We start from the raw sequence: 72,089 nt of genomic DNA, 5'->3' as shown, positions 1-72,089 counted from the left end.
ATGGATGTGTGTGATGTTATTAGGTTAGTTAGGTTTAAGTAGTTCTAAGTTCTAGGGGACTGATGACCACTGCTGTTAAGTCCCATAGTGCTCAGAGCCATTTTGCAAATACACTACTGGCCATTAAAATTGCTACACCAAGAAAAAATGCAGATGATAAACGGGTATTCAATGGACAAATATACTAGAACTGACTTGTAATTACATTTTCACGCAATTTGGGTGCATAGATCTTGAGAAATCAGTACCCAGAACAACCACCTGTAACCGCAATAACGGCCTTGATACGCCTGGGCATTGAGTCAACGAGAGCGTGGATGGCGTGTACAGGTACAGCTGGACATGCAGCTTCAACACGATACCACAGTTCATCAAGAGTACTGAGAGATCTGGAGAATGTGCTGGCCAGGGCAGCAGTCGAAACATTTTCTGTTTCCAGAAAAGCCCGTACGGGATCTGCAACATGTGGTCGTGCATTATCCTACTGAAATGTAGGGTTTCGCAGGGATCGAATGAAGGGTAGAGCCACGGGTCGTAACACATCTGAAATGTAACTTCCACTGTTCAAAGCGCCGTCGATGCGAACAAAAGGTGACCGAGACGTGTAACCAATGGCACCCCATACCATCACGCCAGTATGGCGATGAGGAATACACGCTTCCGATGTGCGTTCACCGCGTTGTCGCCAAACACGGATGCGACCGCCGTGAAGCTGTAAACAGAACCTGGATTCAACCGAAAAAATCACGTTTTGCCATTCCTGCTCCCAGGTTCGTCGTCGTGTACACCATCGCAGGTGCTCCTGTCTGTGATGCAGCGTCAAGGGTAACCGCAACAACGGTCTCTGAGCTGATAGTCCACGCTGCTGCAAACGTCGTTGAACTGTTCGTGCAGATGGTGATGGTACGCATTTCTCCTCCTTACACGAGGCATCACAACAACGTTTCACCAGGCAACGCCGGTCAAGTGCTGTTTGTGTACGAGAAATCGGTTGGAAACTTTCCTCATGTCAGCACGTTGTAGGTGTCGCCACCGGCGCCAACCTTGTGTGTTTGCTCTGGAAAGCCATCATTTGCATATCACAGCATCATCTTCCAGTTGGTTAAATTTCGCGTCTGTAACACGTCATCTCCGTGGTGTAGCAATTTTAATGGTCAGTAGTGTAACAGAATCGTGGCAATAGTGTCTGGTGCAGCGTGCACGCTACAACAGCGCGTGCGAAGCCGACGATGCGCAGCCTGTTGATAAGATACAGAGCGGAAAAGTCATTCTGTAGGCGATACACGGGCGACTTCTACCAGCAGTGCTTGAAAGACGTACTCGACGCACCGGCTAACGACCGGCTATACCTGCCGCGAGTACGAAGAATCGAGACCGAACTCCTGCAAATAAAGGAGCATCAAATGAGAGGCGTCCTCACCAGAAGCAAAACAGATGGCGTGCTGGAAGAAGAGCCATTCACCACGCACCACCTTAACAGGGAAAGGGAGAGTGCCACAGCATAGTGCGTAAGTGGGTTTCAGGACAAGGAGGGGAAGACGCTAACGACAAAAACGGACTTATCAAAACACATCGAAGAAATGCTGCGTCGACAAGAGACAGACGACGCTGCAACTGCTGAAATTCCGCAGCAGACGAGGAGTGTGCTGACAGAGGCGGACAGGGCATTGCCGACAGAAAATGTCGACAGGTCGACGTCAGAGAAACGATGAAGACCAGCGCCAAAGGAAGAGCACCGGGTGCTGACGGCCTCCCACCGGAGTTCTACCTCGCGTACTGGGACGTACTACCAGTGCAATTCATGGAGGTAGTGAACGAGATACGCAATGGGGCGAAAAATCCACCTGGGCCTTCGACCATACATACACTTCTGGAAATGGAAAAAAGAACACATTGACACCGGTGTGTCAGACCCACCATACTTGCTCCGGACACTGCGAGAGGGCTGTACAAGCAATGATCACACGCACGGCACAGCGGACACACCAGGAACCGCGGTGTTGGCCGTCGAATGGCGCTAGCTGCGCAGCATTTGTGCACCGCCGCCGTCAGTGTCAGCCAGTTTGCCGTGGCATACGGAGCTCCATCGCAGTCTACAACACTGGTAGCATGCCGCGACAGCGTGGACGTGAACCGTATGTGCAGTTGACGGACTTTGAGCGAGGGCGTATAGTGGGCATGCGGGAGGCCGGGTGGACGTACCGCCGAATTGCTCAACACGTGGGGCGTGAGGTCTCCACAGTACATCGATGTTGTCGCCAGTGGTCGGCGGAAGGTGCACGTGCCCGTCGACCTGGGATCGGACCGCAGCGACGCACGGATGCACGCCAAGACCGTAGGATCCTACGCATTGCCGTAGGGGACCGCACCGCCACTTCCCAGCAAATTAGGGACACTGTTGCTCCTGGGGTATCGGCGAGGACCATTCGCAACCGTCTCCATGAAGCTGGGCTACGGTCCCGCACACCGTTAGGCCGTCTTCCGCTCACGCCCCAACATCGTGCAGCCCGCCTCCAGTGGTGTCGCGACAGGCGTGAATGGAGGGACGAATGGAGACGTGTTGTCTTCAGCGATGAGAGCCGCTTCTGCCTTGGTGCCAATGATGGTCGTATGCGTGTTTGGCGCCGTGCAGGTGAGCGTCACAATCAGGACTGCATACGACCGAGGCACACAGGGCCAACACCCGGCATCATGGTGTGGGGAGCGATCTCCTACACTGGCCGTACACCACTGGTGATCGTCGAGGGGACACTGAATAGTGCACGGTACATCCAAACCGTCATCGAACCCATCGTTCTACCATTCCTAGACCGGCAAGGGAACTTGCTGTTCCAACAGGACAATGCACGTCCGCATGTATCCCGTGCCACCCAGCGTGCTCTAGAAGGTGTAAGTCAACTACCCTGGCCAGCAAGATCTCCGGATCTGTCCCCCATTGAGCATGTTTGGGACTGGATGAAGCGTCGTCTCACGCGGTCTGCACGTCCAGCACGAACGCTGGTCCAACTGAGGCGCCAGGTGGAAATGGCATGGCAAGCCGTTCCACAGGACTACATCCAGCATCTCTACGATCGTCTCCATGGGAGAATAGCAGCCTGCATTGCTGCGAAAGGTGGATATACACTGTACTAGTGCCGACATTGTGCATGCTCTGTTGCCTGTGTCTATGTGCCTGTGGCTCTGTCAGTGTGATCATGTGATGTATCTGACCCCAGGAATGTGTCAATAAAGTTTCCCCTTCCTGGGACAATGAATTCACGGTGTTCTTATTTCAATTTCCAGGAGTGTATAATAGATTGGCCCTGACGTCATTTTCGAGGCTCCAACATCTCTGGGCTGAAGTCACGTGAATGTTGGCTAAACGTGATTGTTTCGTGTTGCGCTTATGGCTGTACTCAGCGTTTCGTCGGGTGAAACGGCATTACATTTCACGTGTAAGTGTTCCTATGATAGTGCAGATGTGTTCATTGAAATCTGCTGAAGTGACTTTTATATGTTTTTTACACTTGAAATAGAGTATCACGTAAATTAAATTGTTGAAAGTGATGCCTGTAAAGTCATACTCGTATTACATTTTGGAAAGTATCTGTGCTAATTCGGTTACAGGACTGAGTATAGCTGTTTCTCGTTCCTACTCATAGGTTCCCTAAGGATGAAAAACGAAAGCAGCTTTGGATACAGGCCCTGAAACGGAAAAACTTTAAGCCATCTGCACATACACGCCTTTTTGTATATGTAAGTGAGATTATAATAAGGTAAGAGCACCTTTTATAAGTGACTATAGATCAAAACGCGGCGAATCCAATGTTTAAAGTTTTGACACGAGCCCACTCTTACTGTTTAAAAGAATTTTAACGACATTTTACTTTAATTGGTAGTTTATAGTAATTTCGTCCCGCTGCCCACCAGAGGGGCGTTCGATGTATTTGTTAGATTTTATAAATCGTACTGTGAACAAATCCACGTCAAATGTAGTTCTGACCTAATTTTTCGCAAATAAAAAAGTAATTTTTGTTGGAAACGTTTGACCGTCAGTTGAGAAATGCGGGTAAAATACGATACAAACATAGGATGGCAGACCGCTGATTTGAAATCCCGCAACGTTTTGCCAACAGTCACGTGGTTTATGTTGGAGCCACACCAGCCCTATAGCTTCTGCACAGCAAGGCCAGTCTACTAGTATCTATGGTCGAAGACGTGGGCTGACCCTAGGGACAATAACCCTCATCCCTAAGAAGAAAACCGCCCGACGCATTGAAGAGCTAAGCCCGATTACGCTCCTCAACGCCGAATATGAAATAATAGCGAAATGCATCGCAACTAACTTGATATTTACTGTATTCGAACATTATCAAGCACTTCGAAGAAAACGATTTATTGACGCATAGTCAGCACGGATTCAGAAAAATATCGTTCTTGTGAAACACAACTAGCTCTTAAGTGAAACAACAAGTTTACTAGTCAAAGTTTCCATTTATTTCCACGACGCGTTTCAAATGTTTAAACCTCCATCATCGGGTGGATTTATATCAGACGATGGAGGTTTAAACCTTTGAAACACGTCGTGGAATTAAATGGAAACGGTGACCGGTAACAGTAAACTTGTTGTTGCATTTAATTGTCCCTGCTGTTTTCGGGTGGCGTTATGCTGGGCCGACGTATGCCGCTGGTGCTCATGGAGGGCGCCGTAGCAGCTGTACGATACTTGAATCCCATCCTCCGACCTACAGTGCATCCATATCAGGTAGTGAAGGGAGACGAAAATTTAATAGTCATGGGTGACTGGAATTCGTCAGTAGGAAAAGGGAGAGAAGGAAACATAGTAGGTGAATATGGATTGGGGGGGAAGGAATGAAAGAGGAAGCCGCCTTGTAGAATTTTGCACAGAGCATAACTTAATCATAGCTAACACTTGGTTCAAGTATCATAAAAGAAGGTTGTATACCTGGAAGAATCCTGGAGATACTAAAAGGTATCAGATAGATTATATAATGGTAAGACAGAGATTTAGGAACCAGGTTTTAAATTGTAAGACATTTCCTGGGGCTGATGTGGATTCTGACCACAATCTATTGGTTATGAAATGCCGATTGAAACTGAAGAAACTGCAAAAAGGTGGGAATTTAAGGCGATGGGACCTGGAAAAACTGAAAGAACCTGAGGTTGTAGAGAGTTTCAGGGAGAGCATAAAGGAACAATTGACAGGAATGGGCGAAAGAAATACAGTAGAAGAAGAATGGGTAGCTCTGAGGGATGAAGTAGTGAAGGCAGCAGACGATCAAGTAGGTAAAAAGACGAGGGCTAATAGAAATCCTTGGGTAACAGAAGAAATATTTAATTTAATTGATGAAAGGAGAAAATATAAAAATGCAGTAAATGAAGCAGGCAAAAAGGAATACAAACGTCTCAAAAATGATATCGACAGGAAGTGCAAAATGGCTAAGCAGGGATGGCTAGAGGACAAATGTAAGGAGGTAGAGGCTTGTCTCACTAGGGGTAAGATAGATACTGCCTACAGGAAAATTAAAGAGACCTTTGGAGAGAAGAGAACCACTTGTATGAATATCAAGAGCTCAGATGGCAACCCAGTTCTAAGCAAAGAAGGGAAGGCAGAAAGGTCGAAGGAGTATATAGAGGGTTTATACAAGGGCGATGTACTTGAGGACAATATTATGGAAATGGAAGAGGATGTAGATGAAGACGAAATGGGAGATAAGATACTGCGTGAAGAGTTTGACAGAGCACTGAAAGGCCTGAGTCGAAACAAGACCCCGGGAGTAGACAACATTCCATTAGAACTACTGATGGCCACGGGAGAGCCAGTCATGACAAAACTCTACCATCTGGTGAGCACGATGTATGAGACAGGCGAAATACCCTCAGACTTCAAGAAGAATATAATAATTCCAATCCCAAAGAAAGCAGGTGTTGACATGTGAAAATTACCGAACTATCAGTTTAATAAGTCACAGCTGTAAAATACTAACGCGAATTCTTTACAGACGAATGGAAAAACTGGTAGAAGCCGACCTCGGGGAAGATCAGTTTGGATTCCGTAGAAATGTTGGAACACGTGAGGCAATACTGACCTTACGACTTATCTTAGAAGAAAGATTAAGAAAAGGCAAACCTACGTTTCTAGCATTTGTAGACTTAGAGAAAGCTTTTGACAATGTTAACTGGAATACTCTCTTTCAAATTCTAAAGGTGGCAGGGGTAAAATACAGGGAGCGAAAGGCTATTTACAATTTGTACAGAAACCAGATGGCAATTATAAGAGTCGAGGGGCATGAAAGGGAAGCAGTGGTTGGGAAAGGAGTGAGACAGGGTTGTAACCTCTCCCCGATGTTATTCAATCTCTATATTGAGCAAGCAGTAAAGGAAACAAAAGAAAAATTCGGAGTAGGTATTAAAATTCATGGAGAAGAAGTAAAAACTTTGAGGTTCGCCGATGACATTGTAATTCTGTCAGAGACAGCAAAGGACTTGGAAGAGCAGTTGAACGGAATGGACAGTGTCTTGAAAGGAGGATATAAGATGAACATCAACAAAAGCAAAACAAGGATAATGGAATGTAGTCAAATTAAGTCGGGTGATGCTGAGGGAATTAGATTAGGAAATGAGACACTTAAAGTAGTAAAGGAGTTTTGCTATTTAGGGAGTAAGATAACCGATGATGGTCGGAGTAGAGAAGATATAAAATGTAGACTGGCAATGGCAAGGAAAGCGTTTCTCAAGAAGAGAAATTTGTTAACATCGAGTATAGATTTAAGTGTCAGGAAGTCGTTTCTGAAAGTATTTGTATGGAGTGTAGCCATGTATGGAAGTGAAACATGGACGATAACTAGTTTGGACAAGAAGAGAATAGAAACTTTCGAAATGTGGTGCTACAGAAGAATGCTGAAGATAAGGTGGGTAGATGACGTAACTAATGAGGAGGTATTGAATAGGATTGCGGAGAAGAGAAGTTTGTGGCACAACTTGACTAGACGAAGGGATCGGTTGGTAGGACATGTTCTGAGGCATCAAGGGATCACAAATTTAGCATTGGAGGGCAGCGTGGAGGGTAAAAATTGTAGAGGGAGACCAAGAGATGAATACACTAAGCAGATTCAGAAGGATGTAGGTTGCAGTAGGTACTGGGAGATGAAGAAGCTTGCACAGGATAGAGTAGCATGGAGAGCTGCATCAAACCAGTCTCAGGACTGAAGACCACAACAACAACAACATTGGCAAGGTCTTCATGGACGACAATTCGCACCCCCATCGTGCACATCCTGAGAATGAGTTCCTTCATGACAACGACATTGCTCGACTAGAGTGGCCAGCATGTTCTCCAGACATGAACCCCATCGAACAGGCCTGGGATAGATTGAAAAGGGCTGTTTATGGACGACGTGACCCACCAACCACTCTGAGGGATCTACCCCGAACCGCCATTGAGGAGTGGGACAATCTGCACTAACAGTGCCTTGATGAACTTGTGGATAGTATGCCACGACGAATACAGGTATCCATCAATGCAAGAGGACGTGCTGCTGGGTATTAGAGGTACTGATGTGCACAGCAATCTGGACTACCACCTCTGAAGGTCTCGCTGTATGGTGGTAGTACATGCAATGTGTGGTTTTCATGAGCAATGAAGAGGGCGGGAATTATTTGTATGTTGATCTCTATTCCAATATCCTGTACTGTTTCCGATACTCTGGGAACCGAGGTGATGCAAAACTTTTTTGATGTGTGTGTAATGTTTTTAACTTTATTTCTGTGATACTAGTGTCAATTTGTGTTAGTGAGAGACAAAACACCTTACAGATTTTGTGTGACTGGGTGTAAAGAAAATTACCCTACAGGCCAGAAGGTGCAATTTTTTTCATTTCCAAAGGAACAAGAATTTTTAGAAAAATGGAAGCGGGTTATCGCCAGGGAAAATTTAACAATCAACGGAAGTAGGTCATTATATTTTTTTATAACTATACTGTAGTATAACGTTTATAGCGTGAAACATAACCTCAGATTTACGCAACTCCTAGCACTTACTGTGTTAATGTTTTGGCAGTATGCTACTGATTCAGAGCACTGCATATGTGAGGTTTGTTACCATGTGAACCGAGCTGCTCTTGGAAATCCAACACGGCATCGCGTTCAGCAATCTTAGATATGTAGGCCTGTTAGCTTTTCGGCATGTTTACCATGCAGTTGGCTTGTCAACTGTAATTTTAAAGCATTCATAGAAACTACTATCATCAATAATTTTATTAATAAGATAGGGCATTGGCATTCTAATTTCCACAATTATACATTGAGGAGCTCATGACAGTCCCCTGTTCTGGAGCTGTTCGGCATGTTTTCTGAGTAGATAAGGTCTGTACTAGTAATTCTTCTCCAGGTGAATCTTTTATTTGTTTTACTCTGTGGCCGCAAAAGGAAGGCCCATACATCACATGTATCAGCACTTTGTGATACAGGGGAACTTTCAGAAGTCGCAAAATACTTGTTGAGAGTCTTACTGGGATAATGATTTCCTCCTTTCGAATGTTTATTTAAATTTTTACCACATTCCACCTTGCTTTATAGTTGTTTTTCGAATTCAAAATGTGCTCCTCATTAGCTCTGATTGTTGCTGCTTTAATTTCAGAAATGAAGGTTTTCTTAAGCTCATAGAGTTTTTCTTATTCTCACAACTGTCAGCAATTATGTCCTTCAGCATGAGCAAAACATCCAGATTTTACTGTATTGTAGTGTGTACCATTTTTTGTATGTTGAGGTTTATGACTGTTACATGTTTTGCATTTTTTAGAAAGATGATGGTAGTTTCTGTCTAGTGTATGTTTCGTGATGAAAGGAATGTGATGAAGCATTCATTAATATCTTTCCCACTGGTTAGTATATTGGACCACTTAATTAGTTTAAAGTCATTTCTCATTCTTTCAGTGTTCCCTACAGTGAGAATTAGCAGTAGGCAAGTTTCCAATTTTCAGCCATATGCTACACTGGTCAGATATTCCTAATTTGGTGGTTTCATATTCTACTTAATTTCTAGACACATTGCTAATTGTCAAGGCATGCTCCATTCCTAGTCAGTTTTTCATTTCAGCAATAGAAATTCATTGATCTTAACACATTTAGGAAACACATCACATGTTTTCTCTTATTTCTGGGTTAATACCCCCATGACCCCCCTTCTCTGCATATGTTTCTTCGTCAGAAGCTGGCATTTAATGAACAGATACAACAAGAATCTTCCGAGTGCGTAGTACGTTAGCAGAGGCTTCGGAAGCGTAACTTGTTGGCAGTGAACAACCATAGTGTTCAAACAAGCTTATTTCTGTGCTTCTATTCCAGTGTTTATTCACACATAAAGAACTGTACATAATTTCATCCAACCTGTATTGCACTTCAGTAACTTCACTACTTAAGGACTGCACATTTATATGTAACAAAATTACTTCATTTATGCTGCACGGAGATAAGGTGTTTACACTGGGTCTATTCTGTTCATTTGTTTTTAGTGTCTCTTTTCTGCTACATACTGATGCTCTTTGTTATGAGCAAGACCAGTCTATCTCTAGCTTGATCAGTCTTATACATTTCCCGATCAGGTTATGGGTGTTGAGGAACGTGGTCTTACTTGCTAGAGCAGGTTAAGTTATTATTTTCCATGTTAAATTTTATGGGGTCGGTTTTTATGAGTGAACTGCTCTGAGAAACGTCTACATCTACATGGATACTCTGCAAATCGCATTTAAGTGCCTGGCAGAGGGTTCATCGAACCACCTTCACAATTCTCTATTATTCCAATCTCGTATAGCGTGCTCTGATTTCCCTTATTTTATCGTGGTGATCGTTCCGTTCTATGTAGGTCGGTGTCAACAAGTTATTTTAGCATTCGGAGGAGAAAGTTGGTGATTGCAATTTCGTGAGAAGATTCCGTCACAACGAAAAACGCCTTTCTTTTAATGATGTCCAGCCCAAATCCTGTATCATTTCTGTGACACTCTCTCCCATATTTCGCGATAATACAGAAAGTGCTGCTTTTCTTTGAACTCTTTTGATGTACTCCGTCAGTCCTACCTGGTAAGGATCCCACACCGCGCAGCAGTATTCTAAAAGAGGACGGACAAGCGTAGTGTAGGCAGTCTCCTTAGTAGGACTGTTACATTTTCTAAGTGTCCTGCAAATAAAACGCAGCCTTTGGTTAGCCTTCCCTACAACATTTTCTATGTGTTCTTTCCAACTGAAGTTGTTCGTAATTGTAATACCTAGGTAACTAGTTGAATTTACGGCTTTTAGATTAGACTGATTTATCGTGTAACAGAAATTTAAAAAGTTCCTTGTAGTACTCACGTGGATGACCTCACACTTTTTGTTATTTAGGGTCAACTGCCAATTTTCGCACCATTCAGATATTTTTTTCTAAATCGTTTTGCAGTTTGTTTTGGTCTTCTGATGACTTTATTCGTCGATAAACGACAGCGTAATCTGCAAACAATCGAAAACGGCTGGTCAGATTGTCTCCAAAATCGTTTATATAGATAAGGAACAGTAAAGGGCCTATAACACTATCTTGGGGAACAACTGAAATCACTTCTGTTTTACTCGATGACTTTCCGTTAATTACTACGAACTGTGACCTCTCTGAACGGAAATCGCAAATCGAGTCACATAACTGAGACGATATTCCATAAGCACGCAATTTCACTACGAGCCGCTTGTGTGGCACAATGTCAAAAGCCTTCCGGAAATCCAGGAATACGGAATCGATCTGAAATCCCTTGTCAGTAGCACTCAGCACTTCATGTGAATAACGAACTAGGTGTTTCACAAGAACGATGTTTTCTAAACCCATGTTGACTGTCTGTCACTAGACTGTTTCCTTCGAGGCAATTCATAATGTTCGAACACAATATATGTTCTAAAATCCAGCTGTAAATCGACGTTAATGATATGGGCCTGTAGTTTGGTGGATTACTCCTGCTAGCTTTCTTGAATATTGGTGTGACCTGTGCAACTTTCCAGTCTTGCAAAAAAGGTGTAAGGATTCCAACGTGCTCTGTGAATAATGGGACTTGGTAGGCGGGCTGCTCAGTGCACAGGCCTTCTCTGCAGGTAGCGTTTCCGTAAGCCGGCCTGTGTCCCACTGGCAGCGCCGCCAGGTTGGCACGCCTGCCGCCTGAACCTCCCAACGGCCGCTCTGCCGGCAGAGCTGCCACACCGAAATACACAAAGTGATCCAAAGTATCCGGAAACCCACCAAAAAATATACATTTTTCATATTAGGTTCATTGTGCTGCCACCTACTGTCAGGTACTCCATATCAGCGATCTCAATAGACAACGTGAGAGAGCAGAATGTGGCGCTCCGCGGAACTCACGGACTTCAGACATGGTCAGGTGATTGGGTGTCACTTGTGTCATACGTGTGTATACGAGATTTCCACGTTCCTAAACATCCCTAGGTCCACTGTTTCCGATGTGGTAGTGAACCGGAAACGCGAAGAGAAACGTACAGCACAAAAGCGTACCGGCCGACTTCGTCTGTTGACTGACTGACACCGCCAACTGTTGAAGAGTGTCACCATGTGTATTAGGCAGACATCTATCCAGACCATCACAGAGGAATTCCAAACCGCATCAGCATCCTCTGGAAGTACTATGACAGTTAGGCGGGAGGTGAGAAAACTTGGATTTCATGGTCGAGCGGCTGCTCATAACCCACACACCACGCCTGTAAATGCCAAACGACGCCTCGTTTTGTGCAGGGAGCGTAAACAATGGACGATTAAACAGTGGAAAAACGTCGCGTGTAGTGACAAATGTCGGCACACACTGTGGCGATCCGATGGCAGGGTGTGGGTATGGCGAATGCCCGGTGAAAGTCATCTGCCATCGTGTGTAGCGCCAACAGTAAAATTTGGAGGCGGTGGTGTTATGGTGTGGTCGTGTTTTTCATGGAGGGCGCTTGCACCACTTGTTGTTTTGCGTGGCACCATCACAGCACAGGCCTATATTGATGTTTTAAAAACTTCTTGCTTCCCACAGTTGAAGAGAAATTCGTGGATGGCGACTACATCTTTCAACATGATCGAGCATCTGTTCGTAATGCACGGCCTGTGGCGGGGTGGTTACACGACAGTAACATCCCTGTAGTGGTCTGACCTGCACAGACTCCTGACCTGAATCCTATAGAACACCTTTGGGATGTTTTGGAACGCCGACTTTGTGCCAGGCCTTACCAGCCGACATCGATACCTCTCCTCAGTGCAGCACTCCGTGAATAATGGGGTGCCATTCCTGAAGAAACCTTCCAACACCTGATTGAACATATGCCTGCGAGAGTGGAAGATGTCATGAAGGCTAAGGGTGGGCCAACGCCACACTTAATTGCAGCGTTACCGATAGAGGATGCCACGAACTTATAAGTCATTTTCAGCCAGGTGTCCGGGTACTTATGATCACATAGTGTAGATGCCAGGAGCGGAAGGCTCCATTGCGTCCAACGCTTCTGCATGGCTTCTCTACCAGCAGACCTGCCGTGGCATCCCAGTGTGGCAGGGCCCTAAGGGCTGTACGAAAAAGGGACACAGAAGATATTGAGGATTGTTTCTGCAGCGTTCTGTTATTCTTCTTGAGTCTGGAACAAGGCGGAATGTCCCACCGCTGGAAAAAAGCGCTTTCGTTCTATCATGTCATCCGGGATCATATTATGTGATAGTTCGTCAAACTGTGCAAAAGTGTGTAACAACTATCATAAGTGGTGTAAATTGAGGAACACCATGTAGAAACCTGTTCAAATAACTTTGTGTTCTAACCACTGCTGCACAGTACATTCATTGCTTAATGAAATTTGTTGCAAGTAATATACCTCTATTTCCAAGCATTAGATCAATACATACTCTCAATACCACGAGTAAGAACAATGTACATAAAGACCTAAAATCACTTAACTTTGTCCATAAAGGGGTCCAATATCCAAGAAATTTATTTTTCAATAAATTGCCAGCAACTATTAAAAACTTGGTTTCAGATAAAGCACAGTTTAAACAGAGTTTGAAAGACTTTTTATTACGCAACTCCTTCTACTCCAGAGATGAATATCTTCATACAGGGACTGTTAGGCCAGCTTAAGTAAAAATGTCTGTTAAATTTCAGATTTGACAGCACTTGGTCACAAGTCAAGAGTAGGTATTTTGTGTATGATAAATTTATTAAAAGCGCATAACTACGTTTCATTCTGACTGTATTAATTTTGTAAATTTATAAATTGTAGAGCGCAGCAATCAGTCGTCCTTTTTTAGATTTTATTACGCAAATCCAGATTTCGGCTAGTAGCTAGTCATTCTCAATGCACTATTTTTTTATTCTCAATGCATGAGGGACTTACATGGATCGAGAATAGAAAATAGTGCATTGAGAATGCATGTAAGTCCCTCATGCATTGAGAATAAAAAATAGTTCATTGACAATGGCTGGTTACTAGCCGAAATCTGGATTTGCGTAATAAAATCTAAAAAAGGAAGACTGATAGCTGCAGTCTATAATTTATAAGTCACATAACAGTCGCTGAGTGCACCCACTTTCCGAATGGAAGGCAACCTGAATTTTGTAAATATTAGCAGTTCCAGTTTGCTGTAATGTAGTCACGTATTTTGACAATCTCATGACAAATGACCTGGGTAGTGTGTATTATATTCAAATATTTTATGTCATATTTTCGGGAATGTTCCATATCCACGAGAATCATCACAATTGGGGTCTGTGGAACGAAAACTGAATCTAATCTGATATAATCTAATCTAAGCATACCTCTGCAGCTGCTAGGTTAAAGATCGCCTACAAAACACCAAACAGACTCAAAACTTCAACTCAATGGCCCAACTGGAACCCGATTGAGAGCATCTCACAGTAACTGGAGATAAGACCAGGGGGAAAAACACACACACACACCACAATTGAATCAAGACTGAAAGACATTATTCTGCAGGAATGGACTGGTATATTTTATTTGGCTGTAACCAGCAAGCACGAATGAGGTGTGGTTATAAAACGGGACTGATGCTGTCATAGAATAGGTATGCATGTGCCAAAGATGAACCAACCACCAATAGCTGTGAAACGTAAAGCCTTCTCAGTCGAAGGCAGCATCTTTCGTGTTTGTAGACAAAACATCGTGGATGTGTTCTTCTTTTGTATAAGAGCTGTTATTTTGTTATGTGTAACAATAGAGTAACGAATTCTTGTGAAGTTCCGCGTGGAACTGCTACTTAAACCTACCTTTTGCTAAAAGAAACGTCTGGGGTAGACTGTTTATAACGTACGCAAGTTTTTGAATGGTTGAAGCGCTTCCAAGATGGCCGAGAAGACATTGATGATGACTCACGCCCGGGACGTCATTCAACATAAAAAACGGTTGAAAACACTGAAAAAGTAGATAATCTGATCCAGTCTGACCGGCGGTTGAGTAAGCCGAAGCATATCGATTTATACCTTAATGCACAGAGTTTCCATCATCCTGCTCAGAAGAGAGCCGTTTCGAACACGTTGGTATATAGAGCAAAAACTGTTTCTGACGAGGAGCACTTGAAGTCCGAAATTAACCATCTGAAGTACATGTTCCGAAAGAGTGGCAATGTTGCAGCGTTCTCCAAAAAAAGGAAACGTGAAAATGTTGCACACTCTCAGGATGGAACACCCATTGCGGTTCTTCCGTTTTGTGGCGCTATTCTAGCAAAGTAGGAAGACTCCTAGGTAAACGGGGTATAAGACCGATTTGTCGTCCTGCTAAGAAAATTAAGGAGATGATGCGCTCTGATAAGGACAGTCCCTGGAATTTATAATATCCCTTGTGAGTGTGGATGCAATTATATAGGTCAGACAATTCGTACCGTTTCCGACCGCTGTGCAGAACACCAATGCCATATAAAGAGAACTAGAGAAATCGGCAATTGCGGAGCACAGCCTCACGAACGGACATAAAATACTGTTCGATGAAACAAAAATTCTGTCCCACGCCTCCACATACTGGTTCTGTTATTAAGAAGGCTGCTGAAATAAGAATGAGCGAGAACAACTTTAACCGTGATAGCGGATACCATCTGAGCTACGCATGGAAACGAGTGCTTGATGCAGAGAAGCAGCAGAGACGTTCCTTCCAAGGTTTACGTTCCAACGGAAGCGGTGGCCCACCGGCGCACACATTGACACCGTCTGCGACAACAGTACGTAATCCCCGACCAATCACAAGCCAACCAATCGCAAGCCGACCAATCAGAAGTCGTCCGCAGGCTAAAAACGCCACCACAGCAGCAGTGAAGACAGTTTCTCCTGACGATGACGATGGAGGCTATCGTCGAAAGCTTGAGATTTTATCCCGAATTGACGTGGCAAGAAAAACGAGAATGTTTTACATATAAGTGCCGTCGCGAAAGATTTCGTTCTCAAGATATTTTTAACTCAACAAGCAACTCCTTCTCCATAACGACTGCCCTCATCCTGACAACCTCAGTAAGGCCAACCACTTCGCTTCCCACCTTTCCGAGGTCTTCTCCATCCCAGATGATCCCCACTTTGATTATTCTCTTTTCCCCACCGTCATGGAACGTGCCCATACCTCGGTCCTCCACTTGCTCCTAGTCTCCAGTACTTGGGGCAGTTGCCCCCCTCCGACATAAACACTCCCATCACAGCACAAGACATTAAACTTATCCTCCAGTCCAAACGCAACATGGCCCCTGGTCACGACTGTGTCACCTACTGCCACCTTCGAGAAAGCCCCTATTCCTTCCTGACTGTCCTCGCCCATCTCTACAATGTCATCCTCTCTACTGGCTTCTACCCTGACCTGTGGCAGACCTCCCGCTTATTCCTCAAACCCAACAAACCCCTTTCTGCTGCCTCTTCCTATCGTCCCATCTGCCTCACCTCCGTCTTCAGTAAGGACTTTGAATCCATCCTCTCCCACCGTATCCATCAGCACCTTACTCAACACCACCTCCTCCCCCTTACCCAGTGTGGCTTCTGACCCTCCTTCTCTGCTGAAGACCGACTCCTAAACCTCATTCACCTTCTGTCCCGCCAGTTCAACTCCCGTCGCTCCGCCATTTTTGTTTCCCTTGACCTCCAAAATGCCTATGACCGTGTATGGCATCCCGGTCTCCTCTTTAAACTCCAAACCTACGCCTTGCCTATCAATTTTGTCCATCTGGTCGCTTCCTTCCTCTCGCACCGTCCTTCCTATGTCACCCTCCACAACACCAACTCCCGTATCTTTTACCCCATGGCTGGCGTCCCCCAGGGTTCTGTCCTCTCCCCTCTCCTTTATCTCTTGTACATGGCTGATATGCCCAAGCCACCCCCACCAGTACACCTTCTCCAGTATGCTGATGACACCGCCTTCCTAGCTCTCTATCCTACCCTTCAACGGTCCCAATGTACCCTCCAAACCCACCTTAACCAGTTCACCACTTGGTGTAACCACTGGTTCCTCTGTCTCAACCCCTCCAAAACCCAGCCAAACATCAGAGGCCGCACCACTCGCTCCTTTCGCCTCCGTGATTTCTACCTCACCCTTTATGGTCGTCCCGTCCAGCTCACCCCCACCCTGAGATACCTTGACCTCACCCTAGACCGACACCTCACCTGGACCCCTCATCTCCAGACCGTCCAGCAGAAAGCCCATTCCCGCCTCCGCCTTCTGAAACTCCTGTCTGGCCGGACATGGGGATTGCATCCTTCTACCATCCTCCGAACCTAAAAATCCCTCATCCGTCCTATCCTCTGTTATGCCAGCGTTGCCTGGATCTCCGCCCCCACCCGCTTTTACAAGGCCCTCCAAATCCTTAAACGCCATGCGCTCTGCCTTGCCTTCCATATCCACCTTCCTTCCCCCACAAGGCTCCTGTATGAACTGATCCCCTTCCCCCATCTCCTCCTGTTCCTCCAACATCTCCACATCCTTTACATTGTCCACAGGCTTGATCCCCCCCACCCTCTGGTTTCCTCCTTCCTCTCCACCCCCCACCCATTGCTGCGCCTCTATCGCTGTATCCCTCCCTCTCTCCACCTCCACACCATCCATATCCTTCATGAAGGCAATTTCCAGCACCTCTCCCTCCCGGATGACGAACTTCGCCGTGACATCTACCCTTCCTTTCAACTATAACCTTGCCTTGTTCCCCTCCCCCTCCCCAGGGCCCCCTTTTTCCTCTCCCATCCTTCTCCCAGCGTATTTTCCTCCTTCCCTCCCCCCTGAGACCCTGCACTCCATCCTTCCTCTTTCCTTCCCACATCCATCCCTACCTGGCCCTCTTCAGCGCGCCCCCTGCCTATTTCCCCCCTCTCTTCCCCTCCCTCCCTCCCTTCTACCGGTCTCCCTCATCTCCTTGCGCCTCGCAGATCCTCAGTTTTGATCATCGTCAGTGTGCCACGTCACTGTTGTGTTTAGTGGTGCGTCAAGAGGTGTGATTTTAATTGTGTACTGCCTTGAGGTTCGCTGTCAGTGTTACGTTATGTGCTATGCCATCCGTCGATACTTTTTATGCTCCAGTCATACTGTGCCTTGGGTTCTTTTAATTGTCGCAGTGTGTGGCTTTTTGTGTGCGCTACTTTTAAACAGTTTTTTATCTCCGTTTTACAGTTGCCCCTTTTTTTGTCTATTGCCTTCCATGATGTTCCCCCTTTTTTATATCTATGTTCCCCATATTCTCTACTTTGTTCATTTTTCACTGTCTTCTATTGTTTGTTCTATGTCTTTCGGCTGAAGAGCAGCATATATGCTGCTGCCAGCCCGCCCCGATGGGGAATTGAAATACAATAAAGAAAAAAAAAGATCAACAAGTAACATAGGTCATGAAGTACATAAAATTAATACTGGTTAAATGATAGATGAAACTATTCATAAAAACTTGTTTCACTGTAAGATGAAACTATACTTTCCCCCACTTCTCTACAGGAAGAAAGTGCTATTTCTTAAATTACCTCATTTTGAATGCAAAATAAACACCTCTTTCGTAAGTGTAAGAAAATTAAACACTTACATCCGTCCTTAGGGGGACATTTACTATCTTTTGCTTGAAAAATCGATTTTTTTAATTCCATTTTTTGATCCATAAAAGTGTGTTGACTCTGTCACTGAAACGGTTTTTCCGAATACGGAACGGAAATGTTTGCTATTCGCGGTTGAACAAAAAAATGCACCTGCCTGAAATCGGCCTTTTTCACGCACCAATTTTTTGCTTTCAGATGACGAGTTTTTGTACCGGTGCTTGGGAGGAAACACAAAATTCAAATGAAAGTCTGAGCGAGTGTGTTTGGAAGTTAGCCCCCAAGCATTTGCATTCTGGTGTGAAGACTGTGCAGATTGCGACTGTCCTGGCACTGAGCAGCTTCAACGAAGGGTAATCACTAATTCTGAAGACCATGAAAACGATGGACGTCACCCTGGGACTCTGTTCGACGCAGTTCGCCAAGCATTCGGACGACCACCGGATTCAAGCGGCCGAAAACCGCTTGTCACCGGCCGTACGAGCGGCTCTGTAGGAGCGCAGGCTGGCCCAGATCGAGCAGAACGCCCCCTATGAGGAAGAGGAAGGACTAGTTCATGGACCCGGAATAGCAGATTGAACGTAAGTTACATAATACTGCATTTATATGTAGTCAAAACTTCAGACGCGTTTTTCTCGAAATGACTTGTTTTTATCGCGCGGTATGGTAACTTCAAATCTACTGAACCGATTGGCATGACTCTTTGTTTCTGACGAAGCTAACTAAATTGTCTAGACGTTGTACCCCTTTTATTCGGATCCATCAACTATAAATATTTTTACTTGGCCGATGAAGTGAAAAATCGATGAAAAAAAGCCGCGAGGGATTAGCCGAGCGGTCTAATGCGCTGCAGTCATGGACTGTGCGGCTGGTCCCGGCGGAGGTTCGAGTCCTCCCTCGGGCATGGGTGTGTGTGTTTGTCCTTAGGGTAATTTAGGTTAAGTAGAGTGTAAGCTTAGGGACTGATGACCTTAGCAGTTTAGACCCATAAGATTTCATACACATTTGAACATTTTTGATGAAGAAAACCCTATTTTTATCAGATGGCCGCCATTTTATTACCTACCGTCCAAATAACTTATGCGAGGTACAACTCCTAAAGAATCTTATATACTTCGTTAACGTCAACTCAATTTTGATTTCAGACGAGCCGGCTGACCTGTGACATACCGCACGTGGAGGTCTGCATCGAAATTTTGTTTCGTTCCGACGGCACTTCCGCCTTTGCTCTTCGACATTTTCGGTCGTAAAAATTTCAGTTCGTAGAGGAAATGTCAATAAACATTTTGACCAAATTTGACATTGATATCTATATCACATCCTGAGAAAAAATTTCTCAAAGAACATGCTTTTTTCGGGCCAAAGATGGTAAACCTCCCCTTAAGATGTCATTTATTGTGTAGCTACCAGTTTCGGCTCTTCAGTGCATTATCTTCAGGCCTTAGTTCATGCTGAAGGTGTTATCACGAATAATACATACGACGACGCATAAGTGGCCAACATTACTGGTTTACGCAGACTACCTGTAACTGTGATGTCATCTGTCCAACCAAAAACTGTCAACTGACTGGAGAAAAATTCAAAGATCTTTTACAAGTGGCTATACAGGGTGTTTCAGAAGTGATGGTCAACATTCAGGGACATGACGGGGATTTGAAAGAAAAAAATCAGGTAAACATTACCTTAAGAACTATGAGTAATTCTTGATCTTCGATACTCTGAAACAAATCTCTTATACCGCAAGCTTTTTGCTTTCCATATTTTAGGAAGTGGTAGTATGGACCAAAACGAGAAAAAGGTCTAGTAAACAAGTGCTCTAAAATTCATACCTTAAGAGCTATGAGCATTAGTTCATCTTCGCTACTTTGAAACACAAATCTTTTAATGAACAATTGCTCATTACTTTTAAGGCATGCATTTTAGAGCACATATTTACTGGATATTTTTTCTTGTTGTGGTCCACACTACTACTTCCCAAAATATGGAAAGCAAAGAGCTTGCAGTAGAAGAGATTTGTTTCACAGAATCGAAGATCAAGAATTGCTCATAGCTCTTAAGGTGCGCATTTTAGAGCCCTTGTTTACTTTATTGTTTCTAGTGATCGTTCTTGTCATCCCTCAGTATTGACCGTCACTACAGAAACACCCTGCATACAGGCAAAACTAATAAATAGCCACAGGGGTTGTTACTGCATAACACTCATATTTGAAGACACTAGTACGAGGTTCTTAACTCATTACATTCAATACTTACAAACAGCAACGCTAGTTCCGAGCCAACACTTCTGTAGCCATGTAATATTACTTTACTTTACACGTGGAAAAGGCCTTATCGACCATACGCCTGCTCTATGAGCCTCTTGTCCAATGCGCTGTTTGTTCAGTTTCTGTTGCTGTTCATCCTAGTTGTGTCCTCCCTAATGTTATCCCGCCATCTGAGTCTGGGTCTCCCTCTTCCTCTCGTTCCATCTACGGCTCTGCTGAATGGCATTCTAGGTAGTCTATTCTCCGTCATTCTTGCTATATGGCCTGCCCAATTCAGCCTTCTCCTCTTGAGCACTTCGATGATGTTAAGGTGTTTGTACAGCCCTCTTAATTCTTCATTTCTTCTTATTCTCCATTCCATGTTATTTTCGTCGTATACAGGTCCAAAAATTTTCCTTAGTACTTTTCTTTCAAATATTGACAGTTTTTCCTCATCTTTCTTTCTAAATATTAATGTTTCCATCCATATAACATCACAGGTATGATGGTCGATTGATATAAGCGGATTTTGAAGTTACACCTAAGTGATCTTTTTCTTAGAATTTTGATGAAACTAAAAAGTGTCTTGTTTGCTGTTGATAAACGGGCATCTATTTCTATATCTGTTCTGTTGTTATAACTAAAAAGACTTCCTAGGTACCTGAAGTGGTCAACAGTCTTGAAATTGAATCCATCTACAGTCAGAGGTGCATCTTCTCTGGTTTTCTTACTTATGGGGAGGTATTCTGTCTTTTCTTCATTAACATGTAATCCTGTTTCCTCAGCAATTTTGTAGTAATTTTGCATCATTCTGATTAATTCTCTTTTTAAACTACTTATTAGTGCTACATCATATGCAAAGGCAAGTCTTGTAATGTTCACATCCTGTAGCTGGATCCAATGTGGACTGGTTTTAGAAAATTCTCTGTCAATCTTCTCTAGGACAAGGTTAAATAAAATAGGTGAAATGGCATCCCCTTGTCTCAGTCCAGTGTACACCTTAAAATCTTCAGTTTCTCCTACCGGTGCCTTTATGCGACATAATGTTTCATCTATACACATTTTAACTAATCTGATTAATTTTGATGGTATTTTAAATTCCTTCATTATATTTAGGAGTGTCTGTCGGTGTATGCTATCATAGGCCTTTTTAAAATCTACGAATAATATGTGGACATCTACATTGAATTCCCACGCCTTCTCAGTTACTTGTCTTAGGGTGAATAAGTGATCTAATGTGGGTCTGTTTCTGCGGAAACCGTCTTGGTAGTCCCCAATCAGTTCTTCTGTTACTGGTATCAGCCTGTTTAATAGGCAGCTCGATAAGATTTGGTAGGTGACATCCAGTAAGGCAATTCCTCTGTAGTTATCACAGACTAGTGAATCATTCTTCTTAAATATGAGGCACACAATTGCAGGAATGGTTTCTGTCTCCCAAACTGTTTCTATTAACGCCTGTATTCCTAATTCCAGTTGTGGGCCTCCATTCTTTAATAACTCAGCGTATATCTTGTCCTCGCCACAAGCCTAGTTATTCTTTAATTTCTTTATTGCTTGCTCTATTTCATTTACTGATGGGGTAGTAACTGTATCAGCTGTATCAATTGTATCAGGTTTTTCCAATTTAAAGTAAGAGTGTGGGTCATTGCAGTTGAGAAGTTGTGAAAAGTATGTCTTCCATCTGTTTTGTATGTCACTTTTGTTGGTCAATATTTTCCCATACTGATCCTTTATAAATTGTTCCCTTTTACTGAATTTACCAAAGGATTTTTTTAATATTTTGATACATCTGCCTTGTCCTATGATGTTGGAAATCATCCTCTGCTTCTCTGATCATATTGTTATAGTATTCCCTTTTCTCTTGTCGTTTCTTGGCGGAGTTTATAGTATCTTTCCTTCAATGTCATATTGTCCCTTTCTTTAATTGATCCATTCCTCACATTTCTTCTTTCCAGCACTTTTTCTTGACACTTTGTGTTAAACCAAATTTTATTAGGTCGTTTTGTTTCACCTATGATTTTGGAAGCTGCTTCTTGAATACAGCCCTTCAGGTGTCTCCATCTGCTTTCGACATCCTGTGGTTCTGCATTGGTCAGTCTCGGTTTTATTAGGTTGCTTTTAATTTCTTTCGTAAAATTTTCTTTTATATCTACTTTCGCCAGGTTTCCTATGTTATATCTTGTAATTTCTTCTCTATTTCTATTTACTTTCCTTTTGAGTTTCGCTTTAATTTTTGATATTATTAACATGTGGTTTGTGTCACAATCCGCTCCCCTAAAGGTTCTGACATCTTTAATGCTGTTTTGGAATCGTTTCTGGATAGCTACATGATACCTTTCCATCTGGTGATATCCATGTTCCTAAATAAATGCGTTAATGTTGAAATTTTGTGCTGTTTATCGTGAGGCCATTTGTCATTACGAAGTTTATAAGTCGAACCCCATTCTCTGAACTTTCCTCGTGTAAGCTAAAATTGCCGATGGTTGGCTTGTAGATTTCTTCCTTTCCTACTTTGGCCTTAAAATCTCCTAACACTATTTTCACATTGTGCCTACTTAATAAGTTGTACGTTTGTTCCAGTTGGCTGTAGAATTCTTCTTGTCATCCTTATCTTCTGTGGATGTGTGTGCATTTACAAATGTAATGTCTAACCACTGCGTCTGTATAGTTATGTATGATATACGGTTATTAACATGTTTGAACTCCCTTACTGAGTCATCTATTGATTTATGAATGTAGAAACCGGTTGCAAATTCATGGCACTGACTGCAATCTCCGTACATTATTGTGCCGTCTGCTATTTTCAGTGAACCTGTTCCCTGCCATCTTACTTCTTGGAGAGCTACCAGTTGCACTCTATATTTTCGTAATTCGTTTGCTAGTATTTGGGCAGTTCCAGGACGATACAGGCTTCTAATATTCCTTGATCCAAAAGAAATCCTTGTAGCTTTGCCAGTTTTTGTTCCAGTAAATTCTGTCCTGTTTCCGAGGCTGGTATTGAGTATCCTGACCATTTCGTATTTTTACATGAGTGGGTTGGTAGCCCTCTTCACAACCCCCAACATGGAGAACCTGGGGGGGTTCTCTACCCCTAGGAGGGTTGCCTTCACCGCGGCTGAGCGAGCCTAGCCTGCCAGTGCTAGTTTTGCTCCACCCCGGGTATTTTATTTCCCCGGTACCCTCTATATCTAGAGAGCATCCCCTATCCGCCACCTGGGGAGGCGCCCGATGGGGGACTAGCAAACCCCACACGGGGGCAATGTAATATAACATTCCAATTTTTCTGTTATATGAAAAGGCCTTCTAAATCTCTCCATAAAGATTTATTACTGTGTGGTTCACTTCACTCATTCAGCATGAAATATTTAGTAACAAATACGGTAAAAAGTTGCGTTAATAGGTTAACCACCCACAAGGCAAACATTACTGAATCCTCAGAGATGGGGAAAACGCGGCGGACGATTCCGCATGTTATATAAGAGCTCTGTCTGCGGCCTGTCACGTGGGCCTCGATCTAAGCTAGTATGACGCAATGAGCCAGCAGTCGTTAACTGACCTTCGGCTCGAGACCACGCAAGAGTGAACGACACTGCGCATGCGCAGAGTGTTTCCACTGACGCTATCTCGAACAGGAATAGCGTGAGTCTGCGACGTCAGTGCCACATGGCAAGACCGGCTTCTCGCCAAAATGTAAGTCCGCTGCATGCTACATTACTTTGACTTCATTCTATGTCCTAATGTATCTGCTTACACGTCTAAAGAGTACTCGTAAACTGAATCGCAGATTTGAGACTTGCCGCCTAGACAACAAGCTGCAGGATATTACGAAATCTATGAGGCGTCCGCCACAAAACGTGTACAGAGAAAGCCTCAATAGAAAGAAAAATAACGCTAATGAACATACGTACCTCTTATCTTTCACTGGATGAATACGTCATTGTTTAATAGGACTCTCATTTCATTTACCTGTGTAACTACACCTGCTTTACGAATAACAGTTGATGACATTTTGAAACCAGGCTGCGTGATTTCACTTTTCCGTCTCGACTCCAGATCAAAATGTCTTGTAAATGACGGTGGAATAAAAGAGAAACAATGTTTTCATACATATTCGCGGAGAGAGAACTTTTAAAAAACCGTATGCCTTCGTTCTGTGCCAGTAAAGTAATTTAGTGCACTGGGCTCGATCAGTTATCATCAATGTGAAAAGGTGATTTATTCTTTCATAAGTTCGCTAATAAAGCTGAAAGGCATCACTTTCACAAGAAAAGTAAACCGTGCACTGCTACAATGTAATCCTGTTTCTATCGGAGTAATTTTATCTTTCTCACTGATTTCTATCGCATATTATTATTGAAATAATACCTGCAAAATGATGGCAGAAAATAAAAGAATAGCATTCTGCTCGGAATGAAAAAAAAAAGTTTAGCTTCACTTATATTTCTACTCTACTTTCTACACTGTATATTGCAATAGCATAACGAACATTATAAGGTGTGTGTAGGTTCAATTTTAACACCTGAACTAAGTCCTTTGTTTTATATTTTCTTTAAAACATGATTACTAAGGCTATCTACGTACCTTTAAAGTAATATTACACCAGAGAGTGTGTCGACATTCACTCATTAGTGCCCAAGTTGATTCTTATTTTTGTTTTTACATTTATTACTTTTACCCTGATTGCAACATTGAAAAAGAAGCATTTAAAGTGAAAACGCAATTTTTTACCTTTTAAGCTTTGTAACGCTAAGCACTACTGAGAGCAAAAAATAGTTTGTACGGAAAGGTTACATATTTTTGCACTGAATGAAATAAATTAGAGTACAAATTAGAAAACGAAAACAAGAAACAAATTACTTGTTATGATAAGCAGCAGAACATTAAACACAGAGTGTCACATTACATTTCTTGTGCTGTGTATTGGCTGATGTCGTCATACAGTTTATTGCTCGCTTCCTGCAATACTGGTGTGCAGAGTTCGACCAGATGCTTCCGGTGACGTCACATACCTCCTCCAGCACACCTGCATACTTTCCCTTCGAAAATTTTCATGAGGGATTGTATTTCTGTTTTTGTGGGAGAATATCCAGGCACTCTGTGCAATGACATCCAAAAAAATGGTTCAAATGGCTCTGAGCACTATGGGACTTAACATCTGAGGTCATGAGTCCCCTAGAACTTAGAACTACTTAAACCTAACTAACCTAAGGACATCACACACATCCATGCCCGAGGCAGGATTCGAACCTGGGACCGTAGCGGTCGCGCTGTTCCACACTGAAGCGCCTACAACCGCTCGGCCACTTCAAATGGCTCTGAGCACTATGGAAGTCAACTGCTGTGGTCATAAGTCCCCTAGAACTTAGGACTACTTAAACCTAACTAACCTAAGGACATCACACACATCCATGCCCGAGGCAGGATTCGAACCTGCGACCGTAGCGGTCGTGCGGTTCCAGATTGTAGCGCCTTTAACCGCTCGGCCACTCTGGCCGGTAATGACATCCAATAATCAACTGAAAACAGGCGAGTAACATTTACTGTTATGGATATTTGTCCTGTGTTCATTCACATTCTGGTCGATTTGATCAGTTCCATACACGTGCTTGTTGCATTGTTAGGATGGAAGGTCAAAGAACATTGATGTGGTGTCTTGAAAATGAGAATATCTTTCACCTCTAGTCGCTTGGTTCATGGCAGTTGTATTTGATGCCATTTACACAGAAACTTGCGACTTTTCTTTTGTATGGCAGAATAATCAGTACCTCCTTCATATTTCTCCATTTCCTTCTTCTTTGAAAGAGGGGAAATTTTGGGGTATATGATTTTCTCTCTCAATTCGTGGCCCCAAAACTTTGTTCTCTAAGAAAAATCGACAGCTTAAATCTTGTCAGAATATTATAGAAGAAAAAATTATTCCAGTGCTCTCATTAGTGGTTACCATTGTTTTTCATAACGCTGAAAACGGAGCACATGTACCTACGATACAAGTTTTATTGCATAAATTTCAATAAATGGCTTGGGATTGCTGGTTTAATCAGGAACTATTTACACTTTTTGAACCTGTATGATAAAATATGTTAATTGTTATACTTATTCTAAATTCACGCTGTGATGACTCTGGGTGTAGAAAAAAAAATGTTTAAATTCAACCGCCAGTTGTTCACAGCAGTTGAGTGCGTCTCACTATACTACTCTTCGACTAGAAGAATAGAGATACGACAATCCCTAAATAAGTACAACAAAACAGTTCATTGTTATCAAAAGATCAATAATAGGCTACTCCGGTCACTAGTACCATTAATGAACGTCAGTCATTAATGGGTTAATTCATTTCCATTAACAATCAAGAAATTGTTTCTTTTTTAATAATTGATCATTTTTGTGGCCTATGGCCAGTAAATACTTTATCCTTGGTATTTCAGTGTATTCTTTTCACGTTTTAACAGTTATTCCACCGAGAATAACGTGGTGCCTTCCGTCGGTCCCTGATAACACAGTGCCCTCTGCTTCCGCTAGAGGTTATCGCTTTTGCCAACACGAGAGGCGACAGACGTGGCGAAGCGTGGGTCGTTAGCCGTTCCCCTCCATGGTGCCCCCCCCCCCCCTTCTCCCCCTTCCAGCTCTGCTCGCAAGGTGCGGTCAGGGCCTCGGCGCTTATCAGCAGTCGCAGGATCAACGTCTCTTCCACTATTTACTCGAAGCATCGGCTGTTGGACATTTACCCGCTCTCAGACTTCGAAAAGGCATAGCTGTTTCGCTGACCCTCTTAGACGACATATCCTCTTATACTCTCCTCCTACCGCCCCAGGTTGGCATTTTAGGTATTACTGTGGCTGCTGTTCTGGTTTAGATTCTAGTTTATTACAGTGGCTAGATTTCTATTGCGATTCTTCAGAATTTCGAAAAGGAAGAATACTGAAAAATCGTGTTTTCATTGAGGAGTAGGAGATAGGTATTTGTTTCTTTTCTTTCTCTTTTTTTTGGTACATAATTCCGATGAAGAACGTTGATGTTTATTCGTAAAAGAATGTTTAACCAATTTGAAGGAATGCAACTTCTCGGCCAAGATCGCTTTTGTAAAACCTTTGTTTACGATGACCGGTTTTGGTAAACAGCGTTGCCATCATCTGATCTGTGAATAGTGTACGAAAAGTGTAAAGCATGTTAGATTTTGCCAACAGCTTTGCCGCAGTGGTAAACACGGGTTCCCGTCAGATCACCGTAGATAAGCACTGTCGGGCTGGGCTAGCACTTGGATGGGTGACCGTTCTGTCTGCCGAGCGCTGTTGGCAAGCGGTGTGCACTCAGCCCTTGTGAGGTAAACTGAGGAGCTACTTGACTGAGAAGTAGCAGTTCCGGTCACGAAAACTGATATACGGCCGGAAGAGCAACCAGTGACGCCCCTGGGGTGAGAGGATGACACGGCGGCCGGTCGGTGACATTGGTTCTTCCTAGACCTGTTCGGGCAGAGAGAGATGTTAGATTATGAAAAATTGCGTAGAATGTCATAAATATAATGCATAGAGTCAATTGTTATTACACAGTCTCGGTAAAGGTTAATACAAGCGTCCATTTTGCGCTATAAATGTGCTCCATATCTTACTTAGCTGGATAGTTGACGTAAGATGCATTGGTATGGCAAAGGTAAAACCAGCATGTGCAATATGTTTCGCCAATTGCATCTGTTGCATACTACAAGTAACGGAGTACATCACTGATAGAGGGTCGGTGCTGCGCTAACGTGTGGGGAAAGTTGCTAGAAAACATTGACATTTAGTGCCGCTAGAAGTCGTTCATAAATTAGTCAGTTGCAAATTATGGTAACTGGTATACAATTGTCAAATTTTGTAACAGCAAAAGCTAAAATATTTCTACAACTGAACGACCCAACCATTGTTAGTTGAAAATATAAATATGTAATATGAGGGCAGTTCAATAAGTAATGCAACACATTTTTTTCCTGAAACAGGGGTTGTTTTATTCAGCATTGAAATATACCAGGTTATTCCCCAATCTTTTAGCTACACAACACTATTTTTCAACGTAATCTCCATTCAATGCTGCGGCCTTACGCCACCTTGAAACCGAGCGAGGTGGCGCAGTGGTTAGCACACTGGACTCGCATTCGGGAGGACGACGGTTCAATCCCGTCTCCGGCCATCCTGATTTAGGTTTTCCGTGATTTCCCTAAATCGTTTCAGGCAAATGCCGGGATGGTTCCTTTGAAAGGGCACGGCCGATTTCCTTCCCAATCCTTCCCTAACCCGAGCTTGCGCTCCGTCTCTAATGACCTCGTTGTCGACGGGACGTTAAACACTAACCACCACCACCACCACCACCTTGAAATGAGGGCCTGTATGCCTGCACGGTCCCATTCCACTCGTCGATGTCGGAGCCAACGTCGTACTGCATCAATAACTTCTTCATCATCCGCGTAGTGCGTCCCACGGATTGCGTCCTTCATTGGGCCAAACATATGGAAATCCGACGGTGCGAGATCGGGGCTGTAGGGTGCATGAGGAAGAACAGTGCACTGAAGTTTTGTGAGCTCCTCTCGGGTGCGAAGACTTGTGTGAGGTCTTGCGTTGTCATGAAGGAGGAGAAGTTCGTTCAGAGTTTTGCGCCTACGAACACGCTGAAGTCGTTTCTTCAATTTCTGAAGAGTAGCACAATACACTTCAGAGTTGATCGTTTGACCATGGGGAAGGACATCGAACAGAATAACCCTTTCAGCGTCCCAGAAGACTGTAACCATGACTTTACCGGCTGAGGGTATGGCTTTAAACTTTTTCTTGGTAGGGGAGTGGGTGTGGCGCCACTCCATTGATTGCCGTTTTGTTTCAGGTTCGAAGTGATGAACCCATGTTTCATCGCCTGTAACAATCTTTGACAAGAAATTGTCACCCTCAGACACATGACGAGCAAGCAATTCCGCACAGATGGTTCTCCTTTGCTCTTTATGGTGTTCGGTTAGACAACGAGGGACCCAGCGGGAACAAACCTTTGAATATCCCAACTGGTGAACAATTGTGACAGCACTACCAACAGAGATGTCAAGTTGAGCACTGAGTTGTTTGATGGTGATCCGTCGATCATCTCGAACGAGTGTGTTCGCACGCTCCGCCATTGCAGGAGTCACAGCTGTGCACGGCCGGCCCGCACGCGGGAGATCAGACAGTCTTGCTTGACCTTGCGGCGATGATGACACACGCTTTGCCCAACGACTCACCGTGCTTTTGTCCACTGCCAGATCACCGTAGACATTCTGCAAGCGCCTATGAATATCTGAGATGCCTTGGTTTTCCGCCAAAAGAAACTCGATCACTGCCCGTTGTTTGCAACGCACATCCGTTACAGACGCCATTTTAACAGCTCCGCCAGCGCTGCCACTTGTCGGAAGTCAATGAAACTATACGAGATGAAGCGGGAATGTTTGAAAATATTCCACAAGAAATTTCCGGTTTTTTCAACCAAAATTGGCCGAGAAAAAAAATGTGTTGCATTACTTATTGAACTGCCCTCGTACTAATAATGTGGTAACTGGTGTAAAGTGCAAAATTTTTTATAGTTGGTAGAACCTAAGACATCTTCTAGAACAGCGAGAGTATACGCAACCATACAGACGTAAAATAATAAGTCAAAAAAAGACATGTTAAGACTGCAGCCTATGTCAGTCGCAATTGTAATTTCAATAAATACGCGGTGCAGAACAATTTCTTTGTAGCAGGTAAAAACTAAAATATTTTCTAGGCACAAATAGCATATGAAGCCATGTAGAGGTAAAGCACTAAGTCGAAAGAAAGAATGTCCTTGAGACTGCAACCTAAGTCTACTTCAATGTCCAATTCTGTACGTCAGATACGAGACAAAATAATCGCACTGTAACATTTATCAACAATATGCTTGCATAGTAGAAACCTAGTAGACGAAGTAGCTCATTATGGAGGTGACGAAGAGGCAATCCTTCATAAAACACTTCACCATCATTGTCTTTGGTATATACTTGTAGCCGTGAAGGAGGTCATCTGCACGAAAAAGGTTGTAAGATATACAAAATGATACGTAGTCCGAGCTCTGCGTATGTTTGTGGACTCTCAACGACCATTGCAAAGAGAAATCTCAAAAGGAAAATAATAATATGGCAGCAGCAACAAGGAAAATTCACTGAGTCCCTAAAAGAGATAGATACAACAGGAATATAGATATACGCATGACGTGCAAAGGTTTGACAAATGCGATATTGACCGAGAAGTTGTCTTCCTGCAAGATGAATAATTACCGATCGTCCAATATTGCTCAGTATGAGCAAGTTAAAAAATGTTTAAATCAACGATATAATGTTGCTCGACGTTTCTTTTCGCTCCAAGAAGCCACACGTGGGCGTTACATCCATGACGAGCGATGCACTTCAGTGGATGAGAACCATCGAGTCTTAAAAGAAAAAAGTTTAACCACGTCGTACGCGCTTTGCTTAAAATTTACAGGCGATAAGAAATGCTTCAGCGACAGCGTGCTAGTGAAAGAATGCTCAATAGAAATAACAAGACCATTTGCTTACTTTGATGTCCCTTAACAGTAGTAGTTAGCATTGTTTCCACAATTTTTCCATAACACTGAAAATGTTGCACATGTAGGTACAGTTGTTGAACCTAAATGATAAAAATATTTGAAGTGTCATACTTAAATTAAATTCATGCTGCGCTGAGACTCTGGGTGTAGAAAAACGTTTACATTCAATAACCAGTTGTTTCCAGCAGTGGACTGTGTCTCACAACTATTTGTTAACACTATACTGGAGCGACCAGGCAAGGGTTGGAGACACTACCTGCCAGGGTCCGACAGAACACACACCACTCAAATATACAGGGTGAATCCCCTAAAACTTGGACCGCAGATAGTACGGTTTTCACATAATGGGTCGGTGATCAGGAGCTCGTATTGTTAGCCAGTCAACACATTGTCATAATACTTATAAAATGTACACTACTGGCCATTAAAATTGCTACACCACGAAGATGATGTGCTACAGACGCGAGATTTAACCGACAAGAAGAAGATGCTGTAATACGCAAATGATTAGCTTTTCAGAGCACTGACACAAGGTTGGCGCCGGTGGCGACACCTACAACGTGCTGACATGAGGAAAGTTTGCAACCGATTCCTCATACACACACAGCAGTTGACCGGCGTTGCCTGGTCTGTAACGGATCGTCTCGATCCCTGAGTCAACAGATGGGGACGTTTGCAAGACGACAACCATCTGCACGAACAGTTCAACGACGTTTGCAGCAGCATGGACTATAGGCTCGGAGACCATGGCTGCGGTTACCCTTGACACTGCATCACACACCGGAGCGCCTGCGATGGTGTGCTCGACGACGAACCTGGGTGCACGAATGGCAAAACGTCATTTTTTCGGATGAATCCGGGTTCTGTTTACAGCATCGTAATGGTCGCATCCGTGTTTGGCGACATCGCGGTGAACGCACATTGGAAGCGTGTATTCGTCATTGCCATACTGGCGTATCACCCGGCGTGATGGTATGGGGTGCCATTGGTTACACGTCTCGGTCACCTCTTGCTCGCATTGATGGCACTTTGAACAGTGGTCGTTACATTTCAGATGTGTTACCACCCTGGCTCTACCCTTCATTCGATCCCCGCGAAACCCTACATTTCAGCAGGATAATGCACGACCGCATGTTCTAGGTCCTGTACGGGCCTTTCAGGATACAGAAAATGTTCGACTGCTGCCCTGGCCAGCATATTCTCCAGATCTCTCACCAACTGAAAACGTCTGGTCAATGGTGGCCGACCAACTGGCTCATCACAATACGCCAGTCACTACTCTTGATGAACTGTGGTATCGTGTCGAAGCTGCATGGGCAGCTGTACCTGTACACGCCATCCAAGCTCTGTTTGACTCAATGCCCAGACGTATCAAGGCCGTTATTACGGCCAGAAGTGGTTGTTCTGGGTACTGATTTCTCAGGATTTATGCACCCAAACTGCGTGAAAATGTAATCACATCTCAGTTCTAGGATAATATATTTGTCCAATGAATACCCGTTTATCATCTGCATTTCTTCTAGGTGTAGCAATTTTAATGGCCAGTAGTATATTTTTTGTGCAAACATACAAATTTCTAAATGGAGAGATGTCTATTGACATTAACAGACTAAAGATAAGGCAAATGAGAATGTCACTGGTGTTTGTTGCAGGATTCTAGTGCGAGTAGTTTACGAGATACGGTATTTTGAAAAGTTCACACATCGACACTTGTCATTGCCTGTGGTAGTACACACTAAGGAACACCACAAGAGCATACATTAGCTATGTAGATTCTGACCAGTAACGAGGCAATTGACCATCGCAGGTGGAGTTCAAAATGACCGCCAGCAGCGGCAATACACGCCTCCAGTCTGGTATGGAACGACTGCTACACACGTGCTAGCAATTCAGTGGAGATGTCCGAGCAGGCTGCAGTAGTACGGCGTTGCAGATCATCGGGTGTAGTTGGTGTGGTGTCACCGCCAGACACCACACTTGCCAGGTGGTAGCCTGTAAATCGACCGCGGTCCGTTAGTATACGTCGGACCCGCGTGTCGCCACTATCAGTGATTGCAGACCGAGCGCAGCCACACGGCAGGTCTAGTCTAGAGAGACTCCCTAGCAGTCGCCCAGTTGTACAGCCGACTTTGCTAGCGATGGTTCACTGCCTACATACACTCTCATTTGCAGAGACGACAGTTTAGCATAGCCTTCAGCTACGTCATTTGCTACGACCTAGCAAGGCGCCATATTCTTCATGAATGTATTCTGAACGGATAATATTGTGAATCATGTACCGTCAAGAGAGACGTTCATCATTAATGGATTAAAGTTAAGTATCAAACTAATTACGTCCGATTTCTGAATTCTAATTCCTTGTCATGTTCCAGACCTCACGTTAGTATAGTTCTTCCCTCCTCACGCCAGCCTGCGTGAGCTAAAACGCGTGCATTTCGGCCTCCTCTAGTAACACGGTGTTGGCTCTTCTGCCAACACAACAGTTGGCGTCTCCTTGCAGATAGCGTCTCTCAGAATTTCCCACAGGATGTTTTCAATTTCCGCCATTGCATTACCACAATGCCCTGTGCGCTTTGCAAGTCACGAATTTCCGCCTATCTCTTCCCTTTCTTTTCCCCTTATCTATTTCATATAAACGTTTTTAAAACATCGAAAAATAGTCTATTGCTCATTTAAAGGGCCTTTATGTATTTCTCGTTTTACTAATGAGACATTAGACACGTAACGATGAGCCAGTCGGGGTGGCCGAGCGGTTCTAGGCACTACAGTCTGGAACCACGCGACCGCTACGTCGCAGGTTCGATACCTGCCTCGGGCATTGATGTGTGTGATGTCCTTAGGTTAGTTATGTTTAAGTAGTTCTCAGTTCTAGGGGACTGATGACCTCATAAGTTAAGTCCGATAGTGCTCAGAGCCATTTGAGCAATTTGAACGTAACGATATTTAATTAAGTCCCTCGCTATCGATCGTCTTGCTCTTTTTCCCTTCTGCTAGAGCGTCCATATTCGGTGCAACTGTCCGCGTGCTATACCACAGTAACACTCATTACTCTTTTCAAAGTGGCATTCTCAGGACGTAAACACTCCTGTTGAATTACCCAGTGAACACACCATATTTCATCGGGCCCTGTAACCTTTTTATTTCCTCATACAGTTGCGCTAAGGATCGTGACTTATTTCGCAACACGGATGGTGTTCCGCCTGTGGACATATAACGTACTTAATTTCGTAATAAAGGCACGTTTTCTGCGTTTTCTTAAACGCTGCTAAAGATGTCACATCGAGTTGTGTTTTTCATCGCTACTAAGGCAGAGAGCTCTTCTCTGACCTTATGTTCAGTGTTTACGTTCTGCTACAAACGCGTAGTCGGGTGATCTCTACACTTTCATCTAGTGCCAAAGTATCGGCAAGAAACTTTTCACAAATCTTTGCAAGCAGACCCCGATCGTCATTCACCATATCCCTATTGCGATGCCTGACTGCCACATTTGATGACGGCACCACGTGACACTGTTCTGTCAAGATGTAAAGCCTATTGTCAAGCTCTGGTCCTTCACATTTTCCGTTTCCGCATTTTCCGACGTGGTATGACGCATTGCAGAGGTGTAACTAGGTGGTTTTACGCGCGGTGCAGAATTTTGCTTGTAAATCCTCACCGCCGCGAACCCAATAAGAACATCAGACACACCGACGGAAGGAAAAAACAAAACACCAAGAAGAAGTTGGTAGGCGTCTTTCTACATGAATGATAATGTCTGTTAAAAGTGGCTCCAGTCGCATGTGAGTGGTACCAGTAGTGCCACTATGAGGATGCAACTCAGATTTGCTTTAAATAAGCGGATGTAACGGTCGTGAACGTCGGTTACCTCTGAGAATGTACATGGTGAGTTGGTGTTTGCCAGTAATGCCTTTTAAAGCGAGCGAGGCGTCATTATCAACACCTGTTTCAAAGAGATCGTGTAATAGGGCTATCAGGAGCTGGATGTTATACCACTGGCCATTAAAATTGCTACACCAAGAAGAAATGCAGATGACAAATGGGTATTCATTGGACAAACATATTATACTAGAACTGACATGTGATTACATTTTCACGCAGTTTGGGTGCATAGATTCTGAGAAATCAGTACCCAGAACAACCACCTCTGGCCGTAATAACGGCCTTAATACGCCTGAGCTTTGAGTCAAACAGAGCTTGGATGGCGTGTACAGCTACAGCTGCCCATACAGCTTCAACGCGATACCACAGCTCACCAAGAGTAGTGACTGGCGTATTGTGACCAGCCAGTTGCTGGGCCACCATTGACAAGACGCTGGCGAGGGCAGCAGTCGAACATTTTCTGTATCCAGAAAGGCTCTTACAAGACCTGCAACATGTAAGTGCAAAGTTATATTGTTGTACGACTCGTAGTGCAGGAGAGATGACGTCATAAACAATGAGATGCGCCAAAAACTGTCGCAGCATGCATGTAGGACACGACATAACCATTATTGAGGACTTTAAATACTTGGCAGAAATAACAACAAAAAACCTGAATGAGAAACCATGGCAGAGTAGAATAAAGAAATTGGTAACGCACATCATATTACCAAAAACGCATATAACAAAAAATGGCCTGTGGAGGTCTAGCCTGGTGACATATGAAACATAAGCTCTTGTACAGGATTAAACACTACAAAAGTCACACAGTCGCAAATAACATATGCTATCGAAACTATATTTAAAACAACCAACACTGTGACAACAGAGAGACTACTCAAAATAGAAAAACGGTTAGTCAGAACATGTATAAATAAAAAAATACCAAAAAGGCAAGAATTGGAGAACAGCTTCAAATAAAATAGTTTATAAAGAAGTAGAACCAGTGAAAGGTACAGTGAAAAAAGAAACCTCTTTCGTAGAACACTCGATGAGGACAGCAGAGAATAGAACTAGCAGGAGAATATTTGAGAAGTTACTGAATAGGAAGAGCGGCATTTGATGGATCACAGAGATCATGGAGGACACGATTACAGATTGCGATGGGGGATTTAAAAGGCAAGACAGACGCATTCAAGATACTTCAGAACAAACATATCACACTGCCAATAAAAATTAACAGAGATGGGAAGGGTGATTTCGGATGAGGACAGAAGGGCATGATCTGAAACGATGAAAAAAGTATTGGGCCAACAAAAAACAGAAGAACCTAGTTCATAATATTGATTAATGTGGTCCAATGTTGACCATCAAATAAAAATAAAATAATACATTAAAAATGTAGTCTTTTTGCATAGTACTGGTAGCACAGACCTTTTTCAGCGGTTCTTCCAAGAATTTCCTCTGTTTTCAAGCTTTGGTGTCGACTAGATGTTTTCCACCCGCATCCAGCACCTCCAGACGCCTCTTGCCGCACACAAACAGTCCGCATGTCTCAACCATGCAAAGACGATTGGTACATAAGCGGAGGGGAAATCTGTTGGTGGTATCAGAACTACCCTCCGCCACACACCATTAGGTGCCTTGCGGAGTATGATGTAGCTGATGATCTGCTGTGTTCCTTCAATACGTTTCCCCTCTCCATTTCCCCAGTTTAAAGATCTGCTTACTTCCTCTAGGTCAGTGGCTTTCTTGATCGAGAGGCAATACTGACACTGCAGGGTGTCACCTCGGTGACTGTATATGTACCAGTAACTGTTTGACGATGTATTGTTGTGTTGTCTGTGTGAGCAGATAATTAATTGATGAATAACATTAATCGTTGTAATATTTAAATTCATTGTGCAATATGAGACACGGTTATAAACGTTTACTAAATATTTTGAGTGTAATTTCTCTTCTATTGATTGTGTTGTGCAGAGTGACGATGGAGACCACCACACAGCGATGTTGGGGGTTACATGTAGTCCTGCGACCTGACGCGACTGAGTCCTCAAGAAAGGACAACAGCTGCTCTCTCTGCTGCAAAGATCTACCAAGCAATGACACATGATACGCACATCATGGTCACTGTGGACAGGTTCAGAGAGCTGCGAAACCAGATTCTCCACTGTTGGGGCCATTTTGCTGAGGGCTGGTACGTTTTAGGGTGATGGCAGTATGAAAGAGATTAATTTTTTCATTGTACACTTAATCTTTTCTCTGATAGTCACAGAACGAAGGAATTATCCATATCCGACCGAAATCAGTAGATGAGGTGTACTTGTATAGACAAACATATGATTACAATTTCAAAAATTCGATGATTTATTCAAGAGGGGAAAAGTTTCGCAAATTTAGCAAGTCAGTAATGTTTTGGTCCAGCTCTAACCCTTAAGCAAGCAGTTATTTCGCTTGACATTGATTGATAGAGTTGTTGGATGTCCTCGTGAGGGATATCGTGCCAAATTCTGTCCAATTGGCAGGATGGTTCATTAAAATCCCGATTGGTTGGAAGGCCCTACTCATAATGCCCCAACTGTTCACAACTGGGGAGGGTCTGACGACCTTGCTGGCCAAGTTATTGTTGGGCAAGCATGGAGACATGCAGCAGGAACTCTCGCCTTGTGTGGGTGCTTTCCATGAAGAGCAACAAGACAGGGCATAGATTATCGTCCGCATACCGCTGTGCAGCAAGGGTGCCACTGCAGATGAGAACTGGAGAGGTCATGCTCTGAAAAGAAATGGCTCCCCAGATCATCGCTCCTGGTTTTCAGGCCATATGACTGGCGAGTGTCAGGCTGGTATCCTACTGATGTCTGGGGCGTCTTCGGGCTGGAATCTCATTGACTGGAGTAGAATTATCTTCAGTGGTGATTTGCTCATCCAACTGAGCTCCAGTTACCAGCAAAGATGTGTCTGCAGACTCTGGACAGCAATCAGATACTGACCTGACTATCGCCTGCCATATGGCTCGACAATCAGGAGTAATGGTCTGCTGTCCCATTTCCTTTCATAGCAGGACTCTGTAGGTTGTGATGCACAGCACCCTTACAGCAAAATATTACATTCTACACCCCATTCTGTTGTCCTTCATGGCAAGTCATCATGGGCTTTCATTTCAGCAAGATAATGGTCGCCAGATCTCAACCCAATTGGTAACATTTGGAGCATTATGGTCAGGGCCTTCCACCAATTCGGGATTTTGACGATCTAACACTTCAATTGGTCAGGATTTGGCACGATATATCTCAGGAGGACATCCAACAACTCTTATCAATCAATGCCAAGCCGAATAACTATTTGCATAAGGCCTTGCTCCGGTTGTGAAGCCTTCTCTCATGTGTAGATGATCAATTTTTTCTGAAATTGTAATTATTTGTTTGTCTGTACATGTACATCACATCTACTGACTTCTGTGTCATTTGGGTAATTCCCTATTCATGGTGCGTTGTTTTCTTTCTTTTTTCTAAGACTGTATTTTATATATATCTGGATGTCTTCCAATCTCTTCTTCCACTACACCTTTTACGCTCCACAGCTCCCTTTAATATCATGGAAGTGATTCCCTAATACCTTAACATATGTCCTATCATCCTGCCCCTTCTTATGTTTTCCAGCAGCTGGAACCTCTGCCCACATACATCACGCCCAGGAAACATGTGGACCAGTGGCTGCTGACAGACGAATTCTTGGGCTGCTTTCTCTCCTGCTCTCTTGCATACCCACAGATACGAACTATAGTAGGCAAGAGAGCAGGTGGAAGAGCGGCTTGAAGCATTACACCGCCAGTAATGCAGTAGCTGTGAAGGGAGACCAGGAGTGAGCAAGTCGGAGATGCTGCGACATGGGGAAGCAAGTACAATAAATAGAGTATACCTGCTGTCTGTTAAGAGTTAATCTGTTGTTTTATACAGTTTTCGGTAATAGTGACTGTGGTGTGAGTGCTTCAGAAAGCATCTCACGAGGGACAGTCTTAACAAAGACGAACCGGGCAGCCTGGAATGCACTGTGTTTCACCACACCTTGCTACAGTCCCCACGAGTTCTCTCTTTCTTGGACAGCTTTGATGAAGTGTGCCCATATTACGTAAACAAGTTTCTTGAGGTGTTGCCTCTGCTGTCACCAAAGCAGGGCAAGATTCTGTTGATAAGGGCAGCAACTGTGCATATCATGGAGGCTCAGCCTGATGTTTCGGCAGACTCTCTGGAGCATTTCAGTAAATGGGATCTAGAAGATTTCTTCACACACCACTGGCCGAGGGGAAGCATCTGCACCATCAGTGGTCTCAACAGGATCACAAGAAACCTTCTGAGAAATCCTCTCTTTGCCGAAATGGTTGCATAGATTTGTAAACATTTCGGCAAAGAGAGGGGGTTCTTGGAAGTAAACAGCAAAGACTTCGTATGAAGGAAGACATCACACTTTTGTTCTCCAAATTCTGCAACCTTTATAGCCTTTACAGTGGTATTTTTAAAAAAATCTTATTGTTTACGTAATTAATCAGTGTTTTGGCGTACTGGTAGGTAACTGTCAGAATTGCTTCGTAGCTGCAAGTAACGTCCTGCTCACACCCCCAAGAGACTTCGTTTGTTCTGCATCTTGAAACTTCTTAATCTATTAAAGCTTTTCCAAGTACTATCGGGTAGGTGGTAACTGCAGCTAATGCCTTGCCTTGGAGTGATGCCCTCCTTGCTCAGGAGATCTTCGCTATATTAAAACATGTCTTAACATCTGGTTTGACGTCAAATGGTAATGTTTTTGCTGCAAAAAAAGGAGAAAAACCTGGAATTAAGGAGACATGCTGCAGGCATCTAATTGGATATCAAGTGTTTTGCGTTTTCAGTCTTCTCCTTCCGTTGTATTTCCACCGCCACTCTGCGTCTTATGGATGGAGATGCAATGCTGGCCAAGGTGTATACCTTTGGGAATGGATTTGGTCTAAGGCACCCCATAACTAAACGGACTGCCTCGTTTAAGGCCATATTCACCTACCTAGTGTGGACCAATGCCCCTCAGAATGGTGCTCCATACTGTCGTACAGAATTAAGAGTCCCAACATATCTGACTGGAGAATTTAGGGGTGTGCTCCCCACACAAAACCTGTCAGATTTCTTAAGATATTTCCTCTACTGTTGATTTTTTTCTTTTAAACCTCATCGTTGTAAAACATAGTGTGGTGCAGAGTAATTCCAGGTATTTTATAGTGTCAGCATTGTGAATTTCCGATCCTCTCCACTTAATACTCAATGTTATTTTAGCGTCTACATTTTAAAGTTGTTGTTGTTGTTGTGGTCTTCAGTCCTGAGACTGGTTTGATGCAGCTCTCCATGCTACTCTATCCTGTGCAAGCTTTTTCATCTCCCAGTACCTACTGCAACCTACATCCTTCTGAATCTGCTTAGTGTATTCATCTCTTGGTCTCCCTCTACGATTTTTACCCTCCACGCTGCCCTCCAATACTAAATTTGTGATCCCTTGATGCCTCAGAACATGTCCTACCAACCGATCCCTTCTTCTGGTCAAGTTGTGCCACAAACTTCTCTTCTCCCCAATCCTATTCAATACTTCCTCATTAGTTATGTGATCTACCCATCTAATCTTCAGCATTCTTCTGTAGCACCACATTTCAAAAGCTTCTATTCTCTTCTTGTCCAAACTGGTTATCGTCCATGTTTCACTTCCATACATAGCTACACTCCATACGAATACTTTCAGAAATGACTTCCTGACACTTAAATCAATACTGGATGTTAACAAATTTCTCTTCTTCAGAAACGCTTTCCTTGCCATTGCCAGTCTACATTTTATATCCTCTCTACTTCGACCATCATCAGTTATTTTGCTCCCCAAATAACAAAACTCCTTTACTACTTTAAGTGCCTCATTTCCTAATCTAATTCCCTCAGCATCACCCGACTTAATTAGACTACATTCCATTATCCTTGTTTTGCTTTTGTTGATGTTCATCTTATATCCTCCTTTCAAGACACTGTCCATTCCATTCAACTGCTTTTCCAAGTCCTTTGCTGTCTCTGACAAAATTACAATGTCATCGGCGAACCTCAAAGTTTTTATTTCTTCTCCATGAATTTTAATACCTACTCCGAATTTTTCTTTTGTTTCCTTTACTGCTTGCTCAATATACAGATTGAACAACATCGGGGAGAGGCTACAACCCTGTCTTACTCCCTTCCCAACCACTGCTTCCCTTTCATGTCCCTCGACTCTTATAACTGCCATCTGGTTTCTGTACAAATTGTAAATAGCCTTTCGCTCCCTGTATTTTACCCCTGCCACCTTTAGAATTTGAAAGAGAGTATTCCAGTCAACATTGTCAAAAGCTTTCTCTAAGTCTACAAATGCTAGAAACGTAGGTTTGCCTTTCCTTAATCTTTCTACTAAGATAAGTCGTAAGGTCAGTATTGCCTCACGTGTTCCAGTGTTTCTACGGAATCCAAACTGATCTTCCCCGAGGTTGGCTTCTACTAGTTTTTCCATTCGTCTGTAAAGAATTCGTGTTAGTATTTTGCAGCTGTGACTTATTAAGCTGATAGTTCGGTAATTTTCACATCTGTCAACACCTGCTTTCTTTGGGACTGGAATTATTATATTCTTCTTGAAGTCTGAGGGTATTTCGCCTGTTTCATACATCTTGCTCACCAGATGGTAGAGTTTTGTCAGGACTGGCTCTCCCACGGCCGTCAGTAGTTCCAATGGATTATTGTCTACTCCGGGGGCCTTGTTTCGACTCAGGTCTTTCAGTGCTCTGTCAAACTCTTCACGCAGTATCATATCTCCCACTTCATCTTCTTCTACATCCTCTTCCATTTCCATAATATTGTCCTATAGTACATCGCCCTTGTATAGACCCTCTATATACTCCTTCCACCTTTCTGCTTTCCCTTCTTTGCTTAGAACTGGGTTTCCATCAGAGCTCTTGATATTCATACAAGTCGTTCTCTTATTTCCAAAGGTCTCTTTAATTTTCCTGTAGGCGGTATCTATCTTACCCCTAGTGAGATAGGCCTCTACATCCTTACATTTGTCCTCTAGCCATCCCTGCTTAGCCATTTTGCACTTCCTGTCGATCTCATTATTGAGACATTTGTATTCCTTTTTGCCTGTTTCACTTACTGCATTTTTATATTTTCTCCTTTCATCAATTAAATTCAATATTTCTTCTGTTACCCAAGGATTTCTACTAGTCCTCGTCTTTTTACCTACTTGATCCTCTGCTGCCTTCACTACTTCATCCCTCAAAGCTACCCATTCTTCTTCTACTGTATTTATTTCCCCCATTCCTGTCAATTGCTCCCTTATGGTCTCCCTGAATCTCTGTACAACCTCTGGTTCTTTTAGTTTATCCAGGTCCCATCTCCTTAAATTCCCACCTTTTTGCAGTTTCTTCAGTTTTAATCTACAGGTCATAACCAATAGATTGTGGTCAGAGTCCACATCTGCCCCTGGAAATGTCTTACAATTTAAAACCTGGTTCCTAAATCTCTGTCTTACCATTATATAATCTATCTGATACCTTTTAGTATCTCCAGGGTTCTTCCATGTATACAACCTTCTTTCATGATTCTTAAACCAAGTGTTAGTTATGATTATGTTGTGCTCTGTGCAAAACTCGACCAGGCGGCTTCCTCTTTCATTTCTGTCCCCCAATCCATATTCACCTACTATGTTTCCTTCTCTTCCTTTTCCTACACTCGAATTCCAGTCACCCATGACTATTAAATTTTCGTCTCCCTTCACAATCTGAATAATTTCTTTTATTTCATCATACATTTCTTCAATTTCTTCGTCATCTGCAGAGCTAGTTGGCATATAAACTTGTACTACTGTAGTAGGCGTGGGCTTCGTATCTATCTTGGCCACAATAATGCGTTCACTATGCTGTTTGTAGTAGCTTACCCGCATTCCTATTTTCCTATTCACTATTAAACCTACTCCTGCATTACCCCTATTTGATTTTGTGTTTATAACCCTGTAGTCACCTGACCAGAAGTCTTGTTCCTCCTGCCACCGAACTTCACTAATTCCCACTATATCTAACTTCAACCTATCCATTTCCCTTTTTAAATTTTCTAACCTACCTGCCCGATTAAGGGATCTGACATTCCACGCTCCGATCCGTAGAATGCCAATTTTCTTTCTCCTGATAACGACGTCCTCTTGAGTAGTCCCCGGCCGGAGATCCGAATGGGGGACTATTTTACCTCCGGAATATTTTACCCAAGAGGACGCCATCATCATGTAATCATACAGTAAAGCTGCATGCCCTCGGGAGAAATTATGGCTGTAGATTCCCCTTGCTTTCAGCCGTTCGCAGTACCAGCACAGCAAGGCCGTTTTGGTTATTGTTACAAGGCCAGATCAGTCAATCATCCAGACTGTTGCCCTTGCAACTACTGAAAAGGCTGCTGCCCCTCTTCAGGAACCACACGTTTGTCTGGCCTCTCAACAGATAGCCCTCCGTTGTGGTTGCACCTACGGTACGGCTATCTGTATCGCTGAGGCACGCAAGCCTCCCCACCAACGGCAAGGTCCATGGTTCATGGGGGGGGACATTTTAAAGTGGAAAGCACATATTGGAGTGGGCCTGAGGTGTTTCATACCATAATACTTTCCCAACTTTTCATGTATGGTCCTTACTTTGACTACAGCGTCCTCAAAGTTTCCCCATTGGACTGTCACATTTGTATCTGGAAGAACAGACCGATCATCCATATAGAAGTTGTAGAGAAATTAGTGACAGTGCAATGTCTTGAGATTGTCCATTCTTTTGGTTTTCCCAGTGGCTCTCTATATCTTTCTGCATTACATAGAATCTTCTCTGAAGCATACAACTGGTTACTTTTTGAGCCAGAAATGTCTCGTTAACTCATACAACGAGAAATTGGGTGACAACTTTTCCTGTCCTGGGAAAAAGGGGGTGGTCAAGGAGCCACAGAACAGGCATAAGGAACAGTTAATTCTCGCAGCATCGCTTCTTATTGCACAGTATGGACGTAGCGGCAATACCATTGTTCGATAGGTTTTCACTGTCTCTCAACCACTTTACAGAGATAGGACAGTAGAAAATGAACAACTAACCGGTTTCACTGATTCAAAGATTCTCATTCCCACATGCTGCGCCATAACAATCTGCTGTTTGTGAAAACCACCTATCAGTGAATTTATTGCAGCCTGTATCGCCGATGTAATGATTTCCCATTTGTCTCTGTCCTGCATACTAGTACTTATTTTTCTTCTGTTGTTGTTGTGGTCTTCGGTCCTGAGACTGGTTTGATACAGCTCTCCATGCTACTGTATCCTGTGCAAGCTTCTTCATCTCCCCGTACTTACTGCAACTTAAGTCATTCTGAATCTGCTTAGTGTATTCATCTCTTGGTCTCCCTCTGTGATTTTTACCCTCCACACTGCCCTCCAATGCTAAATTTGTGATCCCTTGATGCCTCAGAACATGTCCTACCAACCGGTCCCTTCTTCTTGTCAAGTTGTGCCACAAACTCTTCTTCTCCCCAATTCTATTCAATACCTCCTCATTAGTTATGTGATCTAGCCATCTAATTTTCAGCATTCTTTGTAGCACCACATTTCGAAAGTTTCTATTCTCTTCTTGTCCAAACTATTTATCGTCCACGTTTCACTTCCATACATGGCTACACTCCATACAAATACTTTCAGAAACGACTTCCTGACACTTAAATCTATACTCGATGTTAACAAATTTCCCTTCTTCAGAAACGCTTTCCTTGCCATTGCCAGTCTACATTGTATATCCTCTCTACTTCGACCATCATCAGTTACTTTGCTCCCCAAATAGCAAAACTCCTTTACTACTTTAAGTGCCTCATTTCCTAATCTAATTCCCTCAGCATCACCCGATTTAATTTGACTACATTCCATTATCCTCGTTTTGCCTTTGTTGGTGATCATCTTATATCTTCCTTTCAAGACACTGTCCATTCCATTCAGCTGCTCTTCCAAGTCCTTTGCTGTCTCTGACAGAATTACAGTGTCATCGGCGAACCTCAAAGTTTTGTCTACGAATGCTAGAAATGTAGGTTTGCCTTTCCTTAATTTTTCTTCTAAGATAAGCCGTAAGGTCAGTATTGCCTCACATGTTCCAATATTTCTACGGAATCCAAACTGATCTTCCCCAAGGTTGGCTTCTACTAGTTTTTCCATTCGTCTGTAAAGAATTCGCGTTAGTATTTTGCAGCTGTGGCTTATTAAACTGATTGTTCGGTAATTTTCACATTTGTCAACACCGGCTTTCTTTGGGATTGGAATTATTATATACTTCTTGAAGTCTGAGGGTATTTCACTTGTCTCATGCATGTTGCTCACCAGATGGTAGAGTTTTGTCAGGACTGGCTCTCCCAAGGCTGTCAGTAGTTCTAATGGAATGTTGTCCTTTCCTGGGGCCTTGTTTCGATTCAGGTCTTTCAATGCTCTGTCAAACTCTTCACGAATTATCGTATCTCCCATTTCATCTTCATCTGCATCATCTTGCATTTCCATAATATTGTCCTATAGTACATCGCCCTTGTATAGACCCTCTATATACTCCTTCCACCTTTCTACTTTCCCTTCTTTGCTTAGAACTGGGTTTCCATCTGAGCTCTTGATATTCATACAAGTCGTTCTCTTTTCTCCAAAGGTCTCTTTAATTTTCCTGTCGGCAGTATCTATCTTACCCCTAGTGAGATAAGCCTCTACATCCTTACAATGGTCCTCTAGTCATCCCTGCTTAGCCATTTTGCACTTCCTGTCGATCTCATTGTTGAGACGTTTGTATTCCTTTTTGCCTGCTTCATTTACTGCATTTTTATATTTTCTCCTTTCATCAATTAAATTCAATATTTCTTCTGTTACCCAAGGATTTCTTCTAGCCCTCGTCTCTTTACGTACTTGATCCTCTGCTGCCTTCACTACTTCATCCCCCAGAGCTACCAATTCTTCTTCTACTGATTTCTTTCCCTCATTTGCGACAATTGTTCCCTTATGCTCTTCCTGAAACTCTGTACAACCTCTGGTTTAATCAGGTTGTCCAGATCCCATCTCCTTGAATACCCACCTTTATGCAGTTTCTTCCGTTTTAATCTACAGCTCATAAGCAAGAGATTGTGGTCAGAGTCCACATCAGCCCCTGAAAATGTTTTACAATTTAAAACCTGGTTCCTAAATCTCTGTCTTACCATTATATAATCTATCTGATACCTTCTAGTATTTCCAGGATTCTTCCATGTGTACAACCTTCTTTTATGATTCTTGAACCAAGTGTTAGCTATGATTAAGTTATGCTCTGTGCAAAATTCTACCAGGCGGCTTCCTCTTTCATTTCTTTCCCCCAATCCATATTCACCTATTACGTTTCCTTCTCTCCCTTTTCCTACTCTCGAATTCCAGTCACCCATGACTATTAAATTTTCGTCTCCGTTCACTACCTGAATAATTTCTTTTATCTCATCATACATTTTCTTACTGCGCCACATTTATCCAGTCAGCATTCAGTATCGCAGCGCCAGTAGCTGATGATAGATGTCCCTCAAAAAAACTTATTATTTCACTGAGAATAAAATGGTATTCCTTACTGCCAGTATGTCTTATCAGCGTCAGTCTTGGTTTCTGGAAAGGAAATCAGAAGTGAAAACTGATTCATATGAACTGATGGAATTATGCACCAAAAATAATTAATTCGTATAGTAACACGATTTTTTAATGTTATAATCAGATGTGTATGATTCAATAATCGCAAGAAAATTTATGAGAGTTGAATTTCATTATATCTGGAATAATCCTGCATAAGATTTGAATTTAACTAATCTGTTTCAATCATTTACAGGTGACTATAGCCGATTATAGAGAAGGGGACCACGACTGTTGTCTGAGTTGGTAACCTAGGTACAAACTAAATGTCATCTCGAAATTGTATCATTGAAGAAATATAGCTGCTTCGTTGACACATGCCAATCATGTGACAATAACAAAGATGGCCGAAAGAATGCATGGATGTCAACATCAGCCTGAACAGGGACAGCTAGAATACCATCTGTGGGACCTGGTTTCAGGTGTCGAAGCTACCAAGTCACTGCTGGCTGGCAAGATGATACTCTTTCTGGTTCTGGCATGGTTATCACAACCTGTAATGATGGACCTGGAGCTGGAACCACTGTCCATGGACTACACTTCAAGGAAGTTGGTGGACCAGCAGCTGCTCACTGACAGGGTTATGCAAACCTATCCAAAATCCAATGTGCTGGCTGGTTGCACACAGCTGCAACTTCAGCAATGTTGGAACGTGTAGACACTTTTCAGTTGGGGTGATCGACTGATCACTATTAACAGCTTGCTGCACAATTGTAAGTGTCTTTTGGTACTGCTGACACACTCCGTTTGATGTCCTCCCTCATGGTGTAACAATCAAGTCTGAAGTGCACTGTTCTACCCTCAGGAAAGTGAAGAAACGACTTCATCGTGTTTACCACCACAACAATGCTATCAAACTTATTCTTCATGACAATGCAAGGCCTTACACAATTTTGCATAAAATATAGGAGCTGATATGACATCATTGGACTGTTCTTCCTCATCCACCCTGCAGCCCAGACCAAGTACCTTCTGACTTCCAACTGTTTGGCCCAATGAAGGATGCACTCCACAGAAAACAGTATGTGGATGATGGGGACGTTACTGACGCAGTAAGATGGCGGATCCTACATCGACCAGTAGTGTAGTACCATGCATGATGCTGACCTTCCCAGTAAGATGGCGTAAGGCTGTCAAATTGCACAGAAATTATGTTTATAAATAAGGTTTTGTAGCCAAAGAGCAGGGAATAATATGGTGTATTGCAATCTTGAATAAAACAAAGCTGCTCTCAGAAAAAAAGTGTTGTTTTATGTACTGAACACCCCTTGTACATCACTGCATGATAAATTGTGTAGCGTAAGGCTGTGCCGCCTATCACCTTTCTGTTAGTGAAAAAGAATTACAACACTAGGTACAAACTTAATACAATGTGAGACAGAGATGTGGTGTGAATATTGAAGCCAAAGTTGCAAATGCACATCTGAGAGAAATTTGTCGCAATTTCAGATGTGAATTTGTAGGAATTTTTATCCATCTAGGATGAAAGAGACTTAATCGAAGAGGATGTGGGATATAACCTTGGCTAGATAATTCATAATAGCCATATTCAGTGCCAAACCTTACCACAGAATATCCAGGCTAATCGGAACTGGTGGGGTGCAGAGCCTAACAAAAAAATGGATCAAATGGCTCTGAGCACTATGGGACTTAACATCTATGGTCATCAGTCCCCTATAACTTAGAACTACTTAAACCTAACTAACCTAAGGACATCACACAACACCCAGCCATCACGAGGAGAGCCTAACAGAGATATAGTGGAGGACATAAATCAGTCGTCTACATCCATTCATGAAAACTAACCATGACTGTATAGGCCCTGTAACGGAAGAGGAGAGATAAAGATATCAGCATTAGGGATGATTCGTGCTTTGTTATATGAGGCACATGTGCATAACATAATATGCTATGCTAGATAATATGCTATGCTAGATAATATGCTATGCTAGATAATACCTTAACAAAAGTTATTAGGAAACAGGGAGTTATGAAGGTGATCCAGAGATTGATGTACCTGTCTTACCAGTTAGTAACTGCAGAATACTGGAAGCATTAGGCACTAGGTCTTGGAAAGTAGTGTCAAGGTTGCCTTCCAGTGAGGCTAGGAAATATAAAGATTCCATGTACGATCCTGCTGGTAAATTCACTTGAGTGTGGATTGCATAATAGACAGGAATGCAACAGTCAACGTTTCTCAGGGGAAATGCCTGTTAGTGATTAATAGTATAAAGGTGGAGATAGATTTGTTAAAATGAAGATAGAGCATGGCAAATACTATCAAAGCCCGAAAATCGAAATGTTAGGCAGAGAGTTTATATGCATCGTTAAGGATGACGATTGGAAAAACTCGAAATTTTTTAGTTACGGAATGCAAGTGTATATACATTGAAGCATTATTCCCCAAAATATTATGCGTGAACTCCAAAAAGTAACGATTCTGTGACTGTTTGAAGCTAAAGCAAATGGTTCTTTGGACAGTTTTACTCAAAATGTGAACCAGAGTTTCAATAGTATCACTTTAAGATACGCTACGAAAATAGCGTCCAGCCGAAGCGAAATTGTCAGCATTGCTTCAAATTTGTCCCTCTGTGTATTCAATGTGTGCCATACTACATTAATGCACGTGGCGAGTTCCTTTCAAATCAATATCGGCGTTGAAATGCGCTCAGTGACGAAAAGGGCTCCGAGGACGAAAATGAGGATTTATCATGTCAAAGTAGCAGAAAGCGGCCATCCACTAGATGGGGCGATAGTTATTATGGACCAGGCATCGATGATATCCTGTGAGTTTCAAGCTTGGCCCTTTTTGTATGATAAATACTTGTCAAATTCTAAACGTGTTTTTCTCAAAACTGTTTTTCGGCATAGATGTCGTCGCCCACGCTACAATCAGCGTAGCCGATTTTGTTGACTGTTAGATTTTTTTGGTCAAAAAAGAGGGTCCAAAAATGGCCATTTTTACAAATACCGATATCTATTATTTCACCAAACTTTTTTTTTCAAATCCCTACAGTGAACTAAAATTACATCTGAAAGGATCAGGGTGATATGTTAATTTTATATTTCAGATAACCACGACCGGAGTTACAGCAACGACAATCTATCTACTTCCATTCAGAGCTGCCTCGGGAAAATACCAGTTACAATGAAGATATTAATATTTTCAATGAAAAATACCAATAAAAACTTCAATGTATACTTTATTTATTCCAGCAAACCTCACTTGTCTGCTACATTCAGATACAGAGGAAAAAAATCCTGAATTTGAGCAATATTTTCGTCCATCACCCTGTTGTTCCCCCATGAACAGCTACCAGAACAAGCTGGTTACCATATTGAGGAGGAGATAAAACGGAAGGCTGAAGCCTCTACATATTAAATAGTCGTCAGTGTGAAGTACAACAAGTGGTTTATTTAGCTATGCAAAAATATTTGAAGAAAGGCCTGGTGTACTCCAGGGATGTAAATATAATCGTAACGCACATGGCATACTTTTTCGTGCCCTGCCCGATTCCAAGAGATTATAGAGGCCTGCGATTCGCAGGAGAAGAAAAAAAAAAGATTTTTGCAACCTATCGTAAGATAAAAACATTAATAAGAATGTGGAAATGATATTTTTCTTCTTTAGGGCCAACAGCGAAATATTTCTGATTAAGACATGATTATCAGAGTAGATACACCACATAGCTGCTTATAACAAGTATTCTTTGTTTACGGCAGACTGTTTCGGCTTTATCGCCATTTTCAAGCACCTGCAATTACAATTTTGGTGAGAACGCTTATGGATGCCAGTGCAAGTTACAAAACAGACCACTAACGACGCAATATGAAAGTCGCATCAATCTTGACGTGAGTACAAGACAGTTACTTTAATATGAATGAAATTGGCATCCACACCTGTTCTCACAAAAATTGTAATTGCATGCACTTGAACATGGCGATAAAGCCGAAACTGTCCGTCGTAAATAAAGAGTACTTATTATAAGCAGCTATTTGGTGCATCTACTCTGATAATCATGTCGTTATTAGTAGAAATTATAATAGTGGAGCCAGAGAAGTCAACTGGGGTCACTAAATGGTTCTCTCTTCTAAGCAAAAGAAATAAATAATTGTAAATTTTACACACAGGACGATATGAAATCATTAATGTACCACAAACTGGTATGTACTTGCTCCCATATCCTGGGACCAATCAAATGAAAGATCTTTTAAGCAAAGCACGACTTGAAGAAATGCTTTTAGAAGTATTTTGTAAATAACTGTATGTACAGGGTGACTAAGCTTCCTCTACTGTTGTCGTTTTATACAACTTGCAAGGTTATATCTGACCTTCAGAAGTGATGTGCGAGATTTTCATATTCTTTTGGTCGGAAAATATGAATATCACTCTTTTTGTAGGAAATGTAATGTGGTTAAATTTTGTACCAGGATAAATTTTCACTGGTGGCCCTAGATTTCGAGTTATTCAAGTAAAACACACAGAAATGACCTTCAAATGCATCCCCACTCCCACACTCAGTCCCCACCAGTTAGGATTTCTAGTATGTTGTTCGTGCCACTCCCACCTATTACTGTACAAAACTCTGCTACTGCACGATCTATTTCTCACATTGACCTTTTTATCTTTTGGTCTTCATTGACAGGGATTAATACGCCACTGGCTTAGTTGCTCACTTGCAAATGGTAAAACTGAAGTTTATGTAAATTTTACCTAATAGTTTTGTGGATTTTAGAAAAGTCGCTTTTCTTTCATTACTATCGCAGGCACATTTAAATTAACAATGTTAATGAAATAGCCGACTGTGGTCGTAGCATAACAGTCCAATCAATAGAGACGAAAAAAAGGTCAAGTATCGAAAATAGTTCCTGTAATTGGAAAATTTTCTACAGTGGTAGTAGGGAGTACTAGAAATCCCGACCGGCGAGAGTGGACGGAGGGGGGAGAGTTTGAAGGTAATTTTTGTACATTTTTTTGAATTAGTCGAAAACCGTGGCCTCCAGCGAAAACTTATCCCAGTACCAAATTTAAATACATTAAATTTCCTTCAAAAAGGTGCTGTACAGTTTTTTCTGAAGGACTAACAGTTGGCATGTAGTGAGCGAGAATGTGAAAGTCTCGCACGTGGTTTCTGAAGATGTGATATAACATTGTGGGCTGCATAGAACGACATTGGTAGGGGCAGCTCTATCACCCCATATACAGAAGTGTAGACGTATTAATGTTGTCTATATGTGTCTGGTAAGTTGATGTGTAATTGCGATATTTTATGGTAGGATGTAGTATGAAGTAGTATGAAAAGTAACTTGATAAGACGAATCTATCTATACTAACAATGTGTTCTATGTACCAGTATACACACACACGCACACACACACACACACACACACACACACATACACGTATACCATGTCGGCGTTTTTTTTTTCACACTGGTAGTGGGGGGGGGGGAGGCAGATCTGTCGCATTAGGGAGTATGCAGTGGACACAGTGGAAATGATGGAGACAGAAATCTTATCGAACAGGTGAGTAAGTACAACTTCTTGTATGATACTGGCGAAGGAGAATATAGGAACATCTTAAAGAAGGCTGAAGCAAGAAGGGATATAGCTGCTGAACTGAATCAAAACGGCAAATATGTTTGCAAAAAATTTTAATAATCACACATACAATATCTTACGCGAGATGTGGTAAGTAATGGAAACCAATTAGTATACATTACCTCTTAAAGCATCTGGAAGATATACTGCAAGCGTGTAAATAACAATGGGTTGAGAACTGAAAGCAACACGTAGAAAAAATGAGGAAGAACCGCCACCTTGGTTGAGATGGGATTTGTGGTTTCGAAATGAATTACTTCCTTGCTTGCTTCTAACTCTAACATCCGAAGATGCTATTCCAAAGCGTTGTTTTATAATACAATTTAAAGCAATACCTCCGATCGTATGTGAAATATCTATGGCAAGGTTCTGTCAGTGCATCAAAAAAAGGTTGTTTGCTCAACATTTGCAGTCAGTAACGAGTTTACCTACTCTTTAAAACTGACCAAGGTCTTAGGGCCGAATGGAATCCCTATCAGATTATATACGAAATTTGCACTTGAAATATGTCCTATTTTAACTGTAATATATCTTAGTTCTCTCGAATAAAAAGTGCTTCCCAATAGTTGAAAGAAAGAATGGGTCACATCCATATACAAGAAGGATAGCAGAAGTGATCCACAAAACTACCGTCAAATATCCTTCATATCCACTTGTTGCAGAATCTTCGAACATATTCTAACTAAAAAATAATGAAGTATCTGGAAGAGAATGATCTCCTCCACGCCAACCAGCATGGACTGCAAAAATATGTATCATGTGCAAACCCACTTGCACTTTTCTCACGTGAGAGATGGAAATCTAGGGCTCGATGTAGTCAGTTACATGCAGTATCTCTCGATTTCTGTAAAGATTTGACTCAGTATCATACCTACACTCTACCAAGCTGATAATTTTTTTTGGTAGCGACGACACAGCAAGTTATCTTGAATAGAGCGTCATCGACAGCTGTAGAAGCAACTTTGTGTGCCCCAGAGATGTGTGTTGGGATCGCCGCTGTTCATGTTGTATATTAATAACCTCATGGATAATATTAATGGTAACCTCAGATTTCCACAGGTGATGCAGTGATTTATAGTGAAGTACTGTCAGAGAAGCTGCACAAATATTCATTCAGATCTTGGTGTGCAGATTGGTTACTTGCTTCAGATGTTCAGAAATGTAAAACTGTGTCTTTCACAAACCGAAAAAACGCAGTATATCATGGCGGCAGTATCAATAAGTCATAGCTGGAACTGGGTAAACTCATATCGAACACTCAGACTCTTGAAGATAGACGTAAACTGTACCGAAAAACCCCGGTTACAATGTTTCAAGAACCGGCTCTGAATGATGACTCTAGGAATATACTAGAACCATCTACTTATCGCTCCTATAGGGATCGTGAGGACATGATTAGGCTAATTACATCACACACAGAGGCTTTTACACAGATTCTTCTCACGCTCTGGAGGTGAGTAGAACGAGAAAATCCCTTAAAACTGGTACTATAGGACACACCCTCTGCCATGCAGTTATCACTGGTCTGCAGAGTATATATGTAGATGTAGAATTATGGATAACATTAAAAAAGAAATTATATCTTGGATATAGTATCGCTTGGTTCTCTTAATTTTAAGGATATTCATTTATTCAAATGTCATCATGCTCTAGTTGTCTACGAAACTACGCCTTACTGAAATGCGACATAGCTTGCTCTTCAGTTAATTGCATTATGAGATACTCGACTGTGTGTCTCTGTGGCTGCAACAGACTCAGCTTGTTAATTGTTGACACAGACAATTTCTTATCTAGTTGTGCAAAACGTGCCAAATTTTAATGCAAAATTTCTTTAGTGTCTTGAAAACGATAGAATATTCCACCTGAAGTGAAAATGAGGCTCTTCTACTTTTTTTTGCAGTTGCCAGGTACGAGGGACAACACAGTTCGCAACAGAATAAATGTTAAATAAACTGCTGTTGTCTTCAAAGTATTTTGACTTTTCTTTCTTTAGTATTATGGCTAATTTTGCGTCAGATGTTACTGGATACAAATATTTACTCGATAAATTCTTCCCAAAAGCTTCGTTGACCAGATCTAGGACATAGTTGGACTGGGAAATACTGTATGTGAAGCACTTTGTTTACTAAATAACGATTGATAAGTTGATAAAGAAATTGTTGTCAAGCTTTTTCTTACGAATAGGATGTTTCAGCTTAACTATTATGTAACTGTTAAAGTAGAATGTCTTCTCCGTCATTTCGTGCACCTATAAGGACAATAATATTTCATGATCACTAACTTGAAAAAGGTGTGTGTGTGTGTTTCCAAGAACTGTTCTCGTCTGAGCTGCAGGCTACAGAACTTGCTCAGGCAGTGAACTCAGTGCCAGCGAGCACAAATAAAATACTTCTATTTTCTCCATATTTTAGTTAGATATGGCTTTCATTCCAGCTATAAAAATAATTTGGACATGTTACCTACATTCCGTATGCGGGTACATATCACCCAAAATGAAGGAAATGTAAAGTAGCCATATTCGGTATTTTTCACTGGAAACCCTTTCTAAATTTATGCTACAAAGTATTTGGAAAATATCACAATAAATATCACCGATATCGAAAAAATACGAGGAGGAGCAGAACAGTGTTTAATGTCCCGTCGACAACGAGTTCATTAGACATGGGGCAGAAGCTCTGATTAGGGAAGGATGAGGAAGGAAAGTGACACTGCCCTTTCTGAGGACCATCCTGGCATTTGCCTTAAGCGATTTAGGCAAATCACGGAAAACCTATATCACGGTGGTCAGACACTGGTTTGAACCGTCGTCCTTCTCAATGTGAATCCAGTGTGCTAACCGCTGCGCTGCCCTGCTTGATCGAAAAAAGTAGACAACTCATCATTAAATAAGCAGAGGTATAAAGCTAAACGATAGGAAAAAAATCAGTTTTGTGTGCCAATTACTTTCCTCAGACTCGAATGAAAAGTATTGGACAGCATGTTAGGGATATAGGGACTGATATTGTGATATTTCGGACCTTCAGTGTGTTAGTTGCTTCTTCTCTGTGTCTAACACTCTCCCCACAGACATGTAACACAATTTACTACCTGGTGCACGGTCGTAACTGTCCCACCAAGTGGACTACGCCAGTCAGTATAGACTATCCGTTTTGCGGCGGTGCATTCACACTTCATTAAATAAAATAAACATTATTGTATCACACATACTTGTTTTATAATTTACAATATGTCGTTGATGGAAAAGGAGCACTGAAAATTTATCACAAGCACGTCATCACTACCACTGAATGTCACTTAATAACGCACCAGTTTGCCTTTAGAAAAGGTAAAGGCACCAGAGAGGTAATTCTGACATTGCAGTCGGTAATGGAAGCAAGAACATAGAAAAATCAAGACACGTTCATAGGATTAGTCGACCTGGAAAAAGCGTTCGACAATGTAAATGGTGCAAGTTGTTCGAAACTCTGAGAAAAATAGGGGTAAGCTATAAGGGGAGATGGGTAATATTCAGTATGTACAAGAACCAAGAGGGAATAATAAGAGTGGACGACCAAGAACGAAGTGCTCTGATTCAAAAGAATGTGTACAGCGATGTAGTCTTTCGCGCCTATTGTTCAATCTGTACATCGAAGAAGCAATCTGTGCATTGAAGAGGCAATGATGGAAATAAAAGAAAGGTTCAGAAGTGGAACTAAAAGTCAAGGTGAAAGGATATCAATGATACGATTCGCTGATGACATTGCTATCCTGAGTGAAAGTGAAGATGAATTACATATCTGCTGAATGCATTGAACAACCTAACGAGATCAGAATATTGACTGGGATTAAAACGAAGGAAGACGAAAGTAATGAGAAGTAGCACAAATGAGAACAACGAAAAACTTATCAGGATTGATGGTCACGAAGTAGATGAAGGTAAGGAATTCTGCTACTTAGGCAGCAAAATAACCAATGACGGACGGAGCAAGGAGGATATCAAAAGCAGGCTTAGAACTGTCAAAAATGGCATTCCTGTCCAAGAGATGCCTACTGATATCAAACATAGACCTTAATTTGAGGAAGAAATTTCTGAGAATGTACGACTGGAGTACAGCATTGTATGATAGTGAAACATGGACTGTGAGAAAACCGGAGCAGATGAGAATCGAAGCATTTGAGATGTGGTGCTATAGACGAATGTTGAAAATTACGTGGACTGATCAGGTAAGGAATGAGGAGGTTCTGCACAGAACTGAAGGGGAAAGGAATATGTGGAGAACACTGAAAAGGAGAAGGGAGAAGATGATAGGATATCGGTTAAGACATCAGGAAATGTCTTGTATGGTACTAGTGAGAGCCGTAGAGTGCAAAAACTGTAGGGGAATACATAGATCAAATAATTGTGGACGTAGGTTGCAAGTGCTACTCTGAGATGAAGAGGTTGGCTCAGGAGAGAAATTCGTGGCGAGCCGCGTCAAACCAGTCAGAAGACTGATGACAAAAAAAAAAACAACTATCAATGTTATAAGTCTTCAAGAGAGAATATGATAACCAAGACAGGAGACAAACATCATATGGCTAAGTACTAGTGTAGAATCGCATTGGGGACTGATGACCATAGATGTTAAGTCGCATAGTGCTCAGAGCCAGCCAGAATCGCATCCCACCGCATGCAAATTTTTTTTCATCGTTGTTAACGCTTTCTGCAGCTTTCTTATAAATATAATACAAGTATGTTCCGCAATATTCAATGTTATTTGCATTCCGTCCGAATTGAGAACAAAGAATGAAAAAAAAATATTTAGCTATTTCCGGGTGTGTGGTTAGGCAGGAACGTAAGAGGACAGCTTAAATTTCTGCGAGTGAAACGAGCAGCAATAAGATTTATATTCTTCCTTGTCACAAAAATTTCGCTGTTTGTTTGCGAATATGTGGCGACTTCCGAGTGTCTGGTTAGGCAATAACCTAAGAGTACAGTTTTAATTGCTGCGGATGAAACGAGCTGCAATAAAATACATATTCTGCCGTTTCACAAATATTTGGCTCTTTATTTTCGAATCCGTAGCGATATCCGAGTGTGTTGTTATACAGGAACCTTAGAGTACAGCTGAAATTGCTGCGAGTGAATCGAGGAGCAATAAGATTCATATTTTCCCTTGTCACAAACTCTATATCATGCGCGTGACGTCAAAATGACATCACGTTTGCGGAAATTGTTGTGAAAGGAGCATTACCGTCTTGTGTCAATCATAGAGTATAAATATCTAAATACACTTTGTGTTGTCATCACAGACATACATAGCTCGCATGTGTCATCCACAAGAACCAAAGTTCCTTTTGGAAAGAAATGTAAATACCATCGAGGTAGATACATTTTTACCTCCATGGTAAATACTATGGTGAGCATTACCAAAGGACATGAAAGGAAATATAATAAATAAACACTTGAAGAAAAGGAATTTGTTAACATCGAGTATAGATTTAAGTGTCAGGAAGTCGTTTCTGAAAGTATTTGTATGGAGTGTAGCCATGTATGGAAGTGAAACATGGACGATAACCAGTTTGGACAAGAAGAGAATAGAAGCTTTCGAAATGTGGTGCTACAGAAGAATGCTGAAGATAAGGTGGGTAGATCACGTAACTAATGAGGAGGTATTGAATAGGATTGGGGAGAAGAGAAGTTTGTGGCACAACTTGACTAGAAGAAGGGATCGGTTGGTAGGACATGTTTTGAGGCATCAAGGGATCACAAATTTAGCATTGGAGGGCAGCGTGGAGGGTAAAAATCGTAGAGGGAGACCAAGAGATGAATACACTAAGCAGATTCAGAAGGATGTAGGTTGCAGTAGGTACTGGGAGATGAAGAAGCTTGCACAGAATAGAGTAGCATGGAGAGCTGCATCAGACCAGTCTCAGGACTGAAGACCACAACAACAACAGTAATAAAGCGAGAATACCCAGAATGGCGAAAGCCATGTTTACCTAGGAAATAAAGTCTGTCGGTATTGCAACATATTGAAATTTGATCGGTTTCGCTTTTAAAGTTGATTGGTCTGATGTTAAGTTTTCCTCTGGTCTCCAAATTCTTATATCAGAAGTTTAAAGAAAAGTGGAAAGTGAGAACAATTTCGTCGCGATAAACATAAAAAAGACGAAAATTCTGTACTTATCTCTAAAGGGCCCCACAGACGAGAGACGGACCGCAGCAATTCGTTTCTAGGGCGACCCGATCGCTCTGTAGATCGCACGTGTGTGGGCAAATCGTACCGATCGGTCACTGCTCGCTGCTCGCATGGAAATCCCAGGCAACCTGATGGATCGCCAGCGGTTCATGCACACAATATGACCGCCTGCCTGGTTGGCAGCGGTGTGTGACAGTACGAGTGGTTGTGAAGTTTTGTTTCGTGTCGCTTTGTCCATGTGAAGAAATTTATGTTTGAATTTATAGACTACTGGCCATAAAAATTGCTACACCACGAAGATGACGTGCTACAGACGCGAAATTTAACCGACAGGAAGAAGGTGCTGTGATATGCAAATGATTAGCTTTTCAGAGCATTCAGACGAGGTTGGCGCCGGAGGCGACACCTACAACGTGCTGACATGAGGAACGTTTCCAACCGATTTCTCATACACAAACAACAGTTGACCGGCGTTGCCTGGTGAAGCGTTGTTGTGATGCCTCGTGTAAGGAGGCCATCACGTTTACGACTTTGGTAAATGTCCAATAGTATCCTATCGCGATTGCGGTTTATCGTATCGCGACATTGCCGCTCGCGTTGGTCCAGATCCAGTGACTGTTAGCAGAATATGGAATCGGTGGGTTCAGGAGGGTAATACGGAACGTCGTGCTGGATCCCAACGGCCTCGTATCACTAGCAGTCGAGATGACAGGCATCTTATCCGCATGGCTGTAACGGATCGTGCAGCCACGTCTCGATCGCTGAGTCGACAGATGGGGACATTTGCAAGACAACAACCATCTGAACGAACGGTTCGACGACGTTTGCAGCAGCATGGACTATCAGCTCGGAGACTGTGGCTGTGGTTGCCCTCCACGCTTCATCACAGACAGGAGCGCCTGCGATGGCGTACTCAACGACGAACCTGGATGCACGAATGACGAAACGTCATTTTTTCGGACGAATCCAGGTTCTGTTTACAGCATCATCATGGTCGCATCCGTGTTTGGCGACATCGCGTGAACGCACATTGGAAGCGTGTATTTGTCATCGCCATACTAACGTATCACCCGGCGTGATGGTATGGGGTGCCATTGGTTACACATCTCCGTCACCTCTTGCTCGCATTGATGGCACTTTGAACAGTGGTCGTTACATTTCAGATGTGTTACCACCCGTGGCTCTATCCTTCATTCGATCCCCGCGAAACACTACATTTCAGCAGGATAATGCACGACCGCATGTTCTAGGTCCTGTACGGGCCTTTCTGGATACGGAAAATGTTCGACTGCTGCCCTGGCCATCACATTCTCCAAATCTGTCACCAATTGAAAACGTCTGGTCAATGTTGTCCGAGCAACTGGCTCGTCACAATACGCGAGTCAGTACTCTCGATGAACTGTGGTATCGTGTTGAAGCTGCATGGGCATCTGTACCTGTACACGCTGTCCAAGCTCTGTTTGACTCAATGCCCAGGCGTATCAAGGCCGTTGTTACGGCCAGAGGTGGTTGTTCTGGATACTGATTTCTCAGGATCTATGCACCCAAATTGCGTGAAAATGTAATCACATGTCAGTTCTAGTATAATATATTTGTCCAATGAATACCCGTTTATCATCTGCATTTCTTGTTGGTGTAGCAATTTTAATGACCAGTAGTGTATAAAGATATGCCGTAGTCATCATCGTCGCCTTCCTTTCAAGGAAGCATGTAGGCGCTAGAGGGAGGCGTGGAGACTGCCAGGTGCAGCATCGTACGGCAGGGTGGGGAGACGGCCAGTAGTGTAGTTATCCAGGGACCACACAAACTACTTCGAGAAGATAAGTGGAGGCCAGAGTTGCCCTTTATGAGAAGACATAGTACAATATACGCCCTCCATTTTTGTGGTGATCAGCATTTTGAAGCTTGTGCTATTTACACAACATTATGACCACCTGCTTAACCCTTTGAGTGCAGCACCGGCACGTGCGGCTGACCGTATCAAGTCTGCCCTTAGGGCCCTCCAATCTGTGTACCTGGGCTGGCAGCCGCTTCCGCGGACTACTGTGTGTGCCCGAGCTCTCCGCCCGGCCATTCTCACCCTGGCCTGAGTATTTCTGGAACCGGGGGCGTACCCAGGGGGGGGGGGGGGGGGCAATGGGGGCAATCGCTCCCCCCCCCCTGGTGCGTGACCGATCTTTTATTTTTCGACTGCTTTTGCGGCTGATTACGTCGGCCTATTTAGTATGTTTTACTTGAAGTCGAAGATGTAAACAATGGCACGCAGTTTGATGTAACAATTCAAATAAGAGACCTTGAAGCCTCTTCCATTTAGTGAATAAACTACAGAAGAAACAACTATACTTACGAATAAAGTGATAAAATTCGCTGAGGCATGAGCGATCTGTGTCCCTTTTTTAGCACTTTCCCTGCAGTGCGTATGTAAGATTTTGTTTCTAGTGGCAATTTGCAAAGATATGGTGTTGATAATTAAACGATGAACACCGAAAGAATAGTTGAAAATATTCTCATTAGTTGCAAATAGTGAGAACCTTACGACAGTCCCTTTTATTCTGCAATTGCATGTTTTCGAACTGGATGAACGCTTCTCCCCCATTTTGGCTTTCTTCTCACTTTTGATGCGGAATGTGAACAAACATTAATTAGCCAAATGTAATAATGTACACCAAAGTAACGTCTGTGGATTCATTCACAATCCATTCTCTCATACAGTAAGAATATAAATGTTACGGTCAGCAGATTCAAACAGATACTGACGTAATTAACAATATAAGATGATTTCCTGAACATAGTCAAATACCCTATTATAACTTTTCGCAGTCGTATCGTCATTGCTGCGTATAAACACATGAGCGAATTCGATGGCAACATTCTGTGATATGAAAGCAACTGGTGAACTAATTTCGAAGATTTAAGAATGGAAACGAACATTTCACATTAGCAGACAAACACGGAGTTTTTCAAGTGTACGTGTCGTATTTGAAGAATATTTTTTAGGTAATGCAGTAAGTTATTTCATTAAACACACTTAACACATAGCGATACACAATTAAACTAAAAGCAGAATATATATATATATATATATATATATATATATATATATATATATATATATATATATATATATATAAAAACAAGATGAAATTCAAGACAGAAAATTATTTAGGCAAAAAATTCATGACTGGGTAGTTGGTCAAGCTGAAAAACCAAAGAAAACTGGAACCACATGGTCTGATGAAAGGAAAAGAGCTCATTCCGAGAGAATGAAAACAATTTGGGCAGAGAGAAAGTCTAAAAGAAAATAACTGAATGCCCCGTGATTGTACTTCGCGTGGTCCAGTAGGGCCCAAACGTGAATAATAATATATATATATATATATATATATATATATATATATATATATATATATATATGACATCTGTCAAAGATATTTAGTATACATCAAGTCATGTGTAAGTAGGCTGTTTAGGTTCTTTTATTGGTAACGCCACCTCTGTATGAAAAATGACTGGCTGTGCTATGTGCAGTCCGTGGCTAGTTTGCATTGTTGTCTGCCATTGTAGTGTTGGGCAGCGGCAGCTGGATGTGAACAGCGCGTAGCGTTGAGCAGTTGCAGGTGAGGCGCCAGCAGTGGTGGATGTGGAGAGAGAAATGGCGGAGTTTTGATATTTGTAAGAATGGATGTTATGAACTCCTATATATATTATGACCTTTGATGATATTAAGGACAACAATACGTTACAGCACAGTACTTTCTTGATCACGGTAAGGTACGTAATAACTATGATATCTATACGCAGAGCATTTCAATTTTGTTTATCATGAGGTAAGGACATTGACTTCTGCAGAACTTAGCTTTCGGAGGACGATAACTACGACACTTCCACAGAGATTATCTTACAGCAAGACGCACATTTAGCGCTACAGGACACGTATTTGAGTGATTAATTTTGTACTTAAATCATTTATTTTAAAGATATTTGAAGTACAATGATACATAGGTTTTCCGTGATACATTTCATTCCATTGCTGTAATCTGTAACACCTGAGGGTATAATTACATTAATCCTCAGGGGGGTGCACGCTTACTTTGTGTACCATGTGTTTGGCAAGCACAAGGAACCCTGGCTAATATGGTATTTGCTTATACAACTTTACACATCAGTACCATATTTCTCTAACACAGAATTACACAGCTATCTGATCATTTAACTGAGAGATAAACATTTTTTTTTACTACATCAGTGACACATGTTTACGCAATTACACAGTTGGATAAATTCATACTTATGAAATTGTATTTTGTCTGTACTTTGTGAACTGTTCATATTTTTTTTGGAACCATTGTGATACTATGATAGCTTTGAATGTCGCATTTGGTAAGGGAGCATGATTTTAAAGTACGTTTGAGGTAGATGACACTATTGAAATGAGCAGAGAATTTTTTTTAGGTTTTGACATTATTGCAGAAAGCTACGACGTTTTTGAGATTTGACTGAGGTGTTATGATGTTATTTTTGCGACGACGATGTGTATTATGCTGCTGAGGTATGTTTATGATAAATAAGCTGATGTTATATGAGGAATTTGATTATGCTACATATTTCTTATGATGAAATATTGAAGAAGTGTCGATGAATATGTATATGTATAATGAGGTAAGGAATGCTGAGTAGTGGTTAGGGACTCTGATTTGTGGAAAAGGATGTCGGAAACCAAGAATCGTACTTTAGAATTATGAAATGTGTGTATATGCGTGAATGTATCACAATGCTGGCGAAAATTTTTGGACGCTGTTATATTTATAGGATTTTGTTTCTACAGATTTGTAACCCAAATTCTTGACCTGTGAAATATTTTTATATGAGACTGTCACTGTGGCAGAAACTGCCGTCGTAAATATTTCAGCAAGAAAGGTAAGTGACCTTGCCGTAATGCGTTTTTGGCGCCCAGCTAAGAGGTAGATGTCTGACAAAAGAAAGCCATTAGGTGCAAAAAAAAAAAAGGGCGGCCATTATCCTCGCTATTGACATTCCTTTGTAGAAAGCATCGCGAATACGACACGCTCGAACTTGAAAACATATGATTACACTGTGGAGCTCTTAATTTATGATATTTACTAAAATGCCTAATGAAATGATGAGAAACATTTTACATCTATTGTCTTTCTAGTTGAGAGATTGCTCATTTTGTTTAATATCTTGTTTCTAGCGGCACTGCAGCATTGGTTAAAATAAAATTTTATAGATGTACTAATACAAATATTTTCTGTCTACAGATCGAGTAAATAATATTTTTTTCAAAATAATGAGGGAGCACAATAAGACATTTACCTTCACAGGAACTGCATTCATAATCTTCTTTTCAAGTACTTGGTAACTTTTTTGGTAGAATAACTTCTTGTGGTGCACCACTTTAATTACATAGACATTAAGATGCGATTATACATTTCCTTTATCTGCATTGTTGTCTTTAGTGTACTATTTTTTCTGCTTGAGCTTTGTCATACTTAGGTATACGTTATAGCATTTACTGCTGCTGTTTGCCAGACATAGTGCTACTAAATTTCACTTTGTATTACTCTGTTAAGCTAGTTTTACTACTGATTTATTTTTCTTATTTGCTGCACAGTGCCTTATATTAGTTGTAATATTGCAATTGCTTTGCCTATTTAAATTTTTTGTCATTGATGTTTGTGTTAATTGTTTTGTGCTGCTGCATTGCCTCGTCCCTTAGTTTAGCATCTGAGCTCAGTAGATTTAAGTTATCTTAAGAGGGGGTAGCCTATAAGAGAATGAGTTGCGATGAATTTGAAGAAATCCACTGAGAGGCTATACAAGAAAAGTACGGAAAGCAGGTATAGATAGGACTTTTGGAAATAATGAAGAACGAAGGGAGATCTCCGAGAAGTAAAGAAAGTTTTGTTTGCAAAATACTGCAGTAAAACAAACCCTGTCCTTTCCTTGTATTATTTCGCTATATGTTTGTGTACCCTTGGGTATTTATGTTTTTCCTGTATTTATATGTTTATCTGATAAGACTTATGTTGTAGAATTTTTCTAATACTAAGCTACATTCACTATGATGAGGAATACTGTTATCCTCAAATATAATTGGCATTAATAATATGTTATGTACCTTGTAAATATGCTTAGACATTATTTATTCTGTTTTGTTTTAATGCTCATGTGTGAAGTTGATATTTCAAAAGTTATTCTGATCTTTTATGTGTTTACTTATGTCATTATTTTTGTAACACTGATTTATATGTTTATTTCTATTCTTTTGTAAAGCCTGTGTTACTACAAATGTTATCTGTATTGTTATGTTCTTTAATGATGTGTTTTGTACCTTTGTTATTGTGTTCTTATGTTATAAAATTGTACTTGACACCAGTTCATCAAATTAAGTAACTTGTAAGTTCCATTTCACTGCACACATTTCTGTTGGTCATAGTATATGGACAATATGTGAGAAGTAGGGACTGTTAGTGTTTGCACGTGTGTTAATAATTCAGCAAGGGACTGGATAATAGCATTGCTGGTTCTAAGGACAATTCCAGAAACTTTGTGAGTGCACACGTTGTGGTTCATGGACTTGCAAGACTCTTCAATGGTGATTGTGCACCTGCACAGTCACAACAGATGGCTGCTGGCCATCTCTACAAGGACTACAGTGGGTCTGCACCTCTGGTGGCCCACCAATACCGTAATCTCTACCAGAACTACAGTGGGTCTGCTCTGTGATGACCTACTTACCATTATTCTTCAAAACTTCGGATGACTCTGTTGTGGGTTTGCTCTGTTGTGGCCCATTACCTGTCTGCATGTCAAGAGTCAGCACTGTCTTTTCGTTGGAAGGACAACACTACTCCTTGAAGACTGCATGGAAATCCACTACTTCTGTGTGCATTTTCTTTTACTGCTCAGACTTTGAGAAAAGAAACGGCAGTTTTACTGTGATGAATGATCAGGACTGTTTTTATGGACTGTGAGAAAATTTTTGCTGTTGACCAACATTGTATCAATAAGTGTGTGAATTTGATATCTTTGTTATTGTAATTATGAAAAATTTTATCAAATCATTATTGACCACTGCCCAAAACAATTTGTAAATTTTTTTGTGGGGAGCATTGGGGCTATGTAAGTAGGCTGTTTAGGTTCTTTTATTGGTAACGCCACCTCTGTATGAAAAATGACTGGCTGTGCTATGTGCAGTCCGTGGCTAGTTTGCATAGTTGGCTGCCATTGTAGTGTTGGGCAGCAGCAGCTGGATGTGAACAGCGCGTAGCGTTGAGCAGTTGGAGGTGAGCCGCCAGCAGTGGTGGATGTGGGGAGAGAGATGGCGGAGTTTTGTAATTTGTCATGAACTGGTATATATATATTATGACTATTAAGGTAAATACATTGTTTGTGCTCTATTAATATCTTTCATTTGCTAACCATCCCTATCAGTAGTTAGTGCCTTCCATAGTTTGAATCTTTTATTTAGCTGGCAGTAGTGGCGCTCGCTGTATTGCAGTAGTAACCAAGATTTTTGTGAGGTAAGTGATTTGTGAAACGTATAGTTTAATGTTAGTCAGGGCCATTCTTTTGTAGGGATTTTTGAAAGTCAGATTGCGTTGCGCTAAAAATATTGTGTGTCAGTTTAAGCACAGTCATGTATAAATTGTTCAAAAGGGGACGTTTCACATGGAACAAACAACATCATATGTTTTCATCGTGCTAACAATGTCGAATTTTGGACCTGAAAGTGATGATTTGCGGAAAGTATTAATTTTTTGTTTTCATTTGAAAAAAAAAGTGGTGCAGAGTCGCATCGAATGCTTCTCGAGGCATATGGTGATCGTGCTCTATCAGAAGCAACAAGCAAAAGATGGTTTCAACGGTTCAGAAATAATGATTTTGATGCAAGAAATGAAGAACGTGGAAGACCACCAAAAAAATTCGAAGGCACCGAGTTGCAAGCAATATTGGATGAAGATGATACTTTGAGTCAGAAGCAAATGGGAGCAATACTAAATGTAGCACAACAAACAATTTCTGACCGTTTGAAAGCTATGGGAAAGATCCAAAAGTGTGGAAAATGGGTGCCACATGAATTGAATGAAAGACAGGTGGAAAACCGAAAAACCATTTGTCAAATTTTGCTTCAACGACATGAAAGAAAATCAATTTTGCATCGAATTGTTACTGGCGATGAAAAATGGATTCATTTTAAGAATCCTAAACGGAAAAAATCATGGGTTAATCCGCGATATCTACATCTACATCTACATACATAGTCCGCAATCCATCATACGGTGCGTGGCGGAGGGTACCTCGTACCACAACTAGCATCTTCTCTCCCTTTTCCACTCCCAAACAGAACGAGGGAAAAATGACTGCCTTTATGCCTCTGTACGAGCCCTAATCTCTCTTATCTTAACTTTGTGGTCTTCCCGCGAAATGTAAGTTGGTGGCAGTAAAATTGTACTGCAGTCAGCCTCAAATGCTGGTTCTCTAAATTTCTTCAGTAGCGATTCACGAAAAGAGTTTCCTCTAGAGACTCCCACCCGTGTTCCTGAAGCATTTCCTTAACACTCGCGTGGTGATCAAACAGCCGGCCGGAGTGGCCGTGCGGTTCTAGGCGCTACAGTCTGGAGCCGAGCGACCGCTACGGTCGCAGGTTCGAATCCTGCCTCGGTCACGGATGTGTGTGATGTCCTTAGGTTAGTTAGGCTTAAGTAGTTCTAAGTTCTAGGCGACTGATGACCTCAGAAGTTAAGTCGCATAGTGCTCAGAGCCATTTGGACCATTTTTTTAATGATCAAACCTACCAGTAACAAATCTAGCAGCCCGCCTCTGAATTGCTTCTATATCCTCCCTCAGTCCGACCTGATAGGGATCCCAAACGCTGGCGCAGTACTCAAAACCATCAACATCGACTGCAAAACCAGATCGATTCGGCAAGAAGACAATGCTCTGTGTTTGGTGGGATCAGAAATGTGCGGTGTATCATGAGCTTCTAAAACCCGGTGAAACTGTGAATACTAATCGCTACAGACAACAAATGATCAATCTGAACTATGCACTGATCGAAAAAAAAAAAACAGAATGGGCCAGAAGACAGGGCAAAGTAATTTTTTTACACGACAATGCACCTGCACACAAAGCAAAACTGGTTCAGGATACAATCAAAACACTTGGCTGGGAGCCGCTACCCCACCCGCCGTATTCACCAGACTTGGCCCCTTCCGACTACCATTTGTTTTCATCAATGGGGCACGCATTGGCTGAGGAACACTTCGATTCCTACGAAGAAGTCGAAAATTGGGTGTCTGATTGGTTTGCTTCAAAAGGCGAGCATTTCTATTGGCGTGGTGTCCACAAATTGCCAGAAAGGTGGTCAAAATGTGTAGAAAGCAATGGTCAGTACTTTGAATAAAATGCTTTTACTTTTCCATTCAAAATTGATGTTTGATTTTCACAAAAAAAACGCTCATTTCATACCAGTACACCCGGTAAACGTAGGATATCTGAATACTTACTCCGTAGCTTCGAATCTGCAGATGAATTGCTCAACAGACCTAATGTACACTGAAACTGCTTATGCTGCTAACATGTAACTCCTAATGGAAGGCTTTCTTTCATTTGCGATTAGTGCTTGAGAATCATCATAATATCTCAGTATACATCTGTGTTTTATTTGACATACTGATAATTATCAGATTTTTGTACGCAACTTACGACGGAAACGCTGTAGAATCCGTAACGACCGAACGTTGACGTTATTCTATACTAGCGCAGTAATTCGCCCGCAAACAACCTTCGAGGGAAGTGTCTGGTTGCCGAGACACACCTTTGAAGCTAATCACTATATTTTGAGAGCATTAACCAAATAAATTATCCCCAAGGAAACTTCAGAATCAAAAATTCAGCATTTCTGAATTGTTTTTATATGGGACGCAATTGTTATTGTGCAGTAGAAATAAACAATGATTTATACCTTTTGTTTAAGAATTAGATAAGGAAATACTATAGTTTCTAAACTACCTAATTAAAAGTCAGCTTTATTTCCCAATGACCTTTTGTGCTTCAGAAACGGGCGAGTGTGTACAACTGACCAACGTGAGCCGAGGCGCCCTTTCCAAGTGTAGGCCTAGAATTTTTTCACAAATCCAGTGTCCTGGAAAAATAGGACAGCAATCCGTTACTGAACATTACTAGAAAATTGTAGCCTGGGTTGAGGTAAAAGATATTTATTCAAGCGGCGACTAGTTTCGGGCGAAGCCCTTTTTCAAACAACCATGTCAAAAAGGAATGTGACAACCACATTATAGCTGTTAATAAAACCATAGAATATCGATAGCTATCCATCTTCCATGGTTTTATTAACAGCTATAATGTGGTTGTCACAGTCTTAGCTTTACATGGTGGTTTGAAAATGGGCTTCGCCCGAAACTAGTCGCCGCTTAAATAAATATCTTTTACCGCAACCCAGGATACAATTTTATAGTAATAATAATTCTAGAATTTTTTGTTTTATTACTGATACTTGCACTAAGTTTAAGGTTTAACTTCTACCAAGAAGTTATGGAAGAAACCATAAATTTGTACTAAGTTTTTATTTTTGCACCTTCTGTACGAACATTTGAAGCATCCAGTCTGTGTTTGTCAGCACAGACTGGATGTTTCACATATTCGTACCTAAGGTATTTGTCAGAAAGTTATTCATCTGGAGAGGCTCTTCAAGCTCATGTAATTCCGTCTTTTTTCACAGTTATATTTGCCATCCTTCTTTCTCATCCGGGCTTTGGACCGGCAATGGCGAAATTAAAAATATTTTTTTTAAATTTTTGTAATTATTTTAATTTTTAAGAAATTTTTTTCAGAAGTAAGAACTTCATTTGATCTTCCAGCTGTAGCAACTTGGCTAAAAGTTCTTCTTTGTGCGGTATGTTTCAAAAAATGGCTCAGCGCACAAAGGTACACTGCATGTTTTGCAGTGATATTTCGTTTGTCGATGCACATTCTGCTTCGCGCAGACTGCACATCTACGCCATAGTCCACGTCTCTTGGCCGGCCGCTGTGGCCGAGCGGTTAAAGGCGCTACAGTCTGGAACCGCACGACCGCTACGGTCGCAGGTTCGAATCCTGCCTCGGGCATGGATGTGTGTGATGTCCTTAGGTTAGGTAGGTTTAACTAGTTCTAAGTTCTAGGGGACTTATGACCACAGCAGTTGAGTCCCGTAGTGCTCAGAGCCATTTGAACCACGTCTCTTGGACTGGTCACTTGGAGTGACATGTGGGAAGTGCCTCCCAGTAAAACGAAGAGGACTCTCGTTATCAGAGCGTCTTCCTTTCCTATCTCTTCTCCGTTCTGTAGCAAATTTTTACACAAGTTCTCGTACCAGACATAAATGAAAATCTGCTAATGATGTTTTGCTCCCTGTCACATATCTGTGAAGAGTGTGAGCATTCAAAACACAAAGGTCCACAACATGAGAAAAAAACTTTTTGTACCATTTAACAGATTTATGCACAGATGCAACAGAGCTTAATAGCATATCGGAGTGGTCTACTGCTCCCATATTTGCAAAGTAATCAACAACACAATGGGGCTTCATTACTTCTTCGCCAGTCATCCTGTTTGTCCTTCCGGTGTCACGCATTTCTGTAGTGTTGCAGGTAGTCAGCATGAACACTTCTTTCTTGTCATATCACTTGATGGCAAGCATTGCGTCAGTTGACATAAACTCATCTTCTCCTAGTTTCAGTTTCTTTTGTAGCGTCGGAAAGTTGCGCCTGTTCCTACGTACAGTAGCGCATGCTGCTGTTCTCTGGTTGTGATGCCAGAGGAACAAGGCTGGACTTGTATACCAATTGTCGACGTACAGGGTATGTCCACGTTCAAGGTATAGCTTCATTAGTGTTGCCACAATATCACCAGATTTCCCCAAATCATGGACTTCAATGTCTGTTGTTGTGCCCGTGTATACAAAGAAATCCAAGACGTATCCAGTTTTACAGTAGCACAACACAAATGTTTTGATTCCAAATCTACTTCATTTTGAAGGATTCTATTGTTTAAAAGATAAGCGATCTTTGAACAATAACAGGCTTTCATCAACAGAGTTTTCTGTATGGATTAAATGCACTGCGGAACGCCACACGAACCGTATCAGTTATTTTCCTAATTTTAAACAAACTGTCATCTCCAGGATTGGCCGAGTTGTCACTAAAATGCAACATTCTCAAAAGTAACATAAACGGTCACGGGACATAACTTTGCCAAAAATTGGAGTACTCAGAAGTACATCTCCGAACCAATATTCCTTTTTTATCAACTTTTTAACACGAGCCATGAGAAGCCAAATAGCAATGAAGCTATGAACCTGTATCTTTCCAGGTGGATACTTGAGAACGAATTGAATCCGACGTATTTGCCATGGTGAAAGTGAAAGAACTGTTTGTTTCAAGTGCTACAAATTTCAACAGATCTTCTGATAGAAACAGCATGAAAAAGGATAGAACGCTTGAATCAGGCGCTAGTTGGCAATTATGTCCTGAAGATGAGTCATCAAATGCATGAAGTGCTGGACTGAAATCACGTTTTTGCCAATCAAATTTCTCATTCTCACTATGGCGTGGCCTTTTATGGATCGATTCGTCTTTGCCTTCAGAATCTGAAGATCTGTCCTGGCGAGCTCTACTAGGTGAAGTACGTGGCGGTGTATTACTAAGAGATTCTTCTGATGAACCTTCATCGTCACTACATTCATTGAAGATGCCACACTCACTGTCATTGTCACTCCTTGTCAGTATCTCCAGTATCTCTTCGTCAGTGCAACGACGCAGATGTGCCATTTGTCTGTGGAACTTAAAAGTGACAGCACTCTAAAAATCCTGATGAAACGGCAGATAGTTAAACGACACCACAGAAGCAGAATGCAGAAGATCACATGAACCAGCAACTGCGAAATCCCTAGCAGAGTGTTTCCCAGATAGCAGGGACAGCGGCACAGAACAATAAATACGGTACATCCATCCCAGGGAGTGCAGGGGACAAAAGAAATTGCCGCGGAGCGGCATGCAGCCCTGAGCGGCTATTGACGTCCGTAGGCCCACAGGCGGTTCCCTAACGAGGTGTTTGCGAACTGAGCCTCCCCCACTGCTTCTCTACCCCAATCGCTCACCCTCAGTGCAGGTGTTGTCAGCGTTTCTCAGACAGCGTCGTCGTCGATCAGCATCAATAATTTCGCAAAGTTAACTTGCTGATTCTGGAGTTTTGTCATATATGTCATACAAAACTAATTATTTGTATTTGGCGGATCTCATTCACAAAAATACGCTTTTAACGGTATTTCTGAAGTTCTAATACACAATCTCCTATTTATTGAATTTTTATCTTAACATAACTGAAATTTTACTTGGTAAATATCTTACATAACGTGGTCACTCGTCCTGTGAACCTTCGGGAATTTTTGGTGAGGAAGGCGGAATGAGGACTCAGCTGGTTGCACACTTTTCTGTCAGAGAGTTTTAAACACCATCATATTTACCTTTATTGTGCTCCAACAGGAGCATTTTTCAGCTTATTATTATGTAGTCCATATTATAAAGTTGAAATTCCAACTAGATGAACTTTGGTGGAGTCATCTACATTAAGCAACGAATTTTATCATCTGTAGACATCAAGAACAACACTCTAGTTATCGAGACTTTATGCGCCGCATCTAACCATAGGGAAATATTCTGTAATTTCTTTCAGATGAACACGCCCATTGTCGCGTAAATCTTTATCTAATTACTAACTGTAAACCCGGCGTTGCCCGGATATTTGTTCATCCCAGTTTTATGTCAGTTCATCCCCTCTTCCCTCATCTCTCTTGTCCATTTAGTCCTATCTCGTCTCTCTATCCACCTCC

General features: G+C 42.0%; 1 long non-coding RNA gene across 1 annotated transcript; it reads left to right on the top strand.

Annotated features, from left to right (window-relative positions):
• Positions 1–23,835: 23,835 nt before the first annotated feature.
• Positions 23,836–49,623, top strand: LOC124717035. The gene is made up of 3 exons (XR_007005701.1): positions 23,836–23,974; positions 36,695–36,911; positions 49,489–49,623. It is a non-coding gene; the product is annotated as an uncharacterized LOC124717035 (long non-coding RNA).
• Positions 49,624–72,089: the final 22,466 nt, after the last annotated feature.

This window comes from Schistocerca piceifrons, chromosome 9, assembly GCF_021461385.2.
Source record: "Schistocerca piceifrons isolate TAMUIC-IGC-003096 chromosome 9, iqSchPice1.1, whole genome shotgun sequence".
NCBI classification, from domain to species: domain Eukaryota; kingdom Metazoa; phylum Arthropoda; class Insecta; order Orthoptera; family Acrididae; genus Schistocerca; species Schistocerca piceifrons.
This window is presented reverse-complemented; position numbering and strand designations above follow the sequence as displayed.